The 64,944-nt window shown below is 44.3% G+C and overlaps 1 protein-coding gene across 1 annotated transcript; it reads left to right on the forward strand.

The window, feature by feature from the left end:
- The first annotated feature begins 27,139 nt into the window (after positions 1-27,139).
- Positions 27,140-60,647, forward strand: LOC120021337 (lysine-specific demethylase 6B-like). Its single transcript, XM_038965048.1, has 19 exons — positions 27,140-27,241; positions 45,386-45,509; positions 45,614-45,667; positions 45,765-45,987; positions 48,356-48,622; positions 50,601-50,756; positions 50,842-54,026; positions 55,757-55,883; positions 56,141-56,246; positions 56,359-56,564; positions 56,684-56,856; positions 56,973-57,041; positions 57,142-57,290; positions 57,381-57,495; positions 57,650-57,837; positions 58,007-58,148; positions 58,388-58,514; positions 58,706-58,882; positions 59,013-60,647. The coding sequence occupies exons 2-19, from the start codon at positions 45,391-45,393 to the stop codon at positions 59,034-59,036; spliced, it is 5,607 nt and encodes a 1,868-aa protein (XP_038820976.1). The 5' UTR covers positions 27,140-27,241; positions 45,386-45,390; the 3' UTR covers positions 59,037-60,647.
- The last annotated feature ends 4,297 nt before the right edge of the window (positions 60,648-64,944 follow it).

Below are 64,944 nucleotides of genomic sequence, written 5' to 3' on the forward strand. Positions count from 1 at the left end.
CAGGGGAGGGTCATTATTCAATTTAAATATTTCTCAGTGTTTTATAATTAGTTGCTTATTAGCCTATATATCGATGTGTGCCCGATACCACCCCCCATCTCTGATTCTCAGCTGGGGCTATATCAAGTGTACCTATAGGCTATTTAGTATGGTCTCAATCAAATGATCCATAGCCTATAGGCTAAGAAGTGCATTCTCGGAGAAGCACAGAGCAAAGTTATATTTCTAAGATAGCTGCTGGGATGGTGTAAATATATCTAGGCTGCATTACACACGGCAAGGGATATTCCCACCCTGAGCCTCGGCCCGCTCTGCTCTTGCTGATCAAAAACATTTTAGTGTACTGCCTAACCAATGGTTGTACTGTGTAGGCCTAAGATGTCAGTTCAGGAGGAAAGTCAAAGGTTTCTACAGAATTTGTTCATTTATTAGGCCTAGTCCAGAACAGTCTAGACTATAGCCTATGTTCTGTTCAGCTTGCTACTACTATAATTGATTAATATGTTTCTTGCCCATGATATATTTATCAGCGTTATTGACCTCACAATAAATCAGATTTGAGTAACTTACATTGTCGTGCTGAAACTTGATACAGCAGTCACGGCACAATCAATCAGAAATGGAAAGTTCATTGTGATGAAAGTAGGCAAATTCCAGTTGGCATAATTCATTTGAACCATCTTCATTTGAATTAGACTTTGCTAACAACAAGAGGGCTTTGTGTTGGAGCCTGTTTCTTCCTATTTAAGAAGTAAGAGGTAGGCCTACCTGTTTGACAGACGAAATTAGAATGCTGCTACAGTATATCCATACATTTGTCTGTGAAGGGCTGTTAAGTTAAAACCAAGACTCAAATTAGAGGGGTATGACAGGGTATGAGAGGGTATGCCATATGTCTACTTTTTATTAAAGAAAATGGCAAAAAGCACAGGCCTACCCCTAGTTAGCGTAAGATTTCGAAGAAAATAAAACGGATCCGATTATATAAAGTAATCTACAACAGCACTTTGGTCCGCGATTCTTTATGCTAGAAACAAGCTGTAGGCAAAAATACCCGGGAAAGACGTGACTCCGATGCATATCGGGATATCATTGTTTCGTTTCTTTGACATCCAGAGGCTGACTTTAATTGGGTATTAATCTAATTCTGTCAATATCAATTGATGAAGCTATTCACTTTCTCAACAAAGGAAGATGTTGAAACCCAGACAGCTTTTCAAATGACGTAGAATTGCATGACATTATTATGAGATACTACTTTTTATCAGGCCTCCAAATATGATGATAGATTCATGCAATGCTTTTACTAGAAATGAGGTCTTTCCACACGTACTCTTGTCCACGGTGGTCTGCGAACCCATAACCTTCTGGCCCACAGCCGTGTGTGCTATCAAAATTCCTGCTTTGCCATGTAATACTTACAGGAGGAAGAACAATTTATAAAACTGCATATCTAAGGCTCTGGTCTGTTAAAGAAGTGACAGTAAACATGTTCTCTGCTATCCACTTTGTTTTAGTTATTATCTTGGGTAAAGGGTAGGGTCAATTATTTTGTTTTCAAGCGTTCAGGGAGGGTTTAGGTCAAATATTTTTAGCTGAAGGGAGGGCCATCTGTTTTCATTTCATAGAGGTCCGATTTTCTCCATGTAACCCTTATTATAAATAACGTTCGCTTCCTTAAATTACTAGTTGAACTACATGTAGTTCACTACTCCCCAATACTGGATACATCCCAAAGTCATTCAACACTCAAAGGGTGCTCAGTCACTGTGAAGCTTCAGTCAGGGCCCGGAGGCTGGCAGTTGACAGACTAGCAGGATGAAAACTCTCAGAAAGATATGTTGAGTTGCATCTTTGATGTGCAAAGACACGCTCCCTTTTCTGTTTGTTGTACCCGTTAATCGTGTAAACGCTTTGGCAAAAACACCACGTCCGTCTGCTGTGAATCAAGAGGAATTTTCCAATTGAATCGGAGTGAATTGGATGAGATGGCTGAGGCATGTCATGTGTCCACACAGCCAGTGGGACCTGAACAGGGGTGCAGTGCCCTGCCGCTGCATCCATCCATCTGTCAGAGTCTCTCTGATCACCTGTCCTCAAACAACACTCGCCCAAACATCAAGGCTTTGTCCTCTACTGTTGCATGGGCCGAAACCAGTCAAAGACACGCCAAACTTCCGTATTTCAACAATGACAGAACTAGTAACACGTGCATGTGTGTGCGTGTGTGTGTGATTGATTCCTTTTTTGTAAGTCAGTAAAGTGTAATTGGTTAATTTGATTTCTGCAATTACACAGGGTTTTCATGATTCATTATTGTTGAGTTTTTTAAACATTACTTGGTCCATAAAACTGTAGTAGCCTATACTACATCTTAAAAATATTAAAGTTCTGAACATATTAGATTTTCTTCTGAAAATGAAAAGTTTGTGGTTTGTGAGGTTGTTTTGATTTTGGAATGTGATCTCTCTTCATCATGACTTGTTCCCTCTATAATCATCTCTCTATTACTATAACAGGAAGATATCATATCAGCATTCTCACAGTATAGTGCCATTTGTGTAGAATAAAGAGAATGGATACCCTTTGTTCTTAAACACCAGACCTAAAGTTGCCCTGCGGTTCAAGGAATATACTAGTAACATGCTGTACTGTGATGCACTTTTTGGAGTTTAAATAATAGATTGTGTTGTTCATTGATGCAGAAACTCTAAGATAAGGAACTGGAGACAACAACAAGTGTTGATTTCCCCCAAGTTAGAGGTTGCCTACATGGTTACCAGCTACGTTCCACGCAGTGGCGATTTTAGCATGTAAATCTTGGTGGGGCAAAAACAAAAAATAAAAGTGGGATGCATGCCAGCAAAGCCACCACACAACACAACACTAAACAATACATTAATTGCACTATAACGGTGACAAATGGTGCCCACAAACTGTTAGAGCATACATAAAGCTGTCCCAACAGCAGAGTCCCAACACCTTACCACTGCTACACCTGGCTATCAGGGAAGCCTTGTCTGGCAGCGAAACAGTTTATTCAGCCTCATTTACTGACTTTAAAAAAACATAGCTGATATGGCTGACTTGCTTAAACAAATGTGGTTTCTAATGTCAATTGAGATGTACAAACTATGGCATAAGGGGACGACAAGCAGATAAGAGGCAATCCATAATTTCGATTAAAACATTAATGAGCTCGGTCGGACGTAGTCAATATAACTATTTGTTTATCACTTTTGAAATGTACAGTGACAGAACTCAGAACATTGGCCATTCTTACAGTGTTCTCCCTGTACACCAAGTCAGAACCGTAGGATAAATAAAGGGGGCATAAAGGCAGACAATGAAAGCGCTTACAAAATTTGATGATTTCTCTAAAACAGGTTATAGGCTACATGTCCACCACCAAGTCAGAACAGTAGGCGAAATTAAAAAGTGTAAATAGACCAAATTATTAGGGTGAGGCTGGGCTACTAACAGCTTACTACACAACATACACTTAGTATTACTTTCTTATCTACAGTATACATATCTCCATGGCATATTACATCATTCATGCAGCAGCATACAAGACATTTTTGACCTCACCTTGTTGTGCTGTGCTCACTTGAACAGGAACGTGGCACGGCGGGCCTTTATGGGCACATTTTGTCATCAAAGCCTGGCATTCTCTGGATTTATGGTGCTTTCAAGACAACTGGGAACTCTGAAAAAAACAAGGTTGATTCATGATGACGTCATTGATCTTCAGGTCGTAGCTCTAGAAAGAGCCCCAAGTTCCCTACTTACAATTCCGAGTTGGATGACCGTTCAAAACTCAAGCTCGTTTTTTCCAGAATTCCCAGTTGTCTTGAACTCACTGAAGTTTTCACAGTTCTGACAGGATGGCCAATTCTGAATTTGTATGATTTTAAACTTGGAAAATTGACACTTAATCCAAGATTAGGGACCACACAGCCACTCCACTGAATAGAAGGCTAGTGATTGCTTTGCGATGCTTGCAGTTAGCCACTGTCACTGATTCCTTCCAAACCACTCATTGTTGAATTTGCGATTTCCAACTTGTTGTGTAATGTTTATGTCCAATGGCCGATGAGCACCGATACGTTTTATCTATAATTTCTCTTCATTATTTCTCTTCATATGACAAGGATTAAAAAGGATTTGTCAGTAGATTGTCGACTTGATTCATGATGATGACTGCTAGCTAAGATTTAGAAAGTATGATGTTGACATGATCAGTCCAATCAAAGCTACTGTAGATATAATGTGATTTGACCTCATTTTATCTGTGGCCAATGACCTTGAGCCTTCTTGAATGGGCACTTCTAATGTAGCTCTATGGCAGCACCAAAGGGGCTTGAATTTTCGAGGTCTACCCATAGACTTGGTGGTGATGTACTGTCCACGCGAGTGACAGAACACTGAGCTAATCATGGCACAAGTAGAGAACACCTACGCTCCGTAATTTCTGCTGGCTGCCTCACCCCCACAGAAAGCACTGAGCTAGGCTGAAACATCTGCATTTTGGAAAGAAAGTAAAAAAGAGACCATGTTTGTATGCAGCTTTATTAACTCAATGATGATTTTTTTTACATTGTTTCCAAACTGATATGTGACACGTATTAATGGCAAAAGAAAAGGAAAAACACTAAAAAATGTGGGGCTCAAAACAGGTGGGGTTGCCCTGAATGACGGGTCACCACTGGTTCCAGGAATATTTCATGGGATGGGTTGTGTTATCGCTAGTGAGCTACCAAACACATGGCGGGTGAACATGTTTTCTATATTCCTATCTCTCTCTATATCTCTCAATCCCTTATCGCCATTCCTCATTTTATGCACAGTGTCACGACTTCTGCCGAAGTCGTTGCCTCTCCTTGTTCGGGCGGTGTTCGGCGGTCGACGTCACCGGCCTTTCCATTGGTTTTGTCTTGTCTTCCCACACACCTGTTTTCAATCCCATTCATTACCTATTGTGTATTTAACCCTCTGTTTCCCCTCATGTGTTTGTCAGAGATTGTTTTATGTCAAGTATTGTTTTCTTGTTGTATAGGTGTGCGACGGGTCCTCGTACCCATGTTTATTTGATATATGTATATTTTCGTGCTTGGAGCATATTGAGTGGACATTTAGTAAAAGTCTACATTTACACTCCGTCTTACTCTCCTGCGTCTGACTTCCATGCCACCTATACACACTATTATGACACACAGCCCTTATTCATCATTCTCCTTCATCCATCTCTCGTTCACCTTTCTCTGTCTGTATCCTTATTCCTCGCTTTGGGCTTGGTTTTCTTTGCACCAACTTGATAACCTGACAACCTCCTCTAATCCTAAAAGCCTAAAGGATTTTGTACTACCAACATAAACACACAAATACACAGTCATACATTCACATAAATAAATCATACACCACACCAACAAACAAACACACACACACACATGCTCTCACACTCTCATGCACAGACCATCACATTTTGACTAAGATGGCAGCCATCCACAGACCTGCAGGACCCCTAGCTAGGCCAGAGAGGAAGAGGCGAAGTGAGAATGGTTATCTCTCCAAAATGTATCCAAAATAAGCACAATGCGTTTCTCTGGGCTTAAAATGCAGGCCTGCCTTCTCGCCTTTGGGACAACATCTCCCATTGTTTGGGCGGAGAACCATATACAGATCTCTGGCTAGGCTAATTCAACCTGGTGGCAGCCTGTGGTGATGTCTTAGAGAGAGGGAGACTGGAAGAGGCCAGGCATTCTGTAAGGCAGTAATCCCAGAGTTGGGTAGAGACAGAGAAAAATAATAAATTTCTTTGGGCTGGGCTTAACCCCAATCCAAATCCCTAATAATTACACTTGGATGGACTCACATTGGATCATTAAATGGGGGTAACTGCAACTCTTTCTGATTCATATTAACCCACACAGGGGCATTTGACCCTTTCACAGGGATTATACTGTAGTGAATTAAAACTGGATAGCTATACAGTACATTGAGCGGGCCTCCCTCTCTCCAACACAAACACACAGTATGCAAATCACCTGGCCGATGTCTTGCATACTAAACATCTCTCCTTTTTGATAAAAGGAGTTAAAAACCTGTTTTTGATGCAGAGGACAAATATCTTTGTGTGTTTCTGAGTGGGGCGTATAGCTGTGGGAATTGAACATCTGTGTGTGGAGCTGAAAGAGTGTATGAGTGTGCTGTGCAGTGGGTTTGATGTGGAGACAGTTAAGTGTTTGGATGTGGAGAGCTCCTCTAAAGCCCTGGCTCCCGGCTGTTTCCAATCCGCTGCAGTTTCTCTGGATGCCAGCGCAGGCAGGCCCGGGCCCGGCAAGGAAATCAATACCAAACGTCAGCTCCAAATAAACCTGGCACTGGACATAATCGACTGTCACACTCTCTCTCCCCAGTCGCTTTTCATTTCAATATTTCTCCCAGTATTTGCCTTTCCCTGACATCTGCCAATCTCTTTCTCTGCTTGCCCCGGTGTCTGTTTCTGTGTCTCTGTTTGTATGTGCCCATCTACTTTTCTGACGTACTCCAATTGATTTCTGTCTTTTCATTTCCTGTCTAAGAGGGTTAATATTTGCTGAGGTTTCAATAACTGGGATTTGTTGGATTATCCCCCCTGAAGGCCGAATTAGAGAGGCTGTGGCCCCCCCATATAGATATGTCTGATGCAATCCTGGCCACTCACAAATGGGATGCTGCCCCTACGTCGCAGATGGAATATTTAAGATGGTTTAAGACAATCATCCAAATCCCGGTGCGTCTGCTACTCATATCCAGGCTGATAAAGGGCTGAATAGAAATAAGTGCTGTTGGAGAGCAGAGGAGTCGTCCCTCAGCCTGCAGAGAGTGTCAGTAATTGGCTTGGAAAAATTGTTTAGGGGAGCGGGAGCCCGAGTGTGTCTCTAGGTGGATGGCAGCCTGCAGCAGCTGCATTCATATGGTAACTGGTCCAACGAGCCTGATCCAGGGAGGCAGTTGTGCACATCAAGCATTTCCTTTCCTATCTATTCAGCCCAAATGTTGGTTTTACAGCAGGCTCATTCAAGGGCAGGCACTCGTCTTGTCTACCAAACCCACAGCAGCTCTGTTAGGAAGGACCCTTGGCTCTAGCTGTTGCTCTGTTAGGAGCCTTGGATCCAGGCGAGTTCCAGCATGAGTTTCAAATCACCATGGAGCTGTAGCCTTGGAAATGTTGACCACACAGAGCACCATGAAGCCTGGGCTTGACCTTCTCAACTGGTATGGACACATGAATGTCTACAGGAAAGGTACACTGTATTGACATGTGGAAGTGCACATTCATATTCATACATTTCTCATTATTCATGAATGCTCTACTACACAATGATGTTTTGTCAGTTGAGCATAATTCATATCACAACACATCACAAGATATCATGTTCTGTCAAAATGTTGCACAAGTCAGCAGCTTGGAAACAACATGAACATGATCATCTCCCTAGCCAGGGTCAGAGAGCTGTGAAGATGAGAGAAAGAAGATGAAAATATTGTCAATTTAAGAACAATTTGTTATTCAACGCAGTGGTTGAGACTCGAATAGAAATCATGTGTATTTGCTTCAGTGTTTAGCATGGTACATAAGGGTTTCCAGGAAATGTTCCTACCAATCAGCAGCAAGACCTTTCACAAGAGCAACATAAAGTCTGTGATCTCAACAACAACCACAGCAGACAGAGACAGTCAGAGAGTTCTTTCCAGAACCCAAGCCCAGCCATGGTTCAAATTCCTGTCCTAACTAACAGCCCTAAGTGACTTTGCGCTATAATTGGTGTATTCGATGATTGGATCTACTGTCTAATTCAGCCATAACTTTCATGTGTTCTCTTTGTGCTACTGGGGTAAGAGGATATTTAAGGGAAGCTGTAAAAGCATTCTAAAAACAATGAGGCAACACTGGTGGAAAAGAATACCTGCCGCATTCATACCTGCAAGAGAGATGTAACAAGACACACTGGGTCATAATAACAGAAGGATGATGATGATTGATGATGATGATGTTGCTGATGATGAGGAGGATGAAGGAGCGACAATAATGGGTTTCTACTGGTTTCTGTGATAATCTCTTTCTAAGAGGCATAAACTTTCAAATTGAGGATGCCACAAACTTTCCCTCACGGGCCAACTACCGTCTACTCAAAGTGTAATATTGCCTCCTGGTGTTTAGAATGAGCACCACATGACAGGTAAATCCAGGGCCTTCAGAAAGTATTCACACCCCTTGACTTTTTCCATATTTTGTACAGCCTGAATTGATGTTGTGTCACTGATCTACACACAATACCCCACAATGTCAAAGTGGAATTTTGTTTTCAGAATTATTTATTTCACATTATCAACCACATTATGACCATCCATAATATATCTATCTGCTGTATAAGTATACTGTGCTTAGTAGAGCATACCTGTGGGAATGTGAATATATGCAGTGTGCTGTGAATATATTTGAGGGGAGGCTGTGTGTGTGGGGGGGGGGGGGGGGGGGGTTTGCATGTAACATGCTCAGGTTGGATAACATGTTACATGAGGTTCTGTATGTTGACTTCATCAATGTCTCTTCTCCCTATGTATGAGTTGTTTGCCTGTGTATGTGTGGTGGATCCTCCCTCTGTGCTGGAGGTCAAGAGTGTGTCTCTATGCTGAAGAGGCTGTTTCTCTCATTTCCTGAAGCATTTGGTATTCTCCGCTCCACACACTGCCATGACGATGGCAGCCCTCCAGGCAGCCAGCAAATGGGGTCTCAGTATCTTACTAGAATAGCCCACGGCTAGCATCTTGACCTCCGCTGCTAAAACACACTCACATGTTACATAATTCAAATGAGGCCATTATTAGGCTAAACTAATTTCCTCAAAAGTGACTGTTCCACTTATCCCTGAGCACAGTTCTCCTTGGACAATCAAATGCGCTCTCAGACTATTGCTTTAGAGAGTAGTGATACTTTAGACAGTTATGTCCTGCTGGCTGGGCTGTAACAAGTTTTATGTATGTCTTTACTGAGCATTCACTGTTGTTATGTCAAGATTATGGTATGATGTGTATTCATGGATACAAACTTCTATGAAGGAAATTTGAATACTAATAATTACAGTTGGCATTTTCAGGTTATTTGAAAACCCTGTTTTGCTTCTACAGTTTTTTTAATCAGGAGTACCTAGGCTTTCTCTATGTACTCCTTAATGGACTATGGCATGTTGAATTTGAATTGGGTTTCAATTGGAAGGACAATTGAAAAGGGAATAAGCGATGTGGTGTGACAGGGTTTGTGTGTAATACTTCTACAGAGGAAAAATACATCTTAGATACTTAAATACATCTATCTTGTGAATAAGGGAATATGTGCAATGCCTTCAAAGTGAAGTGACCTGAATACCATTTGAATGAATTGACCTTGAGATAGAAATGGAAATTGTTGAATTTGAGTGACTGGTATAATGAGCCAGCTAATTTTTATTTTGGCAAGTCAGTTGGAAAATGAATAGCCAACAATTAGCACCCTCTATGTAACCTGTTATAGCATGGACATTGCCATTGAGGGCTTCCACCATTTTTAAAGTAGTCAACTGGGTGGAGATTCCTATGGAATGGGAGCAATCAGCCAATGATCACAGCATTGTCTTCTTTTTCAAATTGGGTGCCATGGTTTGCAAATAGCTTTAATGTCGCCATCTAGTGGCCACAAATGAATGACACAAGAATGTGTTCTGTACTCCAGAAATGCAGGTGGTGGTAAAATCACCAAAATAATATGTATGCATTTATCAAACACAAAATATGAAGAAAATTGACATGACCTGCCAGTGCGCACACAGATGCCATAATGGGACCGATATAATGATGATTTCTCTATCTAACTCTGTGCGGAGGACACTCTTTAATTCACCTACTAACTGAAATGATATTCTCCTCGACCACTTATCAGTTTCCGGGTCATGGAGGAGAGAAAACTGAGTAGAGGATGGTCTTCTTCCCAAATTAGAATTTCACAGAAACAGAATTGCAGCTGTGTCTGTCCAAGTCACCAGCCATAGTCTGAGAAATAACATTCAAGTATGGAACCCCTACCTGTCCCAGACCTGCTGTTTTCAACTCTTAATGATCGGCTATGAAAAGCCAACTGACATTTATTCCTGATTATTATTTGACCATGCTTGTCACTTATGAACATTTTGAACATCTTGGCCATGTTCTGTTATAATCTCCACCCGGCACAGCCAGAAGAGGACTGGCCACCCCTCATAGCCTGGTTCCTCTCTAGGTTTCTTCCTAGGTTTTGGCCTTTCTAGGGAGTTTTTCCTAGCCACCGTGCTTCTACACCTGCATTGCTTGCTGTTTGGGGTTTTAGGCTGGGTTTCTGTACAGCACTTCGAGATATTAGCTGATGTACGAAGGGCTATATAAAATAAACTTGATTTGATTTGCTGACAATTCTTTTTCAGTCTTGGTGTGTTTGTAAGTGCTAATTGGGAGTATTCTAAGTACAACTTGTTTTATGGCTGTGTGCGACTTGAAGACAGCCAGCAAATGCTTTTCTTGTGTTTTGTTTTGTATTTATACAAAGGCCTTATTTATTGCATGAACATTTTAGTCTTTTAGACCTTTGGCAGGGTTCGCACAATGCGCTTAAAGTACTTGAATTTGGCACTCTGAAATTTAAGTACTGCAATACATTGAAAATCTGACATTTTATGAAGTTGGTACTTGAAAAGTACTTGAATTAAAATGAGTGGAGAACAGAAAATGATCAAATATGTTAATATGAAAAATGTATTGGTCTTGCAAATTAATTTCCAGGCAGACTGCCGACTTTTATTTCCTCACGTGTTTCGCGATGTGGTTGCCAGGAGATCCCGCTCATTCCACCCACACTGCCACTCAGCCAGGCAGGTACAGAACTGACTGATTAGGCGTCGCCAAACGTCACATTGACAGATAAAATGTCTGGCAAATGTAGATTCAAACCTGCCTGGGGGGGATATTGAGGTTTATTAATTGGTTTTGCCAGACCCATCCAGGGATGAATTAAATGCCGTTTACTCACCTTTTTATTTGGTTAATTATCGTGTACCCACTTATTGCGTTCACACCATTGATCAACGATCAGAAGGCTTCTTGATCGGAGTTATAATCGCACCTACATCTGCGAACTAGTGGAATCATGAATAATTTATGTATGTTCGTTATGTTCCCCTGCTCCCCCGTATTTGCCTTGTTAGCAGCGCATTCACTCACCACTCTGTCCTGTCCAACGGGAAACTTTGCCCACGACCTAGGCGGAGAGATTAAACATGTACAACTGGTAAATAGTCGCTTTTTAAAAAATGAAGTTAGAAGCTAACGTTGAACAGAGCCTGACCTTTGCAGGAGCAGTTAACTGAAATTAAGCTAGCTTTAATCAAAACATGGGCTACTATAAGTTCTCATAACAAAATAAATGTTCTTTATAGAGAGTAGTGAGAGACAGTGGTGAGTCAGTCTGCAATGAAGAAGGCAAAAGAGTTAGACAGAGAGAGGAAGCATTGAAGCAAGCAGGGAGAGAGATTAGTAGTACAGTGGTTCCTAAACTTCGGGTCCGGGACCCATGTGGGCTATCCTAAAATATAAATAGGTTCCCCTGAGAGAGTCTTGAACCTTATCTAACACATTAATAACGTTTTTATCTTCAAATGGGTATAGAATACAATATTTTTGAGTAAACTAAGGGCCTTTTACACCATCATAATTCACTTCCATGTCATTATGTGTTGGGACAGCCTGTGGGACCAAAACTTTTGTGAACTATAACATTTTCAATATAAAGACAATTTAATAGCATGTACACTGGACAAAAATATAAATGCAACATGCAACAATTTCTAAGATTTTACTGAGTTACAGTTCATATAAGGAAATTCGTCAACAGCATTAGTTCTGACTTACTGCTCATGTATGCAGTAAATAAGTAGTGAAACACATATTATTGAATAGAACTTGTAAGGTAGTGATGAATAGTACATTTGTTTTTAGGTTTTGGCGATAGACTGTGTCATGACGTTGGCCTGTGGGTAAGGTTTATGACCCCCCCCCCCCCCCCCCCCCCATAAATACCTTTCTCCCTTCCCTCTCTCTCTGACTCTACTGAGGGACTCTTGAATAGCCTTTGTTAAACATAGAGAGTCTGTGAACATCAAACAAGTGGAGGGAAAGGAACCATATTTCGGTAATAGAACCAGTTGAAAATATGCGTTGGTACTTAATGAATATGATGTCAGTTCGGTTGTCATCTGAGACATTATGACTGATGACAGGACGACATAAACTGTATCTGGGAAAGTCTACACATTATAGTTATCAGATTCACATGGAATTGTTGTGCAATTTAAATGCAATTTAAATGAAACTATTTGTGAAAAGATTAAATGTAATTTTAGGTTCCAAATGAGAGAATTGGGGTTTCATAAGATTAGAGCTCTGCTCAATCAGTGGCCCGCCCCTGTGAAGAGACATGGGTTATAAACTATGAAACACACCCTTCTCTCCCTCCACTATATATGCCCTTGACGAAAATGTAACCTCCTGTTCCGGGTACATTAGGACGACGGTCCGATGTCAGAAGGATTCAGATAATAACTACAGAATGAAGCCAACCTCAGTGTGAGCTTTGGTTGCGAATGGTATGAACTTTGAACTCTTATTCGCTACAGAAATGATACCTCCTAGCCGTTGAGTTAGCAGCGGCCGCTGTAAACGTGGGCTAGGAGAGGACAGACAGAGTATCCCGTCTACCACACAACGACGACACTACAACGTTTCCCGTTCACCACCAGAGACACTCTTCAAAGGACAAAGGACTCTGTTGGGCAACACGACCTTCCATCTACCACCAACCTATTGAAGCGCAGCTCAAAGTAAATATTTATAGCATTTTCCTTTTCCAAATGGGAGGTAATTTAGAATGCATAAGATTCTGTATTTACGATAGAGTAGCTGCCTACGGCCCGATAGAGAGATAGCTTCTCCCTTTGTTCTTCAGTCTTCCCGCTCTTTCACTCAAACCCAACCCCCTTTTCTTTGTGTAACCAGCTGTCATATCTGTTCCGTCCGAAAGGGACGTTTTCCTTTATGACATAATTTGTAATCAAGGTATGATTCATTCTGTGTATATGTAATTCTGTGTGATTAGTTAGGTATTTAGTAAATAAATAATTCAACCCAATTTTGTATTGCTGATTCAACTTGTTAGCCAGGGTTCGTGAAGATAACCAAGAATTTACAACTTTCAGATGAGACTGAAATAAGGTGATGATTAATATTGACTGCTATTGATGTAAAATATTACTAGGTCTTTAAGAGTTTATTCGGAAGATAACAGCTCTATAAACAGTCTTTCGTGGTGCCTCAACTTTCTAGTTAATTACGTTTACATGATTAGCTCAATCAGGTAATATTAATTACAGAGAAATAATTTTATAGAATAGCATGTCATATCAATTAATCTGGCATAGCCAAAGACACGACAACTGCCATCTGGTGGTGACTTGAAACAATTGTATAATAAAATCAAAATCAAATTTTATTTGCCACATACACATATTTAGCAGATGTTATTGCGGCTGTAGTGAAATGCTTGTGTTCCTAGCTCCAACAGTGCCATAGTATCTAACAATTCACAACAATACATACATTTAAAAGTTAAGGAATGGAATTAAGAAATATAGAAATATTAGGACGAGCAATGTCAGAGGGGCATTGACTAAAATACAGTAGAATAGAATACAGTATATACATATGAGATGAGTAAAGCAGTATGTCAACATTATTAAAATGACTAGTGTTCCATTATTAAAGTGGCCAGTGATTTCATGTCTTTGTATATAGGGCAGCAGCCTCTAAGGTGCAGAGTTGAGTAACTGGGAGGTAGCCGGCTAGTGATGGCTATTTAACTGTCTGATGGCCTTGAGATAGAAGCTGTTTTTCAGTCTCTCGGTCCCAGCTTTGATGCACCTGTACTGACCTCGCCTTCTGGATGATAGGGGGTGTACAGTGACTCAGGTGGTTGATGTCCTTGATGATCTTTTTGGCCTTCCTGTGACATCGGGTGCTGTAGGTGTCGGGCACCCTCTGGATTGCCCTGCGGTGCAGTTTCCATAACTGTTTGTGAGGGTCTTAGGGGCCAAGACAAATTTCTTCAGCCTCCTGAGGTTGAAGAGGCACTGTTGCGCCTTCTTCACCACACTGTCTGTGTGAGTGGACCATTTCAGATTGTCAGTGATGTGTATGCCAAGGACCTTCAAGCTTTTCATCTTCTCCACTGTGGTCTCGTCGATGTGGATAGGGGCATGCTATCTCTGCTGTTTCCTGAAATCCACGATCAGCTCCTGCATTTTGTTGACGTTGAGGTTATTTTCCTGGCACCACTCTCCCAAGGCCCTCACCTCCTCCCTGTAGGCTGTCTTGTCACTGTTGGTAATCGGGCCTACTACTGTTGTGTCGTCTTGAGTTGGAGGCGTGCGTGCGCATTCATGGGTGAACAGGGAGTACAGGAGGGGGCTCAGCATGCACCCTTGTGGGGCCCCTGTGCTGAGGATCAGTGAAGTGGAGGTGTTGTTTCCTACCTTCACCACCTGGGGGCTGCCCGTCAGGAAGTCCAGGACCCAGTTGCACAGGGCGGGGTTCAGACCCAGGGCCCCGAGCTTAATGATGAGCTTGGAGGGTACTATAGTCAATGAACAGCATTCTTACGTAGTTATTCCTCTTGTCCAGATGGGATAGGGCAGTGTGCAATGCGATGGCAAATGCATCGTTTGTGGATCTATTGGGGCGGTAAGCAAATTGAATTGGGTCTAGGGTGTCAGGTAAGGTAAAGGTGATATGATCCTTAACTACCCTCTCAAAGCACTTCATGACAGAAGTGAGTGCTACGGGGCGATAGTCATTTAGTTCAGTTACATTTGCTTTCTTGGGTACAGGAACAGGAACTATTACAAATTGATGGTCCTTGAAAATAAATATTTGTGCTTGAAAAAGTGTTTGAAAGTCCTTGGATTTGACTTGCCACTTTCTGTACAAACGCTGCTTTGATATTCATCCCTTTAGATTTGCTGTGCCTTTTGAGATACATGTACTTGACAATGGAATGTTGCATTTCTTTTTTTGAAAACTTGATACTCCCCTTTTCAAAGTAATTCCAAATCCACCAGCTATGGACCTGTTGTGCAATTTTAATCTTAATTCGCTGTAATAAAATCTATATTTTGTGTGGCTTCATTGCCCTATCTAGAACCTTTGGGTGTTATAGTACCCTTTTAAAAGTTAGTAAATTTCTTCAACTATCTGAATGGGCCTCCTTTCATGGTTCCTTTCCATGTTTTGTCGTCTTCTGAGTTTTTCCTTGCCACTGCTGCTTTGGGATCTCGGCCCAGTTGCTGTAAAGCCCTTAGTGACAACTGTAAAAGGTGATTCATAAATATTATATAAGTTCTCTAACTTTGTCTCCACTGTGGACACGTGTAGCACCACACAGGGCTTATTTGGGTAATTTTGACAAATTACCTTACCGCACGTCTTATTCAAATTCCGTGGCACTTGTCTTCTATTTCATAAAGAGTGATGGTGCACTGTGTCGCGAGCGGTATCGTCCACGGAGGACCGGAGGGGTGGGAAAATGCTGCGCCATAGACAGAGGCGTGCGTATTGAGTGCATGTGTTCTGCTTCTCGAAATTATTTCTTTCTTCATTTCTCAGAGGTAAGCGCAAGGAACAGCTTCACTTGGTTTGTAGGCTATTTGTATATTATTTACGCGACTAACCTTGTCTAGCAATTACTCTCATTAAAAATCTCTCTGATCCATAACTTGATTGTTGAAAAGCTTACATAATGCGGTTGAAAAGCCAACGGTCAATCAATTCACCCATAATGTTAAAAGGACAATGCATGAGAAGGAATAAGAGCGTCTGCTAAATGACTAAAATATACATGTATTAAAATGTAAGGGATTTACTGTATATCGGGATCTACAATTAGTCTATAATGTAGCCCTTTCATTAAAGTTACATAAATTTCAATTTAGCCTATAACGCCTACACATTTTAGTCTAAGATACTGTGTTATCATCCTGTAGTTTTAAACGTAAATTAGGCTAATTATGTTTGTAATGTACACCCCAAAAAGAGAACTAGAGGACATTTCCATGCATGCTACTGATGGTGTACATTTTTTTTCTTCAATTAATTAGTTGGCTATTACTTACCCAATAATATGAATTCATTACCATTCTCAATATGTCCATTTCGTTAGGAAAATGTTATCACCGTTAAACATCACTTGAAGTTGCAGCGGGAATTGGGAAATAAGAGGAATACAGAATTGACACACACACACACACACACACACACACACACACACACACACACACACACACACACACACACACACACACACACACACACACACACACACACAATGAAACATTCCCATTTTTACCTTTCGTTTCTGTGATGCAATATGGATTGTTGTCCACAAGGTGGGGATATCTGTACATGGATATAACAACCTACCTTTGTGTCGAGGTCTAGAGTTCATTTTCATACAGTTACATGTAGGTCTGTTTAGTGTAAATAATATATTATAGATTATTGTCTAATTTAGATTATGACATTTTTTTTCTCAATTAATAGTTGTAACTTAACTACATTTCTCAGTCACTGGTCATTGACCAGTTGGTAGATAGTGTATGTTCAGTCAGTGTAATTCTAACCAGGTGTCAATCTAGTACTTCTCTGTATGTTTGTCATATCAAATGGACTCCAGGGTGGTGATCAGTAGGGCATGGAACAGACATGAGGCTTCTGCCATTGTGCCCTCCTGAACACGACCCATCTCTCTATGTGTTACTCTCTGATTAAATGAACAATGCAATGTTTGCTCTAGTGACCCAGGCCTGCCCAATCCTGGTCCTGAAGGGCAGAACACTTCTGCTTTTTGTTTCTACCTGGAAGTTAATTGCTGTCACTGCGTGTCCCAGGTCTGAAATAGTCCCTGATTAGAAAGAGTGGATGAAAACCAGAAGTGTTTTGGGCACTCCAGAACCAGAATTGGGAAGCCCTGCTAGTCAGTTGCATGCTATTGAGACATGCTAATAGGTTTTTAATTTCTCTTGACAGTGGGTGGCAGGTAATTAGAGGTGAAAAATGTCTCAGCTTTTGTATACACCCTATAAGACACCTACAATCGAGTAGTGCGTTCTGTTGGCCAATAGCAGAGAGCGATGCATCCACACCTTGGACAGGGTGTGTCATAGGAGAAGAGGACAGAAGATGAAGTGTCAGCTGTAGCCAATGGAAGTCATGGTTTGATTGACTTGCAGAAGATGATTGTCCAACGAAGCCAATATCCTTCAGGATGAGGTAGGTGTCCAAATCTGCTAAGCCAATGGGAAGGGATGTATTATCACAAGTTAAAGTGATACTGCGAGATTTAGAGATTTAAGTCTTTAAAAAATGTTTTACCCAGAGTCAGATAAAAATGGTATCCATGAGTTTGTCTCTGCGTGCAGTTTAGAGATTATTGAATTTAGCATATCGTTACTTTAGCGCAATTACTGGAAGTCTCCAAGCCAGCTCCTCTCAAAAGCAGGGAAATAGACCTTCTAACTACTTCAAAGCTGGGTGGTTAGTCATTTATAGTCTTACAAAGCTATACATAGTAATCAATATTTTATACATTTGTTCATTTGACTGATAATCATAAGAAATGAGATTCTATCCACTTCCTCATTCTTTCCCTGTTGAATCATAAGAAATTAGATTCTATCCACTTCCTCATTCTTTCCCTGTTGAATCATAAGAAATTAGATTCTATCCACTTCCTCATTCTTTCCCTGTTGAATCATAAGAAATTAGATTCTATCCACTTCCTCATTCTTTCCCTGTTGTCGCATAGATTTATAGAGATCACGTTATGGCGTCTGTGAGCGCATGGGCAGCACTATTGAGACAGATGCAACGTTGCAATCTCTATCCCCAAAGACAAACCTAAAATGTCATCGCTCAGAAGAAAAGGGAACTAACAAAAGGGTCCCTTCTACAAACAAACAAAACAAGAAGGGGTTTTATAAGGGTTTCTGAAAGAAAAAGAAAAAAGTTGGCAAAACAACTAGCAAAGGGGTCCTAAAAGACAGCCACCATGGGTGCCCACTAAATGTGCCTCAGAAAAGATAAACTGAAGGAAAAACCCACTCAAACTTAGGATAGGGAGTAACAAAGAATATGGACCAAACTAAACAGTGGAAAACACCAGACTCAGGCTTTGTTTAGCTACCTAAAGTGGAAAAGCTGTAAATCGTCTCCTCTCCAACTGATGTGCTAGGCCAGCAGGTCTTAAATACCAGCTGGGCCTGCACAGGTGAAACACCCTAACTAACGAGGTGACTCCAGTCAGTGCGCGCCAACGTGCTTCATAGAATGGTGCTGCAATGGATAGATGGTATTTAGTGTTTTTTTTGCGCTGATCTTAACTTTTGAACATAATGTTTCCGGCATCATTTCCTATGACCGAAAATAGCATATGGACATCAGAACAGCAATCACTAACCTTGATTTGGATGAAGATTTCTACTGCAACAAGTCAGTGGCGCAGGAAATACAAGAGCATTAGTGAGGTCGGGCACATATGTTGAGCGATTAGGCCTGACTCGCAGTCGGCGTTCCAATTCCTCCCAAAGGTGTTCGATGGGGTTGAAGTCAGAGCTCTGTGCAGCCCAGTCAAGTTCTTCCACACCGATCTCAACAAACCATTTCTGTATGGACATTGCTTTGTGCACCGGGGCATTGTCATGCTGAAACAATTAAGGGCCTTCCCCAAACTATTGCCACAAAGTTGGAAGCACAGAATCGTCTAGAATGTCATTGTATGCTGTAGCATTAAGATTTGAAAAACAGCCCCAGACCATTATTCCTCCTCCACCAAACGTTTACAGTTGGCACTATGCATTGGGGCAGGTAGCGTTCTCCTGGCAGCCGCTAATCCCAGATTCGCCAGATGGTGAAGCGTGATTCATCACTACAGAGAAAATGTTTCCAATGCTCCAGAGTCCAATGGCGGCGAGCTTTACACCACTCCAGCCAACGCTTGGCATTGCGCATGGTATCTTAGGCTTATGTGCGGCTGCTCGGCCATGGATACCAATTTCATGAAGCTCCCGACGAACAGTTCTTGTGCTGACGTTGCTTCCAGAGGCAGTTTGGAACTTGGTAGTGAGTGTTGCAACCGAGGACAGACTATTTTTACGAGCTGCGCACTTCAGCACTCGGCAGTACCGTTCTGTGAACTTCTGTGGCCTACCACTTTGCGGCTGACCCGTTCTTGATCCTAGACGTTTCCACTTCACAATAACAGCACTTACAGCTGACCGGGGCAGCTCTAGCAGGGAAGAAATTTGACGAACTGACTTGCTGGAAAGGTAGCATCCTATGACGGTGCCAAGTTGAAAGTCACTGAGCTCTACTGCCAATTGTCTATGGAGATTGCATGGCTGTGTGCTCGATTTTATACACCTGTCAGCAACGGTGTGGCTGAAATAGCCGAATCCCCCAATTTGAAGGGGTGTCCACAGACTTTTGTATATATGTGTATCTTGATTAGATAAGTATTCAACTCCCTGAGTCAATGCATGTTAGAGTCACCCTTGGCACCGATTAAAGCTGTGAGTCTTTCTGTGTAAGTCTCTAAGCTTTGCACACCTGGATTGTACAATATTTCCCCATTATTCTTAAAATACATCTTTAAACTCTGTCAAGTTGATTGTTGGTTGACAGCCGTCTTCAAGTCTTTCCATAGATTTGAATGCCGATTTAAGCCAAAACTGTAACTAGTCCACTCAGGAATATTCAGTGTCGTCTTTGTAAGCAACTCCAGTGTATATTTGGCCTTGTGTTTTCGGTAATTGCCCTGCTGAAAGATGAATTTGTCTCCCAGTGTCTGTTGGAAAGCAGATTGAACCAAGTTTTCCTCTATAATTGTGCCTGTGCTTAGCTCTATTCTGTTTATTTTTATCCTAAAAAAAACTCCCTAGTCCTTACCGATGACAAGCATACCCATAACATGATGCAGACACCACCATGCTTGAAAATATGAAGAGTGGTACTCAGGGATGTCTTGTGTTGGATTTAAACATAACGCTTTGTATTCAGGACAAAACGTTAATTTCTTTGCCACATTTTTTGCAATATTAATTTAGTGCCTTATTGAAAACAGGATGCATGTTTAGGAATATTTTTATTCTGTACAGGCTTCCTTCTTTTGACTCTGTCATTAATGTTAGTATTGTGGAGTAACTACAATGCTGTTCATCCGTCCTCAGTTATCTTCTGTTTTTATTTTTATTTCTTAAATTGTTTTATTTAATCTTTATTTAATTAACCAGGTATGCCCAGTTGAGAACAAGTTCTCATTTACAACTGCGACCTGGCCAAGATAAAGCAAAGCAGTGCGACAAAAACAACAACATAGAGTTACACATGGGATAACAAACGTACAGTCAATAACACAATAGAAAAATCTACATACAGTGTGTGCAAATGTAGTAAGATTAGGGAGGTAAGGCAATAAATCGGCCATAGAGGCGAAATAATTACAATTTAGCATTAACACTGGAGTGATAGATGTGCAGATATAGAGATACTGGGGTGGAAAAGAACAAAAATAAATAACAATATGGGGATGAGGTAGTTGGGTGGGCTATTTACAGATGGGCTATCAAAACCATTAAACTCTAACTGTTTTAAGGTGACCATTGTGTCACGCCCTGACCTTAGAGATCCTTATTTATTCTCTATGTTTGGTTGGGTCAGGGTGTGACTCGGGTGGGAAAATCTATGTTTTCTATTTCTTTGTTGTTTTTCCGAGTGTGGTTCCCAATCAGAGGCAGCTGTCTATCGTTGTCTCTGATTGGGGATCATATATAAATTGTCATTTTCCGTTTGGGTTTTGTGGAGTGTTGTTTTCTGTTTAGGTTGTTTCCATGACAGAACTGTGCGCTTTCGTTTTCTCCTTTTGTCATGTTGTTTTTGTGAACATTAAATCATGAACACTTTCCACGCTGCGCTTTGGTCTCATTCCGATGACGAACGTTACACATTGGCCTCATGGTGAAATCCCTAAACGGTTTCCTTCCTAATAACTGCACCATGTGCAAACAAACGGATATTCAATGTATGCTTTTTTTACCCATCTACCAGTTGGTTCCCTCCATTTGGAAAATCTCCCTTGTCTTTGTGGTTGAATCTGTGCTTGAAATTCACTGTCTCGACTGAGGGACCTTACAGATAATTGTGTGTGAGGTACAGAGATGGGGTACTCATTGAAAATCATGTTTAACACTATTATTGCACACATAGTCCATGCAACTTATTATGTGACTTGTTAAGCACATTTGTACTCGTTTATTTATTTAGGCTTGCCATAAAAAAAAGTTGAATACTTCTTGACTCAAGACATTTCAGCTTTTAATTGTTTATTAATTTGTAAACATTTCCAAAAACATAATTCAACTTTGACATTATGGGGTATTGTGTGTAGATCAGTGACACAAAATCTTAATTGAATCAATTTTAAGTTCAGGCTGTAACACAACAAAATGTGGAAAAGTCAAGGGGTATGAATAATTTTGAAAGGCACTGTATATACATAATTTATGAATTACATTTGTTTCATTTTTTTAAGTAAAGCTCAGAAGATTTGAAACAGAGGGAACATTTCACTTTTTATACAGTGCCTTTGTTGTGTTACAGCATGAAATTAAAATGATTTAAATTAATATTTTGTGTCACTGATCTATTTTATTCTAAAATTTATTAAATAAATAATAATTTTTCCCTCATCAATCTACACACAGTACCCCATAATGACAAAGCAAAAGCAGGTTTCGAAATTTTTGCAAATGTATTAATATTAAAAACTGAAAATTACATTTACATAAGTATGCAGACCCTTTACTCAGTACTTTGTTGAAGCATATTTGGCACCGATTACAGCCTCAAGTCTTCTTGGGTAGGACGCTGCAAGCTTGGCACATCTGTATTTGGGGAGTTTCTCCCATTCATCTCTGCAGGTCCTCTCAAGCTCTGTCAGGTTGGATGGGGAGCGTTGCTGCACAGCTATTTTCAGGTTTAAATACAGGCTATGGCTGGGCCACTCAAGGACATTCAGAGACTTTTCCCGAAGCCACTCCTGCATTGTCTTGGCTGTGTGCTTAGGGTCGTTGTCCTGTTGGAAGGTGAACCTTCACCCCAGTCTGAGGCCCTGAGAGCTCTGGAGCAGGTTTTCATCAAGGATCTCTCTGTACTTTGCTCCTTTCATCTTTGCCTCGATCCTGACTAGTCTCCCAGTCCCTGCCACTGAAAAACATCCCCACAGCATGATTCTGCCACCACCATGCTTCGCCGTAAGGATGGTGCCAGGTTTCCTCTAGACGTGATGCTGGGCATTCAGGCCAAAGAGTTCAGTCTTGGTTTCATCAGACCAGAGAATCTTGTTTCTCATGGTCTGAGAGTCTATGGGTGCCTTTTGACAAACACCAAGCAGGCTGTCAGGTGCCTTTTACTGAGGTGTGGCTTCCTTCTGGCCACTTTACCATAAAGGCCTGTTTGGTGGAGTACTGTAGAGATGGTTGTCCTTCTGGAAGGTTCTGCCATCTCCACAGAGGAACTCTAGAGATCTGTCAGAGTGACCATTTGGTTCTTGGTCACCTCCCTGACCAAGGCCCTTTTCCCCCGATTGCTCAGTTTGGCCGGGCGGCCAGCTCTAGGAAGAGTCTTGGTGGTTCCAAACTTCTTCCATTTAAGAATGATTGAGGCCACTTGTTCTTGGGGACCTTCAATGCTGCAGAAATGTTTTGATACCCTTCCCCGGATCTGTGCTGCAACACAATCCTGTCTCGGAGCTCTACAGATAATTCCTTCGACCTCATGGCTTGGTTTTTGCTCTGACATGCACCGTCAACTGTGGGACCTTATATAGACAGGCGTGTGCCTTTCCAAATCATGTCAATCAATTGAATTTATCACAGATGGACTCCAATCATGTTGTAGAAACATATCAAGGATGATCAATGGAAACAGGATGCATCTGAGCTCAATTTCGAGTCTCATAGCAAAGGGTCATTTTAATACATTTGTAAAAACCTGTTTTCGCTTTATCATAATGGGGTATTGTGTGTAGATTGCTGAGGATTTTTATTTAGTTCATCCATTTTAGAATAAGGCTGTAACATAACAAATGTGGAAAAAATCAAGGGGTCTGAGTACTTTCCAATGGCACTGTATTTTCCTATTACTTCCTTATACTATTATTTCCTTATATACTTATTCCCTCGGGACGAGCGCAATATCCGATATGGCAAAACATGCAGCCAAACAAATGCTCGCCAGGTCTCACTGGCTGGATATAATTTATATTGTCTGCCCACCCTCGATAGACAATCAACCACCAAGTTCTTTACCATGGACATGACGGATTTCAAGGGGAAACTCCTTCAATATCACACCCCAGCTAAGGAGTCAGCGATTTGTGGAACTAGTCTTTTGCGGGAATACGAGAGGATTATGATTGGCATAGACCACTAGAGGGATAGAGACCTTGCCTGACGACTCAAACGGAATTCTTCCGCTTCTATATCGTTCGCTACATACTTCAGTCTGCGACTTCCATCATTGAAGTCGTTTATGGTGATGTGTCAAAATGAGTCTTTTTTTAAACTAATCAGTATCAAAGCCAATGACAATTAAAAAAAATGCCCCTTTACCCACCTGTGTTCTGGCTCTGGCCCAACCCAACAGTTTCTGGGACCAATCAGACACTCTAAATGTTATGGGGAGTGGAACCCAAGAGCAGACTCAGCCGAGAATCTGAGATTAAGTAACCAAAAGGTATTTATTGACACACAGGGGGGAGATGGAGTGCAGGTCAGGGGAAGTAGGTTGCTGGAAACCAGGTGCGGAGGCTGAGGCAAGAGGGGTTGAGACAGGGTATGCAGGTCCAGAAGGGAATCCAAGGGAGTAGTAGAGTGGGGAATCCAGGACAGAGTAGCAGGATGACGAGACGTGGGACTGGAGACAGGGACCAGAGTCAGAGCGGGCAGAACTGCAGCAGAGAGGAAAACAGTGTCAGGCAAGGAAAACAGGCACAACAGGATCTGAATAGTATCAAACGGCTAGAAACGTAGATTGACTGAGCAGAGATTACAATCTGGCAGAGTGGAAGTGGCAGGGCTGAGTATTTGTAGAGGTCTTGATTATGGAACAGGTTGCAGCTGGTGAGGATCTGCTCTGACTCCAGCACACCTGTCTCCGCCCACACAATCACACACACACACACACACACACACACACACACACACACACACACACACACACACACACACACACACACACACACACACACACACACACACACACACACACACAGAGGGAGAGGGAGAGAGTACTGGGGGAGTGGCAGCAGATCAAGGAGACACAGGATGAGCAGTAGAGGGCGTTGCAGGAGCAGATGTGACACTAAAATGGATTTTCATTCTAGAAATCATCAGATGTAGTCAGATCCAGACTCATTGCAGAGAAGAAACTAACATCCATGGGCGTCATGTAGCGTTTGGCCAGAGCAAGGAGTTTGGGTAGTCAGGCAAGTAGAGACCGACACATAAACCACAAAGTGATGAAGAGCCAGGATTAAACATTAACATATTAATAAAATATTGATTACTGAGTATAGCTTTGTAAGACGATAAATGACCAACCACACAGCTTTGGAGTAGTTTGAAGGTATATTTCTCTGCTTTTGAGAGGAGCTGGCTACTGTACCGGTAGACTTCCAGCTATTGCGCTAAACTAACGATATCCTAACTTCAATCATCTCCAAACTGCTCGCAGAGACATAAAAATGGTATACATGAGTTCTTCTGACTCTGGGTAAGTAGAAAACTACCTACATCTTGGAATCTCGCAGTATCCCTTTAAAGAGATAGCTCAACCAAATTATGAATATTACTCAAATAGTCTATGATTGTGTGATCCACATTCCTGTGTACACACACAGACACTATTTGCATCCTTTAGCATTGATGACCAAAATAAACAAATCCATGAGAGTAAATGAAGCAAGCTCTCATTTGCATTCACAAATCATCTCTTGCTACAAGTATCGATTCTTCAATTACTACAATATATTCACCTCCACAGATTCATAATACTGTGTCTGAATGCACAGCATTTCACCATCAACATTATGCAGCCACAGCACGGCAGCCACTATGCTATATGCAGCATGTATAGTGTATACAAATAAGTAGCCACTGGATTTGCTTTTCAAGATGGCCAAGTGGTCGAAAGAGACACATAACATTCAAGCTGTGTGTATGTGTGAGTGCCAGGATGAGGGTCCATGTTACACGACTCACACATGGAGAGTGTAATGTTCAGTTTCCATGGTGAAAATGGAATCCAGCTCTGCGGCAAGGCCTGCTGATTGGCTGATATGCCCACTTGGGGTTGTGCTGTGAGTAGATGGCTGGCCAATAGGGTAGAGACAGCATTGGGGCTGTTGCTAAGGGGAGTCAGCTGGACTCATTGGAATCTACGCTCTCTCTCTCTCTCTCTCTCTCTCTCTCGCTCTCTCTTCTCTCTCTCTCTCTCTCTCTCTCTCTCTCGCTCTCTCTTCTCTCTCTCGCTCTCTCTCTCCTCTCTCTAGCTCCTTCTGTGTTTTTCACTGACTCTCCCTCTGTCTCTCTGTCCTTCAGAAGTTGTGTCTATCTACTACTCTTACTCTCTCTGTGTCTCTGGTGTATTGGTTGATTATGGGTGAGGTGAGGAGAAGGGGCCAGTGAGAGGCAGCTCTAGAGGGTATGCGCTGTGAGTCATGTAACCAAGACCCTCCCTACATAAACCCAGTGCCCCCTGCCCCGCCTCCCCCGGACCATGTAGAAGTCACCTGACATCCTGTGGGTCCAGTGCTGCTGGCCTGGTCAGCCGCCCTCTAACGACTTATTGGTCATCCCTCATTCCAATGTCTGTCTGCCAGAGCCACGCACATAATCACCTCTCTCCGCATTAATCACACAGACATACATTTTTACACAGCCATCAGAGGACAGTCTGTGCAGCCTCCTACTTTGCCAGTATGACTCTATATTCCTCCAATATATTGTCTGCAAATGATTTATCGTGACATATGTAATGTCTTACCCTCTGACATAATTGAAATCCCAGTCATTAGCTTCCCATGGCACTTTATTGCTCTCTTGTGGCGCTTTTGCACTGAAGGTTTTGTGAGCTCACACAGTATTCGAGACAAGATTCAGTGCATGTGAATCTTATGTTTGGGAGAAAAAGGGGTCCTGTGTGGCTCAGTTGGTAGAACATTCTTGCAGGTTCTTGCAACAACAGGGTTGTGGGTTCAATGCCAATGGATGACCAGTATTAAAATGTATGGCCTCACTACTGTAAGTCACTCTGAATAATAATGAATAATAAAGTGCTTGTCTCATACAGTATGAAAGGAGAGAGTTAGTCCCTCTGATTGGAGCACAATACAACTGATTCCAACACTTGAATACAGTAAGGGGACAGTAGGAGCATTGCTGTCACTTCTTTAAATAAATGTATTGATGGAAAGCTTTACAGTTGTCATTACTGAGTATGGAGGATGCTGTATGATTTGGGGAATATCTGCCAGAGAGAAAATGGAGTCTTTGCTACCACAGTGTGGTGGTTTAAAAATAGCTTCTAGTTCTGTTGGCTTTATTCCAAATACACACACACACCCTCTATCTTTCATTGGTGAGGTTCGTTTTGCATGTCCCGGTGCCTCGGGTGGGAGGAGATTTCAGTTAAGGACCAATGGAATGGTCTAAAATGAACAAACTTCTCCCACCCGGGGCACCGGGACATGCAAAACGAACTTGTCTTTGTCCCCTCCTCCTTTTAATGTTGGATGATTGACAGGAGACCCTCCTTCCTCATTGGCTGGTGTGAATTAAATGGCGGTGTGTGGCCCCGCCCCTCTGGTCTCTGCACGTGGATCAGTCTGGTGTTAGAGCCTGAGCATCAGAGAGGAGAGGGAACCAGGAGAAGAGGAGAGGGACGAGAGAAAGAGGAGAGGATTGGGGGAGACGAGGAGGAGGACAGAGGAAAAGGGAGAGGAGCCAAGGGGTGAAAACAAAGGAAATAACAGGTAAAACAAGAAATGTGTGTATGTGTGTATGTGTACAGTAGGTGTGCAATTGTGTATGCCTTTTTGCAAATATTGTTATGGTACGTCTATTGGTGTTTGTGTGTTGGGACATGTCTGTAAGTCTGTGTTCATATCTGACTACAGCACAATGCACAAACTGTAGCTTAATGTGTACATACTGTATTCTGTCTATGTCTGCAGATTGTGCAGCACAGTTAAGCATGCACACACACACACACACACACACATGTACACCCACACACATGCATATGCACACAGGCCCACACACACACTGTACATAAACACAGTCAGCTGATTTGTCTCTAAGCCTCTGTTTAGACTCAGGCATCGACTTGCACTTTATAGCAACAGTGTTTTTGGTCTGTGTTGATGAGTGTGTTTGGTTGCTGTGACACGGTAGTAAAACAGAGATAGTAACCTTATATTCCCGTGCTGGAGGTGATTAACATAGTGTCAATAGAAAGCTTTCCAATAGGGAGTGCTGCTTGCCAGTTTATTGCTAAAATATGTTATGGGGTTAAAATGAATTGGATATACCCAGTGTATTGTTCAGAAGTTTAATGACAATGCAGGCCTTTTAGATTCAAGCTTGCCAGGGGTTTTCCTAGTGTGCACAGCCCAGACAGGGAGCCTGATAGTGGGCTGAAGACGCTGGTGTCTTCCTTGTGCTAAAAATGGTTGGGCATCGTTGACCCACATTTAGTGCAGTATTTATACAGTACAGTGACTCACTCTCCTCTGGTGGTTGCAAATAGAATGAGTAAAGAATAGCCTTGTTCCCCCTCGTTAAATCACAACAACTCACCCATGTGGATACTAACACCCTAGCACACACTCTGGGCATCAGGATGCGTTTCTTCTGTGTCCACAACTGGTTACCAACCAGTACACCCAACCACTTGACCATGGTGATTCTATTATGAGGTTAATGTTCAGCACACACACCAGCTGTCTGTTTTAATTTCCTCCCAAATAGGTTCCAGGTGGTCAGATTTGTGTGGGTGTTTGTGTTTCATTGCAGGAATTTAGTGGTAAATGTTTGTATTTGTTATTAGAGGCTGGGGTTAGAGGTCAGTAGGCTGAGGTTAGAGGTCAGTGTGACGGCTGTCTGAGGACACAGCCCCTCCACCCCCTGCAGTGTCACAGATCATACAGTGCCTGCCCTGCCAATGCATGTTCCTAGTGATTGTCACCATGACAACCAGCCCTTTGGATGTACTCGCCCAGACACTTTCTCTGACACACGTTAACACACACACATACACAGACACCCTCACTAACACACAACCACACACACACTCCTTCACTGTTGTCGTCTTTGAAATGCCACCTGGTCTGTTGGTGTTGTTGCCACCTGTTCTGTTGGTAAAAAAAGACGCTCACCTCCGTCCCCCCTGTTCCAAGCCTGCAGTGGTACATTCCAGTACCCCTCTGAGGTCTGTGCTTTCTGGAGCATACAGAGGAAGAAGCCTCCATTTTGGAGAGAAGGAGAAGGTAGATGTGGGAAAGAAGGGGACGGAGAGCAAAGCTGTAGAAAGTTATTTTTAGAAAAGCAATTTATATTCATCTCATGCTTTCTGCTTTGTGTCAACTCAGGTCAGCATCAGCCTTTACATTGTCTTAAAAACATGGATTACCTACAGTAGGCTACATACACATCAGTGTTTGTGGTGTTGAGGGTGTATGTGTCAGTTTGTCTGTTTGCTACCATGTCCGTCTGTATTTCAGGGTGAATTGTGTAGTTATGTATTATAGGTCTGACTGAGAAGTAGGGGTACAAAATTTCAGTACATTTTCCAAAATTCCTAAGTTTTTCAGAAATCCCAGTTGGAAGATTCCCGATCAGCAGGAAATCCTACAACCAGGATATCTGGAAAACCTGGGCAATTTGAGAACGTTACCAGAATGTTGCAACCCTAAGTACTGAGAAGAGAAAGCCCTCACTTTCCCAGCTCCCTCTCTTTCAGTTTGTTCTATTTGTGTAGGTGTGATCAGAGCCAGGTGTGGTGTGGTGGTGCAGCTCATCCCCCCCATATAAGATAGTATCATTGTGATTCCTGCACTGACTGTAGAGGCTCCGCCATGTTCACCCACACAGAGGGAAACACATCTGCATTGGGTTGCTATGCCACCAGCAGGCTGATACAAACACATTGTTCAGTGTGTCAGTGTAGCGTAACATGGTGAGGATTGTTGCTGTATTAGAATCAGTTGTCTCTGCCTCTTTGGTTGAGGGACACTACTGTTCTTGAGTCATTTACAGAAAAGTTCAAAGCCAGGGTTTGACAGTGCAAAGACATTTTGCTTTAACCTCAACATTTTTGCAAACTTTGAGACTATTGTCTATTGAGGCAACTAAAATAGGAGAATTGTAAGCATATGACTTCCATTGGCAGATGTCTATTGTGCTCAGTGTTATTCTGCACCATGGCTGGTTGGTCACTGAGGCCAACATGTCTTCTAGTATAAACTCATTCTGAAGGAGTGGGAGGGTCAGTCTCACCCCTGGAGCTGGCACCTGACTTGAGAGAGGAGATAGGAAGAGAGGAGAGAAGGGAAGGGATGGAGGAGAGGGAAAATATAGATAGTGGATGAGGAGGAGTTGACTAAGAACAAGGTTATTCAGGAAAGGAATGTAACTTGTTTAGTAGTGTGATTGAATAATAAGTCAGTGGAGCAGGGCTTCTTGCAGCAGCGGGGGATCTTCAGTTCTTTATGAACATCTAAAGGCCCACATCACAGTTTAGAGGCGACTTATCCTCTTAGATGTTTATCTTTCCAGATGTTAAAAAGAGATGCAATTAATAACAGATTTTAGATGTTTTTCCCTTTTCATAACCCACATAACACAACCCACATAACACAACCCACATAACGACATCTGAACTAATGAATGGGTAATAATAATGGGAATGTCATAATAACATTGACACTCATATATCTCAAGGGCCATTTACACACACACACACACACACACACACACACACACACACACACACACACACACACACACACACACACACACACACACACACACACACACACACACACACACACACACACACACACACACACACACACACACACACACACAGAGAGAGAGAGAGAGTGTCAGAGAGATGCACAATCACACTCCCTCTGCACTCAAATCCACATGCTAATTAAAAAACAAGTCAGACGCCAGAGCATACAAACCTTACTTATGCTTTAATTTCCCTAGAAACTGGTGTATGCATGCACAAACATACACAAATGTACACACACACACACACACACACACACACACACACACACACACACACACACACACACACACACACACACACACAAATAGCAGAGGGATGCAGACAGTCAGGTGCAGCCCTCACAGACACACACACACACACACACACACACACACACACACACACACACACACACACACACACACACACACACACACACACACACACACACACACACACACACACACACACACACACACAAGCACACAGTGAAGGAAAGGTGTCTCTGTAAGGCAGAGTCTTGATCTTGACTCTGGGGTAAATTATATCATTTGTTGCCAAGGATACAGGACGAGAGAGAGAGTGAGAGAGGCAGACATGTGGAGAGAGAGAGAGACAGACATGTGGAGAGAGAGAGAGGCAGACATGGGGAGAGAGAGAGAGAGACAGACATGTGGAGAGAGAGAGAGAGAGAGAGAGAGAGAGAGAGAGAGAGAGAGAGAGAGAGAGAGAGAGAGAGAGAGAGAGAGAGAGAGAGAGAGAGAGAGAGAGAGAGGCAGACATGTGGAGAGAGAGTGAGAGGCAGACATGTAGAGAGAGAGAGGCAGACATGTGGAGAGAGAGAGAGAGGCAGACATGTGGAGAGAGAGAGAGGCAGACATGTGGAGAGAGAGAGAGGCATACATGTGGAGAGAGAGAGAGACAGACATGTGGAGAGAGAGAGAGAGAGAGAGGCATACATGTGGAGAGAGAGAGGCAGACATGTAGAGAGAGAGAGGCAGACATGTGGAGAGAGAGAGAGACAGACATGTGGAGAGAGAGAGAGGCAGACATGTGGAGAGAGAGAGAGGCAGACATGTGGAGAGAGAGAGAGACAGACATGTGGAGAGAGAGAGAGAGAGAGAGGCATACATGTGGAGAGAGAGAGGCAGACATGTAGAGAGAGAGAGGCAGACATGTGGAGAGAGAGAGAGACAGACATGTGGAGAGAGAGAGAGAGGCAGACATGTGGAGAGAGAGAGAGAGACAGACATGTGGAGAGAGAGAGAGAGAGAGAGAGAGAGAGAGAGAGAGAGAGAGAGAGAGAGAGAGAGAGAGAGAGAGAGAGAGAGAGGCAGACATGTGGAGAGAGAGTGAGAGGCAGACATGTAGAGAGAGAGAGGCAGACATGTGGAGAGAGAGAGAGGCAGACATGTGGAGAGAGAGAGAGGCAGACATGTGGAGAGAGAGAGAGGCAGACATGTGGAGAGAGAGAGAGACAGACATGTGGAGAGAGAGAGAGAGAGAGAGGCAGACATGTAGAGAGAGAGAGGCAGACATGTGGAGAGAAAGAGAGACAGACATGTGGAGAGAGAGAGAGAGGCATACATGTGGAGAGAGAGAGGCAGACATGTAGAGAGAGAGAGGCAGACGTGGAGAGAGAGAGAGGCAGACATGTGGAGAGAGAGAGAGGCATACATGTGGAGAGAGAGAGAGAGAGAGAGAGAGAGGCATACATGTGGAGAGAGAGGCAGACATGTGGAGAGAGAGAGAGGCAGACATTTGGAGAGAGAGAGAGAGACAGACATGTGGAGAGAGAGAGAGAGAGAGAGAGAGAGAGAGAGAGAGAGAGAGGCATACATGTGGAGAGATAGAATGAGAGAAGGAGTGAGGTAGACAGGAATCAGTCTTGTTGAATGGGGCTGGAATAGGAGATGTGATGAGGCGTTATGGGAGTGGCCAGAGAAAGGAAGGCAAAAATAAATGAAATCCGACTGGTTGGTCAAAGGGGGCAGGGCAATCCTCACTCTCGCTTCTCTCTCTCTTCCTCTCTGCCTTCTCTACTGAGCCATTCCTTCCCTTTCTTTGTCTGTCTACTGAGGGGAGAAACGCCAGAGAAAACAGTGTTTGTGACAGAGAGGGGGCGAGAGAGAAAGAGGGAAAGAGAGGGGGGAGAGGGGAGGACAAGAGAGGAATGACAAGATGGAAGAATGGAATGGCAATACATACCTTATTTTCAGACAATAACCCCTTTCATGTCCTCACATCTGTGTCCTACCTGACAGTGGTTTCTCCTCCCTCTCTCCTGTGCGTGTATGTGTGTGCCGGCTAGCAGAGGTAGTGGATGCCCGTTCTGTTTAACGGGACGTCAGGCTGAAGCTGAAGTGGGCTGCTGTCTCGCTCTCCCTGAGTGAGTGGCATCTTCACACAGCTGGGACCAGAGAGACTGTCTCTCCCTCTCTCTCTCTCTCTCACAGCACTCAGCAGCAAGGTAAGACTCGAATGCTCCTTCTCCTCTCTCACATACACACACTGGCAGGGGGTCACAGTAAGAGACCGAGGTTGCCCCGGAGAGGGATATGCATTTCTCTGGTGACAGAGACACCGGTTACCATGGAGATATAGTCAGGTTTGAGGTCAGTGATTTCTCTGGTGACAGAGTGTCATGGATGGAGACACCAGTCTTCTTGGTGACAGAGACAGATGGAGGGCTGCAGACTGAAGCGACTGACTGACTGACTGTCCCTCTCGTTGTGCTGCTGGAGATACTAAAGATGAAATGTGGAGCCACCCCCTTCCTCCACCCTCCACTCACTCAGCTATACAGTACAGTTCTCCATTTGTCTTATGAAATGCCCATTCTCTCTCTCGCTGTCTCTCTCTGACTCTCCTTCTACTCCCTCTCTGTGCATTGGAAACATAATTCCTGCATGTGTGTGTTAGAGGTCATGTGTGAGACACAGCTTGGGGTAGAATAGTAGTGGGGGGGTACAGATAGAGGCATTTGTGGAGGAAATGGAATCATTATTGATTGCTATGGTGATCTCAGGCACCAGGCACGCAGCACTAGAGACACGCTGACCATTGCAACTCTGTATACTGTATTGTGTGTGTGATGTGAACTAGACAGAGATGAGATACACGACATGACCAAAAGTATGTGGACACCTGCTTGTCGAACATCTCATTCCAAAATCATGGGCATTAATATGGAGTTGGTCCCCTCCTGTGCTGCTATAACAGCCTCCACTCTTCTGGGAAGGCTTTCCACTAGATGTTAGAACATTGCTGCGGGGACTTGCTTCCATTCAGCCACAAAAGCATTAGTGAGGTCGGGCACTGATGTTGGGTGATTAGGTCTGGCTCGCAGTCGGTGTTCCAATTCAACCCAAAGGTGTTCGATGGGGTTGAGGTCAAGGCTCTGTGCTGGCCAGTCAAGTTCTTCCACACCAATCTCGACAAACCATTTATGTACGGACCTTGCTTTGTGCACAGAGGCATTATCATACTGAAACAGAAAAGGGCCTTCCCCAAACTGTTGCCACAAAGTTGGAAGCACGGAATCGTCTAAAATGTCATGGTATGCTGTAGCGTGAAGATTTCCCTTCACTGGAACTAAGGGGCCTAGCCCGAACCATGAAAAACAGCCCCAGACCATTATTTCTCCTCCACCATACTTTACAGTCGGCGCTATGCATTGGGGCAGGTAGCTTTCTCCTGGCATCTGCCAAACTCAGATTTGTCCATCGGACTGCCAGATGGTGAAGCGTGATTCATCACTCCAGAGAACGTGTTTCCACTGCTCCAGAGTCCAATGGCGGTGAGCTTTACACCACTCCAGCCGACGCTTGGCATTGCACATGGTGTTTTTGGTCTTGTGTAAGGCTGCTCGGCCATGGAAACCCGTTTGTGACCAACCGCCTTGATTTGGTCTTATGTAGCAAAATTTGAAATTGTGTTTTTTGCATTGGATAAAATCAGAGACACAGAGATACAAAATGGTTTATCATACACTGCATTTGAGGAACAATGGGAAAGTAATTCTGCTTCGAAAGTTGATAAATTTATAACCTCACTTTTGAGAAAAGGGCCTTTGAATGTTTTGGTACATACTGGAGAGCTCTTCTTTGTTTACAAACATTCAGCATCGTTCACACCCTCTTAAGCTTTAGCCCCACCCATCTCTTTAAGGGTTGATCCGAGCGTTCTGTCCTAACAACAACAGTCTAACAATATTCCAGATACAAATGAGAGAACAGCTACCTGACCATTTTACTCGCCCTTGCAGAGCTGGTTAGGCTGTTTTTATGTTATCCAGAGCGTTGGTGACTGCAACTGTGCTACTGGCAGCAATTTACGCTTTTTTGCCAACGTTTACTGACACCGGCCATATTCAACGGGTGTTGAGCATTCGTAAATTCATCAGTTATTCTGCACTCTGGCACACTCAGATAAGAGTGCTCTGAAATCGGAGTAGATAGCCAGAGCAAATTTACCAGCTACGTCGATCAACAGTTGTCGCAGTGACAGTCTATTGAAATGGTTACTTGCATAGTGGTGTATTTTGTTAAGACATGTAGCTAGCTTGCTAGGTCAACAATGAACCATAATCCCAATTGATGATGTTACTACCCTGCATTAATCTGCAGGTAGCTGACCAACCAGGTTCAATGTTAGCTAGCTAACATTAGGCTATAACTAGCAAAGCAAATGGCTCTGAGATACGAATAATAAGATCATACATGTAATGTTAGCTTGCGAGCCAGCCAGCTAACGTTAGCTAGCTAGCTAACAGTACACTAACTTGAAATGAAAACAACTTTTTGTCAAAATTAGAAATGTCTAATATCTGACAATGTAGCTAGCTAGACTATCTTACCCTTATACATCATGGATGGACGCCTCTCCCTGTCACAAATGCCACGGCTGCCCTTAGTTTGAAGATGTAATCCAGAGACAGTTGTTTTCTCCGTCTCCTTAGCTCTAATTCCACTGATTTCAAAACTTGGTCCTCCAGAAAGTGGAGAGCAACACTTATGCAGTTCTACTATGCAATACTTTAAAAAAAAAGCTGTGTTAGACAGGATTACCTACACATACTGATCAGCTCAAATAGACAGAAGTGTGTTATATGGCAGACCAATCTGAACTAATCTCTCGGCATGTCCAGCCCATTCATTATCTCAGCCAATCATGGCTAGCGGGAAGATTGTTGTCTTTTTCTGTGGCTAAACCAACTAGGCTCGTAATTGAACAATTTTATTCGTATTTACAGATGGCATACAAGTCTGTTATTAAGGCACATGAAAGTTCATATGTTCCAGAAGGCATTTCTGCCAAAAAACACATTTTGGTTAAAAAGAAAGTGAAGTAGTGACCCGCGACATACACCTAGTTTCCTGAAACGCGTCACATTTCATGACGCTCCAGACAAACAGTTATTGTGCTGACGCTGTACTCCGTAGTGAGTGTTGCAACCGAGGACAGACAATTTTTACACGCTACGCTCTTCAGCACTGGGCGGTCCCATTCTGTGAGCTTGTGTGGCCTACCATTTCGCGGCTGAGCCGTTGTTGCTTCTAAAGGTTTCCACTTCACAATAACAGCACTTACAGTTGACCGGGGCAGCTTTAGCAGGGCAGACATTTGACGGACTGACTTGTTGGAAAGGTGGCATCCTATGACAGTGCCATGTTGAAAGTCACTGAGCTCTTTTGTAAGGCCATTCTACTGCCAATGTTTGTCTATGGAGAGTGCATGGCTCTGTGCTCGATTTTATTCACCTGTTAGCAACAGGTGTGGCTGAAATAGTCGAAATCCACTAATTTGAAGGGGTGTCCACATACTTTTGTATATACACTGTATGAGCGGTCTATCTATCATGTATTTTGCATGAACAATACATTCTTTATTATTCTAAGTGTGTGTGTGTGTGTGTGTGTGCATAATGTTTGTGTGCATAATGTTTGTGTGCATAATGTTTGTGTGCATAATGTTTGTGTGCATAATGTTTGTGTGCATAATGTTTGTGTGCGAGACAATGCACAGTGCTGCATACTGGTATCTGTGTGAGAGAGGGTTAGTGTATGTGTGTATACCGTGTTTGCTGTATATTGAGAGCTACAGTAGATGAGTAAGCAAAAGTCTATTCTCTGCCTGTGGACACAAGGAGGATGTAAAAATAGCTATTTTTCCCCTACACCCTATCACCCCCTGAATTAGAGAGATTTCCTGTGTGCTGACATACTATAATCCCTCTGCGGTCTCACACACACACACACACATGCACACACACACGCGCACATATACACACACGTGCACACACTCACTCCATAGACAAACATTGGGGCAGCAGGTAGCCTAGTGGTTAGAGCATTGGGCCAGTAACCAAAAGGTTGCTGGATCGAATCCCTGAGCTGACAAGGTAAAAATGTCGTTCTGCCCCTGAACAAGGCAGTTCCCCGGTAGCCCGTCATTGTAAATAAGAATTTGTTCTAAACTAACTTGCCTAGTTAAATGTAGGTTACATTTTTCTTTTTACATAAAAAAACACACACAGGGCTGATACCATGTTACCACTCTTGAAGCCCCTCTCACCTGTCCTCCTTTGTTGTCCTAATTCATTAATGGCACAAGCCTGGAGGCAGACATGTACCTGTAGACTTACTAGATCTGACATACATTATGGTGAAGCATGCATCCATGGAGCATAGATCTCTAGAAGTGCTAGATTATTGGATATGTAACTTGGAAGAACACTATAGAATCAAGATATTATAATGCATAGTTGCAGCCCTCACAAACATCTCTGACCATATATTTGCTAACTTTGTCTCATAAAATGTTCTGAATTCTTGTTCTACCTAAAGTCTATATCGCTTTGGTCAATTCGACGGTAACGGAATTACACTTTGACTCAGATCTTTCACTTTAAAGTGTATGTCAAACAAAAACCATTGATTTCAGAGTTTAACAAACCATACAACTCTATGCACAAGGGCTACTTTGAGCAGTCCCCCCCCCCCCCCCCCCCCCATCCATAACCCCTGTTTGAAAGAGCGATTGTCCATTCATCAGAATGAAGTGCACAGAGGATGGGGGAGGGGTGTGGCTGATTGAGTGACCAGACAAGTGAAGGAGCAGTGGAGAGGGAAAGAAGGAATTAGTGTTTCTGGCTGCTTTACACAATGAGTACAATGTGTGTTTACTCTGATTCACTGGGTCACAGGCCAGTCCCCTGGGTCAGGATATTAGGTTTTACTGAAAATAAGGCGGCATGTTTACCTCAATTTGACTTGATTCCAAACACACATTCGCAAACACACACACGCATGCAAGCATACACACACACTCGCACACACAATTGTATTAATTGAGCAGATCCTATGGATGGGCAGCGCTTGAAGTTATTTATTCAGTGTATAAGAAAAGTAGTGAAACCATAACAGGCGAAACTGGCGTTTCAGTTTAGCATCATAGTATCTAGGGATAAGAGAGAAGGATGAGGATTAAGAGAGAGAAAGGAGAGACTCCTTCAAAGGTAGGTCAGACATGGGCATGGCCACACACAGCTGGCTGGCCTTGTTTTCCCTTGTCACTGCAACTACTGTACCAAACAGCTGAATGGAATGGAGCTGGTTTGCAAACCACAATTTATTACAGAGAGATAATTTAGGGCATGTAATAACTTGCAATGTACAGCTGTCCATATGGAACATATAAGAGGTGTCTTTCCTTATGTGCATGTGGGTTTGGATTGTACTTTAGTACAGAGTAGTATTATCATTATTATAAACATAATAACATCATAGAGCTTCAATGCCATACAACACTCCTTCCGTGGCCTCCAACTGCTCTTAAATGCAAGTAAAATTAAATGCATGCTCTTCAACCGATCGCTGCCCGCACCCGCCCGCCCATCTAGCATCACTACTCTGCACGGTTCTGACTTAGAATATGTGGACAACTACAAATACCTAGGTGTTTGGTTAGACTGTAAACTCTCCTTCCAGACTCACATTAAGCATCTCCAATCCAAAATTAAATCAGGAATCGGCTTCCTATTTCGCAACAAAGCATCCTTCACTCATGCTGCCGAACATACCCTCATAAAACTGACTATCCTACGGATCCTTGACTTCGGCGATGTCATTTACAAAATAGCCTCCAACACTCTACTCAGCAAATCGGATGTAGTCTATCACAGTGCCATCCGTTTTGTCACCAAAGCCCCATATACTACCCACCACTGCGACCTGTATGCTCTCGTTGGCTGGCCCTTGCTTCATATTCGTCACTAAAACTCACTGGCTCCAGGTCATCTATAAGTCTTTGCTAGGTTAAGCCCCACCTTATCTCAGCTCACTGGTCACCATAGCAGCACCCACCCGTAGCACGCGCTCCAGCAGGTATATTTCACTGGTCACCCCCAAAGCCAACTTCTCCTTTGGTCGCATTTCCTTCCAGTTCTCTGCTGCCAATGACTGGAACGAATTGCAAAAATCACTGAAGCTGAAGACTTATATCTCCCTCTCTAACTTTAAGCATCAGCTGTCAGAGCAGCTTACCGATCATTGCACCTGTACATAGCCCATCTGTAAATAGCCCACCCAAATACCTCATCCCCATATTGTTATTTATTTTGCTCCTTTGCACCCCAGTATCTCTTCTTGCACATGCATCTTCTGCACATCTCCAGTGTTTAATTGCTAAATTGTAATTATTTCACCACTATGGCCTATTTATTGCCTTACCTTCATAATCTTACTACATTTGCACACACTGTATATTGACTTTTCTATTGTGTTATTGACTGTACGTTTCTTTATCCCATGTGTAACTCTGTGTTTGTGTCGCACTGCTTTGCTCTATCTGGGCCAGGTCGCAGTTGTAAAAGAGAACTTGTTCTCAACTGGCCTACCTGGTTAAATAAAGGTGAAATAAAAATAAGATTTTAAAAATGGGAAAGTCCTTTTTCACTGTCAGATAAAGTACATTCATACACACACACGTTCTCTATTTCTGTTGCTGTCTCACCCATGCATATTCCATCTATAATTTGCAAATCAGCTCTGCCCCCTTTTCTCTCTCCCTCCCTGCTATCTCTGTGGCCTTCTTTATGCCCAGACTAGAATGGTTGGAGACTAAAGCGGTTGCTATGATCCGTCCTCTTCAGAGAACCAGGCAGGCAGGCCTTTATCAGTGGATGGCCACAGGCTGCAGTTGCTGCTGGGAGTTGGTGATCAGAGAGGGGCTGGATGCAGGGTGCAGGTCTGGTTGACTGGTGATAAACTGCCTGCCTGCTCACCCCAAACAAACTACTGTTCCAGCAGATTAGGAGGCAGACACGGAGAGAAAGTGAAACAGAAAAGGAGAGAGGAGAGGATAGTGTTGTGTGTGTGTAGCTGCAATGCATTTCTTTGTTGTTATTTAAGTAAAGCTGATCTTGGACCAGTGCCTAAAGGTAAGTAGGCGTGTGGGCGATAGCAGTTATAATGTGTACCATTGTAGGGAGTTGTAGTGCAGTGTTGGAGGTGCATTAACATGTACAGTGGTGTAAATTACTTAAGTAAAATTACTTTTACTTAAGTATATTTTTGGGGTATCTATACTTTACATTATGTAAGCGGACCAAGTACCTTGAGGTTGCTCTAAAGCGGAAAGGTGGAATAAACGAGTCAGGAACAGGTTTTCTTAATTGAACAAAGTTCTCTATTGAGGTATTTCTTTCTTCTTAAACACTCCAACACAATCAAGGATTATCTTCCAAGGAAAACACAAATCTTCTTTACAAGAACAAGGAATATAAGGAGAGTATCTTTAAACTATAACACAAATCATGGGTGCGTCACCGCCTTAACGATCCGTCCATGGAGAGGTCCCTTCGGGTGGTGGTCCGGATCCGTGGTGGCCATTCCCAAGAGGTAGTTTGTCCCGTTCGTCTCCCTTCCGAAAGGTACGTCCTCTCCCTTGGAGAAGCAAACACTCTTTTCTTTCTCCCCCCCCTGCCGGTTCCCTCCTCTCTCTTGTAGGGGAAAGGGAATAGCTCATTAGTACCATCAGCTGTGCTTAATTGCCTCTGATCACCTTGACTCACATGCCGGGCTGTAGGAGCAGCCTGCCCTCTGGTGGTCCTTCCACATACCTCCCCCCTCAGGACCGGACTGGAGGGTCGGGCACCAGACGCACTGTCTTGGTCACGTCGGGCCAGCGCGTCCGCATTCCCGTTCCTCGATCCAGCCCTGTGGAAGACATGGAAAGAGAACGGTTGTAAAGCAAGAAACCATCTGGCTATTCTGTTGTTATTGTTTCTCTTACCGGCCATCCACGTGAGGGGAGCATGGTCAGTAACGAGGGCAAACCTACGCCCGAGTAGGTAGTACCGGAGATAATCGAGGGCCCACTTAATGGCTAGGGCCTCTTTCTCTACGGTAGCATATCTCTGTTCCTGATCACTGAGCTTCCTACTTATAAAGAGAATAGGACTCTCTGCTTCGCCTTCACCCTACGCTAAGATGGCGCCAAGCCCCGTATCTGAGGCGTCTACCTGCACAATGAACTCTTGGGAGAAGTCAGGAGCCTGCGGGACGGGATCAGAGCACATGCTATCTTTTAGCAACCTGAAGGCGTCTTCCGTCTCGTCCTTCCACACTAACCGGTTTGGCAGGTTTTTCTTGATGAGGTTTGTGAGGGGGTTGGCAATGGTTGCATATCCAGGGATGAAACTGCGATAATATCCCGTTATCCCCAAGAAGGCCCAGACGTCCCGCTTTGTCTGGGGCCGAGGTCAGTCTCGAATGGCCCTGGTCTTTTCTGCCTGTGGGCGTATTTTTCCTTTCCCCACGGTGTATCCCAGGTGTTCCGCTTCGGACAGACCCAGGCAGCGTTTTTTGGGATTGGCAGTCACAGAAGGTGGCTATCCCAGTCCTCGCTGTGGATGACCACATCGTCTATGCACGCCGCCACGTACTATTGATGGGGTTGTAGAATGGCATCCATGAGGCGTTGGAAAGTTGCTGCAGCCCCATGCAATCCGAAGGGCATCCTCACATACTGAAAAAGCCCCTCCGGTGTGGCGAAGGCAGTCTTTGGGCTGTTCTCGGTAGCCACCGGCACTTGCCAATATCCCTTCGTCAAATCCAGGATGGTGATGAACTTGGCTTTCCTAAGCGCTCCAGGAGTTTATCCACGTGGGGCATGGGATACGTGTCGACCCTAGAGATGGCGTTTACACCTCTAAAGTCGTTGCAGAGCCTCATACTACCGTCGGGTTTGGGGACCAGAACTATGGGACTGGACCACTCACTCGTAGATGGCTCAATCACCCTCATCATCAGCATCTCCCTTATCTCGTTCTTTGCGATGACTCGGCAGTCCTCAGGAATCCTGTAAGGCTTAATATGCACCTTCTTGCCGGGTTCAGTGTGGATATGATGAAACAGGACATTTGTTTGTCCTGGAAAGGGTGAGAATACCCTGCCGAATTGCATAATCAGCTTGTCTAGTTGTCTCGACTGCTCCGGCAGGAGAGTTCGACCGGCGCACCTGTAGCAGGGCCTCCTCTTTTTCCTTGTCCTCCACGGCCATCAAAGTCACACCATCCTCTCTCCCATGGTACTTCTTCAGCAGGTTGATATGATAGAGTTGGACCTTCTTCCTCCTGTCCGGTTGCTTGATGAGGTAATTGACCGGTGAGACCCTTTCCGTTACCTCATAGGGCCCCCTCCACTGCTCCAGCAAGTGGTGTTCGGCCGTGGGCACGAGTACCATCACTTTCTCTCCCACTGTGAACACCCTGGGTGTCGCTTGACTTATCGTAGACCCGTCCTTGAGTCCGTTGCACCTTCTCCATATGCTCCTTTACTATGGGCCAGACTGCCGACATGTAACATGTTCTATCGTCAACCGGAACAGGCATGGTTCGGCCTCCCAGGTCTCCTTGGCTAAGTCGAGGATCCCTCGACATGGCCTGTCATAGAGCAATTAGAATGGGGAGAACCCAGTGGATGCCTGGGGTACTTCTCGCAGGGCAAACATTAAGTGGGGCAGAAGCATGTCCCAGTTTTTCCCGTCTCTGGACACCACTCTTCTCAACATGCTTTTAATCGTTTTGTTCAGGCGTTCGCACAAACCCTCTGTCTGCGGGTGGAATATGCTTGTGTGTATCTGTTGAACCTGGTATAACCGACACAAGTCCTTCATCAACCAGGACATGAACGGGGTTCCCTGGTCGGTTAGGATCGTATTGGGAAGGCCCACCCGGGAGAAACGCATAAACAATTCCTTGGCAATTCCCTTTGACGACATGTTGCAAAGGAGTATGGCCTCTGGGAACTTAGTAGCGTGATCTACGACCACCAGGATGTACTCATGTCCTCTGGTGGAATTTCGGGAGGGGGGAGTCTCTATAATGGGGAGAGGAATCAAAGGATTACGCAGGTGTGGCCATGGGGCCGTACGCTGACATTGATCACACGTCCTACAATATCTGGCCACATCTCGGGTGACACGGAGCCAATAGAACCTCTGCATGATTCTGTTGATCATTTTGTCCCATGTCAGGTGTCCTCCTAGGTCTAGGCACCATTAGTCATTCCTGTTTTCCCCCCCTTTGTTGCACGACCCAATACAAGAGGCCCCTCCTGATTGCATAGTAGGGAAGAGAGGGCTCACCTGATCCGTCGACATTCCTCCCGTCGATCACCTTCACCTTCCTCATGGCATCCCGTAGGTCTGGGTCTCTATGCTGAGAGGTACCAAACTATCCCTTTAATTCTTGGGGCAGGTCGACCTCGGTAGAGGGGTGTGGAGGTTGTTCCCCATCCCCGTCGGGGGTGCCGGTGGAAAATCATTTCTATGTTCCTTCCTTTGATGGGGCTTCAAATATACCCCTTAGCCTCTGGTGGCTCCTTCCTTCGTTGTGTATAACCCTTCGCAGGTGTCTTCATCGGAGGTTTCCTGGAAAAGCTGTCGGAGGCATTGTGTCTGTATTTATTCCTCTGCTCCAGAGGAAGGCTAGGTTTCCTTGTAGGACTACCACTTCAGGCTTGGACTTGGTTTTGTTCTTTCTCTGCATTCCTGCCCCCCTGCGGTGGCCCGGCTCTTGGAGTGTGATAGGAAGACCTGATCCCCTTTGTCCGGTGCGTAACGTCACCTGCCGAAGCTCCTTATATAGGGGACAGTCTCTCCCAATCAATAATGGAACTTTCAGCTGGGGTACTTTCCCCGCACTGACTGTACACCTTCCTTTTTGGGTGAGAATGGACAGACTCACGGTGGGGTAATAGTGGGTGTCTCCATGGATACAGGACACGGCTACTTTGTCTGGTAGCAGTGTTGCTATGGTCACCTGCTCCTCCACTAACGTAACCATACTTCCCAAGTCGAGAATGGCTACCACGTCTCGTCCTTCTATTCGAACCGGAATCTCTGGGGCTGGGGCTATTTCTGCTAACCAACAGGGGTAATCCTGCCCTCTCGGACCAGGATGCGCAGGGACGGCCAGCGCTGACTCAGTGGCCATGGACTCGTCCTTTCTGGAACATTGTGGGTCGTAATGGTCCGGAGACTGGCATTTATAGCACCGACCCTGTTGTGTGACTTCTCCCTCTTCCGGAGTGGGTTCGGTTGTTTTGGTGGCGGACATGCCGGGGTTAGTCGGGGAACGGGCTTGGCAGAGTCCTTCCGGTCCTCTTCGTCCCCTTTTAACAGCTCCCATGTAGATTGGTACGTTTCCACATCCTGGGCTATGTCGTCGGCTGACGACGGGTTAGCTTGGTCCTTCCACAATTACTATTTATATTTTAGACTACTTTTACTTTTACTTCGCTACATTCCTAAAGAAAATTATGTACTTTTTACTCCATGCATTTTCCCTGACACGCAAAAGTACTCGTTACATTTTGAATGCTCGTTACATTTTTTATGCTTTTCACGCACTTATCAAGACAACACCCCTGGTCATTCTTACTGCCTCTGATCTGGCGGACTCAATAAACACAAATTATTTGTTTGTAAATTATGCGTATTGGAGTTTGCCGCTGGCTATCTGTAAATAAAATAAAAAAAGAAAATCGTACCGTCTGGTTTTTGAAATTTGAAATGATTTATACTTTTACTTTTGATACTTAAGTATATTTAAAACCAAATACATTTAGACTTTTACTCAATTAGTATTTTATAGGGTTGCTTTCACTTTTTTTATTAAGGTATCTTTACTTTTACTCAAGTATGACAATTGGGTGCTTTTCCCACCATTGACAGTGTAGAGCCCTCAAACTCAACTCTGGACCTCGAAGCCAGTTGCACTGCATTTTTCCATTGTTCCCCTCTAATCAGGGACTGCTTTAAACCTGGGACACCAGGTGTATGCAATTAAATATTAGGTAGAACAGAAAACCAGCAGGCTCCGGACCTCGTAGGGTAAGAGTTGAGTACCCCTGGTGTAGAGACTCTGTACAGAGACTGTGAATGTCAAGCATGATGTGGCTAGTGGTTGATTTCTACATGTTGTTTTTGTGGTTTAGAAACTGAACATTATTTTGTAGTTTAGCAACTGAACACTGAACAGTCTCTCACCCTTTCTCTCTCTCTCTTTAGTTTGTGAATTAGAGTTAGTAAAATAAAGACAGACAGGTTGTGTAACCCTCAGTTTTGTAGTGGAGGGCTTTACAGACACAGACCAAGTGTGGGGGGTATTTCTACCTGTGTACAGTACATTTTATTCATTTAGCAGACACTCTTATCCAGAGCGTCTTACAGTTAGTATATTCATCTTAAGATAGCTAGGTGAGACAACCACATACCACATATCACAGCTAGTAAGTACATTTTTTCTCAATAAAGTCAGTGCTAGTAGGAAAAAACAATTGTACGTTTTTGTTTATTTTACAGTTGTTTTTTTACTGTTTGTATCCATGGCAACCATTCGTCTTGCTTGTATACTAAAGTGTGTGTTCATGTATGTTTTCTCATGTTCTATCTTAACCCATTATTATGTAGATTCATTGCTGTGTTTATAGATACACTATTTCCAATTATTAACTTCTGAAAATCTGTTCCCTGAAGTTCCTAAAGCAGTTGTGTGGGTGTATATTATGTATGCATGGTGTGTGTTAAGTGTGTGCTTGTCCTTTCCCAGGCTGGATGTATCACCCAGCAGAGCAGTATTCTGACCGTAACACCAGGGACTCCTACCCTGCTGGAGGACCTTCCAGAGGAACATGGGCCCGCGTCAACAGTCGCCCCTGGGGCGCTCCAAATAGGTGAGCTCTCTTCTTGCACCACTGCCTACTGACCCAATCACAACCCTTCTTCCTGTTCTGTAGTCTGTGCTGAGCCAATGGTAACCCTCCTTTCTCTACTGTAGGTTCAATGGAGGAATCAACCAATCTCACCACCTAAACAAGATTTATTCAGACAGGTGAGTGAAACATCTCAATCGTTCAGATCTTACATTGTGTGTAGAAAGTCCACAGTCACCTTAATGTAGTGATTCCTTCTTTCTCTCTGGAACATAGGGGGGGCAGGCCACCATTCCATGCCCAGGGAAGGGGCCCTCAGCAGGACCAGAGATTAGCACCACGACCCTGGGACCAGAAGGACCAGGCTTATGAGACCCATGGCTGGCACCAGGACTCTCCACGGTCATTTCACAACCATGGTCGCAACCAAGGGGGCTACCAAGCAGGACCTGAGGAACCCTTCACCAGCTGGGACTCCTACAAAAACCAGCCTACCAGGGTGAGATGGGAAGAGGGCAGCACTCTATAAATACTGTACATAACTCTTTTTATAAACTGGGCGATTCGAGCCCTGAATGCTGATTGGCTGACAGCCGTTGTATATCAGTACACATACCACCGGTATGACAAAACATGTATTTTTACTGCTCTAATTAGACTACCGTTCAAAAGTTTGGGGTCACTTCGAAATGTCCTTGTTTTCTATTAAAACATACATGAAATGAGTTGCAAAATAAATAGGAAATATAGTCAAGATGTTGACAAGGTTATAAATAATGATTTTTAATTGAAATAATAATTGTGTCCTTCAAACTTTGCTTTCGTCAAAGAATCCTCCATTTGCAGCAATTACAGCCTTGCAGACCTTCGACATTCTATTTGTCAATTTGTTGAGGTAATCTGAAGAGATTTCACCCCATGCTTCCTGAAGCACCTCCCACAAGTTGGATTGGCTTGATGGGCACTTCTTACGTACCATACGGTCAAGCTGCTCCCACAACAACTCAATAGGGTTGAGATCCGTTGACTGTGCTGGCCACTCCAATATAGACAGAATACCAGCTGACTGCTTCTTCCCTAAATAGTTATTGCATAGTCTGGAGCTGTGCTTTTGGTCATTGTCCTGTTGTAGGAGGAAATTGGCACCAATTAAGCGCCGTCCACAGGGTATGGCATGGCGTTGCAAAATGGAGTAATAGCCTTCTTTCTTCAAGATCCCTTTTAACCTGTACAAATCTCCCACTTTACCACCACCAAAGCACCCCCAGACCATCACATTGCCTCCACCATGCTTGACAGATGACATCAAGCACTCCTCCAGCATCTTTTCATTGTTTCTGCATCTCACGAATGTTCTTCTTTGTGATCTGAACACCTCAAACTTAGATTAGTCTGTCCATAACACTTTTTTCCAGTCTTCCTCTGTCCTCTGTCCAGTGTCTGTGTTCTTTTGCCTATCTTAATCTTTTCTTTTTACTGGCCAATCTGAGATATAGCTTTTTCTTTGCAACTCTGTCTAGAAGGCCAGCATTCCGGAGTCGCCTCTTCACTGATGACGTTGAGATGGGTGTTTTGCGGGTACTATTTAATGAAGCTGCCAGTTGAGGACTTGTGAGGCATCTGTTTCTCAAACTAGACACTCTAATGTAATTTTCCTCTTGCTCAGTTGTGCACCGGGGCTTCCCAGTCCTCTTTCTATTCTGGTTAGAGCCAGTTTGAGCTGTTCTGTGAAGGGAGTAGTACACATCGTTGTACGAGATCTTCAGTTTCTTGGCAATTTATCGCATGGAATAGCCTTCATTTCTCAGAACTTGAATAGACTGACGAGTTTCAGAAGAAAGTTATTTGTTTCTGGCCATTTTGAGCCTGTAATCGAACCCACAAATTCTAATACTCCAGATACTCAACTAGTCTAAAGAAGGCAGTTTTATTGCTTCTTTAATCATAACACAATTTTCAGCTGTGCTAACATAATTGCAAAAGGATTTTCTAATGATCAATTAGCCTTTTAAAATGATACATTTGGATTAGCTAACACAACGTGTAGCTATGTAGATATTTCATTAAAAAATCTGCCGTTTCCAGCTACAATAGTAATTTACAACATTAACATTAATTTAGTGTTCTCATATTTAAGGTTAGAACTACCTTTTAGTGTTCTGATACTTTTAGCTTGGAGTTGTATTTTTATGATAACATAGCTACAGTATTTCACCTTTTAATGTGTGTAGTATTGCTTACTAGGTGTGTCCAATCAATTTTGTAACCACTCCCTCTTCCAATTAGGGCTAATTGGAAAAGCTGTTAAAAAGAGGACATTGTATTCCTTTTTTTGTACTCCCTGACGAAGGCCATGCAGCCAAAACACGTCGGTTTTTAAAAACTTTGTTTTTATTGAACATGCCATACTAATAAAGGCATTTTAATTAATTATATGAAGAGTGCCTTGGTCCTCCTTTCTTTTTGATGACCAATTTACCCCTTTTACCAAAGAGCACCTTCTGTCTACCAAAATGTACTATTGGTAGCGCTTCCCTTCCTCCTCTTTCTACTAATTAACAATGTCTACACTGTATTTCTGATCATTTTGATGTTATTTTAAGTGACCCCAAACTTTTGAACGGTAATGTACGTTGGTAACCAGTTTATAATAGCAATAAGGCACCTCAGGGGTTTGTGGCATATGGCCAATATACCACGGTTAAGGGCTGTATCCAGACATTCCGCGTTGCGTCGTGCTTAAGAACAGCCCTTATCCGTGGTACATTGGCCATATACCACACCCCCTCGTGCCTTATTGCTTAAATATATTACATTGTTTTAATGATTGATTGCATGACTTTACTAATGATAATTGTCTCTCCCAGTATGGGGGTCCCCACCAGCACCAACTGCCCAGAGACCCCCCAAGAGACCTGCACTCCCCAGCAGAGAGGTGGGCACCTTCAGATCGCTCCAGGGCCTTCCCAGGCAGGATGATGGACCAGGAACTAGGACCATGGAAGCGCCCGGCCTCCCACCATCACAACCACCACCGTGACCAACTTCAACACCGCTCCCCACCCTCACAGCATCCCCCCCCTCCCAGGGAAGACTGCCCTGCCAAAAGGAGCAGGAGCTCTGGTCCTGAGCAGGTCAGTCACCACCTATTCTCTGTTAACCCAGAAGTAAAATCTTCCGTAATATGTAAATTTGGTCAGCTGTGTGATTAACTTCTTGGTCTATACGTATTAGAAATCAAGAGTTCTGGGCCTCCCGAGTAGCGCAGTGGTCTAAGACCGAACCCGGGCTGTATCACAACCGGCAGTGATCGGGAGTCCCATAGGGCGGCGCACAATTGGCCCAGAGTCATCCGGGTTAGGGAGGATTTGGCAGGGGGGCTTTACTTGGCTCATCGCGCTCTAGCGACTCCTTGTGGCGGCTGGGCACATGCAGGCTGAACTCGGTCGTCAGTTGAACGGTGTTTGCTCCGACACATTGGTGTGGCTGGCTTCTGGATTAAGCGGGAGGGTGTTAAGAAGTGCAGTTTGGCGGGTCATGTTTCCAGGACGCATGACTCAACTTTCGCCTCCCGAGCCCGATGAGACAAGATCGACATTGGGGAGGAAAAGGGGGTAGAATACAAAAATAAACAAAATCGAAGTCTCCACCCTCGCAAAAGGATCCATGTGGGTACTCGTGCAAGGCACTCGAAGCGAAGCAGTTTAATAAGCACTGCCTTGGCCCAACCTGATACGTCCATATAACCAGTATTAAAAACCCAAAGACCGAAATTACTGCAGCTCGTTATCTCACGCATCCCATTGAGTCTCGGCAGATTCTTCAGTCTACACACAGAATCTTCCCAGGGGAGATTAGTCGCCACCTGAACTAGTGATCGTGACATTACATCTCTTCCTTGGCCGTTCTCCCTGTGTCTGTGTTTTCCAGGAGTGGAAGGTGGGGCAACCCCCCCCCCCCCCTCAAAAAACATATGTTTTGATGCATGCCAGCAAAGCCACTACACATCACAATACTAAACAATACATACATTTCACTATAACGGTGACAAGCGGTGCCCACAAACTGTTAGGGCCTACATAAAGCTATCCCAACAGCAGAGCTTTCTTTTCAGCACCATGGAGTGAATCCTTACCACTGTTACACCTGGCTATCAGAGGAGCCTTATCTGGCAGCGAAACAGTTAATTCAGCCTTGTTTACTGACTTTTTTTTAAAACATAGCTGATATGGCTGACCATATCTCCCTGGCATATTACATCATTTATGCAGCAGAATATAAGACATTTTTGGACTCACTTTGTTGTGCGTGGCGGTACTTCATTGGTGAATTTTGTCATAAGAGAAAGATTTACAATCCAAAAAGTTGGATGACAGTTCAAAATGTATTTTTCCAGTCTGACTTCCCAGTTGCAATGCTTGCGGTTAGCCACTGTCATCGATTCCTTCCAAACAACTCATTGTTGAATTTACGATTTCCAACTTGTTGTGTAATGTTTATGTCCGATAAGCACCGATACGTTTTATCTATAATTTCTCTTCATTATTTCTCTTCATATGACAAGGATTAAAAAGGATTTGGCAGTAGATTGTCAACTTGATTCATGATGATGACTGCTAGCTAAGATTTAGAAAGTATGATGTTGACATGATCAGTCCAATCAAAGCTACTGTAGATATAATGTGATTTGATGTCATTTTATCTGTGGCCAATGACCTTCAGCCCTCTTGGAAGGGGACTTCTAATCTAAGTCTATGCAGGACCCAAAGGGCTCACATTCTCGATGTCTACCCTTACTAAAGGCTGGTGACGTAGTGTCCCCATGAGTGACAGAACACTGAGCCAATCACGGTGCAATGCTCCTATTTTCTGCTGGCCTGCCCCACCACCACAGAAAGCACTGAGCTAGGCTGAAACACCTGCATTTTGGAGTAGAAAGCTGCCCCACCTGCCCTGAATGATGTGTCACCACTGTGTCTATCTGATCCTGGAACAGTGGTTTGAAGCAACTCTGAGTGTAGCTGTGAAATCTATACAATAGCACCACCTTCTGACAGGGATCAAGTATACATCACCAGGATACCGACTGTTATTACTGTTCTCTCTCACCAGCCCTCTCATCGTGGATCAATGCATCTACCCGGCCCAGACCAGCAGCAATCACCACCCCACTACCCCCCTTCCAAACAAGGCTTCTGGAAACAATCATATGACAGACCTGGTCCTCGCACCCATGCTGACAGGAGGAGCTTGTCTATAGAGTTACAAGTAAGTCAGTTAACAGCCAATGAACTTCAAGAAAGCCATGCTTTATTAAAGACTATGAACCATCCTCTCTCTCTCGTTATTTCAGGAATCCACCAAGTCAGGATTAGGGAGTCTCAAATACAGAACACATCATTCTACCCATTCTCCAGTTCCCCAGGCCCTCTTCAATGGTCAAGACCCCCCTCCTTCCTCCTATCCCCGCCACCCTTCTCCAGCCCAGCCCAGTGGCAACAGAAGACCCCCCCACCATGGATCCAGAGTGGAGGTGGATGACCAGGCCCAGCACCCCTCCTCACCAGCAGACCGCACCAGCGTGCCTTACAGCCAGCACCTCCACCACCAGCATCCCACATCCCCCCCCTCAGTACCTCAGCACAGCCCCCCAGCTCCACGCTCCCACAGACAGCAAAGGGATCAGACCCCCTCCCAGCCCTCTGCTACAGAGCCTCCCCACCGCAACAGCAACCACAGAGATGGATGCTGCACCACCCTGAGCTCCTCCAGCCCCTCTGGCCTCTCCAGCTCCACCACTCCTAGTAAGGCCAGTGGGAAGAAAGATCCTCCTCCCAATCAGAGGAGCCCTGACATTGGCACTGGCACACCCCACAAACGGGGACCAAGGACACCCTCGCCCAGTCCCACACCTCCCCCTCTCTCTGCCTCCCCCACATGGCTAGGCTCAGGCGCTCAGAGGTCAGAGATGAAGCCTAGCAGGGCCTCAGAGCCTCAGACCCCACCCAGCTCTCCTACTGTCAACAACAACAGACCTACTGGCAACAGGCCAGAGCTGCAGCCTCACAGACACAAACAGACAGAAAGGAAACATAAGGAAAGGAGAGCAGAAAGAGGTGAGGAGGGAAAGAGGGAACAGAAGAGGAAGATGGAGAGGAAGATGGAGGAGAGGACAAGGAGAAAGGAAAAAGAAGAGAAAAGTGGGGATGGGGTAAAGAATAAAACCCATAAAGTAGAAGAGGGGAGGGACAAAGTGGAAAGGAAAAAGAAAGAGGAAGAGAGGAAGACAGAGAAAAGGGAGAAGAGCCTTAGGGATAAAAAGATGGAAAAAGCAGAGAGGGGATCCTCAAAGTCCCTACGTAAATCATCCCTCCCTCTGTCAGTATGGCCTTCCTCCCCTAAGTCTGGATCTATGGTTCCAGGGACGCCAGGGAAGCCAGGCCAACCCTCCCAGACACCATCCACCCCTGGCAAACACATACACAGGGAGAAGGCCCAAGAAAGAGGTGGAAAGTCCCATGAGCACAGCTCTCCAAATAGCTCAGAGACAATCCCACTTGTTGGCCCGCCTGCAGCCCATCCCAGCCAACCCACACCCTCCGCACATCCACCCAAACACAAAAAGTCAGAGAGGGGAGGGACCCTGAACAAGTCAAACCCAACTCAACCCAAATTCCCAGTCAAGGACTCACCACTACCAGCCTGTCCTCCACTCACCACCACTCACACTACCACCACCAACAACAACATCAGCACCAACACGACCAATAAGACCCGTAATACCAGTCCTCAGCCCACCAGCCCTTCAACATATTCTAAATGCAGCCCAGGGAGGAAGGCTGATTTGACCCCCTCCACACTCTCATCCAAAACCCCAGCAGCTCCCCCTATGGCTGGGTCAGGGGGATCCATCCAGAGCCAGACAGAGATATGGGGTGTTAGTCCAGAAGGCGGGGTCCTGCGGGCCCCAGATCTCCAACCTGCGGCGGGGGTGGGCAGTGTGGAGGAGATGGGAGACAACCCCCCTGCCAGCCCCCCTGTTCTCAGCTGGCAAGGCTCCCCAGCATCAGCGCTGAGTGAGGAAGAGGAAGAGGAGGGAGGAGTGATGAGGAGACCTGTCCTGCAGCCCAGCCCAACCCACGGCCCGCCCCTCTCACCCCACCATGGGAACTCAGAGGGGCTCAATGAGAAGGCCGAGGGTGTCGGTGAGGGGAGGGGTGCTGATGACCTTCGCCATAGCGACCTGGCCAAGCTCTATGGCTTGCCTGATACTCCCAACGGAGTGGAGGAAGACGAGGAGGAGGAAGAGGAGGACAGTGGTGGCGACACATCGTCCAGCTCTCTGCCTCCCCGTCGGCCACACCTTCACCAGACAGGAGTTGCTGATGTCTTCAAGTCTTTGGCCTCGTTCCTGGGGGGCCAGAGGTACACATATCGCGGCGGTCCGTTTGGGCGTCCTCCTCCTAGCTCCATGGGAGGAGTGAAGTACTCTTCATCCCTCGCCATGGATCCAGAAACCAATTGTCAGGACCAGCAGAACCCCTCCCCCACATCCAACTCCACCACGCCCACAAGACTCACTAGCCAATCATCCACTCACACTACCTCAGATCCGCCTTCCAAACCCCGCCCTCCTTTAAACCTCGACCAACCACAGCTCTCCGTGGGGGAGCGCACAAAACAGAAGCACGCGAGATTGGAGGAGATTCTGAATGAGAGAAAGAAAGAGAAGACTAAGGGTGTAGACAGTGGGGAGACGACCGGGTCTCTGAGCGCTGAGTTTAGACTGACCACCACACACCGGCTGCCTGCCACCATCAAGGAGGAGCGGGGACAGAGGGAGGCACGCAGGCAGACAGACAGAAAGAGGGAGCCAAGCGGTGCGAATGGAAACGGAGATGGGGAAGGGAAGAGGAAGAGAAGAAAACAAGATAACAGCGTCAGCAGTCATCAGAGGAGTGGAGGAAATGAAAAGAAGAACGTGGAAGAAAAGTGTGACAGAAAATCAGCCTCTATAACGCTGTCCTCATCTACACCTCACCCCAGTCGCCCAGCCAAGCAGCACAAAGACACTAAGAAGAGCCGTCCCATTCAGGGGAACCTTGGCCTCCAGAGCAAAGACATCCAGGGACAGAAAGACAAGACGCACACAGGAAACACTGAGCAGGGGGCACAATCAACAGAGATGAAGAATGAGAGGCGCAGTGAGCCTCAAACCAAGACGTCCACACCAGGCAGCAACCCAGACATATTGGCAACAGCATCCACCACCAGCTTTATCAACACCTCCTCCCCTTCCCCCACCCCGGCTGCCTCTGCTGCCCCAGTGAGGAGGACCCCCTGTCCCCTGGCTGCTGCTGATTTCCTCAAGCTGAAGGCTCTGTCCATGGGCTCTCCCAAGGAGCTGAAGATCCGTCTGATCAAGGTGGAGAGTGGAAACCGAGAGACGTTCATCGCCTCCGAGGTCGAGGAGCGCAGGATCCCACTAGGAGAGGTCAGCATCAGACACACAGCCAGCGAGGTCGTCAGGTCCTGCAAGTGAGTACATGGTACATGTGATGTACAGTACCAGTCAAAAGTTTGGACACACCTACTCATTCAAGGGTTTTTCTTAATTTTTACAATTTTCTACATTGTAGAATCATAGTGAATACATCAAAACTATGAAATAACACATATGGAATCATGTAGTAACCAAAAAAGTGTTAAACAAATCAAAATATATTTTAGATTTTAGATTCTTCAAAGTAGCCACCCTTTGCCTTGATGACAGCTTTGCACACTCTTAGCATTCTCCCAACGAGCTTCATGAGGAATGATTTTCCAAATCTTGAAGTAGTTCCCACAGATGCTGAGCACTTGTTGGCTGCTTTTCCTTCACTCTTCGGTCCAACTCATCACAAACCATCTCAATAGGGTTGAGGCCGGGTGATTGTGGAGACCAGGTCATCTGATGCAGCACCATCACTCTCCTTCTAGGTCAAATAGCCCTTACACCTCCTGAAGGTGCGTTGGGTCATTGTCCTGCTGAAAAACAAATGATAGTCCCACTAAGTGCAAACCAGATGGGATGGCGTATCGCTGCAGAATGCTGCGGTAGCCATACTGGTTAAGTACGCCTTGAATTCTAATAAATTACTGACAGTGTCACCAGCAAAGCACCATCACACCACCACCTCCATGCTTCATGGTGGGAACCACACATGCGGAGATCATCCATTCACCTACTCTGCGTCTCACAAAACCCGGAGGTTGGAACCAAAAATGTATAATTTGACTCATCAGACCAAAGGACAGATTTCCACCAGTCTAATGTCCATTGCTAGTGTTTCTTGGCCCAAGCAAGTCTCTTCTTCTTATTGGTGTCCTTTAGTAGTGGTGTCTTTGCAGCAATACAACCATGAAGGCCTGATTCACGCAGTCTCCTCTGAATAGTTGATGTTGAGATGTGTCTGTTACTTGAACTATGTGAAGCATTTATTTGGGCTGCAATCTGAGGTGCAGTTAACTGTAATGAACTTACCCTCTGCAGCAGAGGTAACTCTGGGTCTTCCTTTCCTGTGGCGGTCCTCGTGAGAGCCAGTTTCATCATAGCGCTTGATGGTTTTTGCGACTGCACTTGAAGAAACTTCCAAAGCTCTTGAAATTTTCCGTATTGACTGACCTTCATGTCTTAAAGTAATGATGGACTGTCGTTTCTCTTTGCTTATTTGAGCTGTCCTTGCCATAATAGGACTTGGTCTTTTACCAAGTAGGGCTGTCTTCTGAATACTACCCCTACCTTGTTACAACGCAACAGATTGGCTCAAACGCATTAAGAAGGAAAGAAATTCCACAAATTAACTTTTAACAAGGCACACCTGTTAATTGACATGCATTCCAGGTGACTACCTCATGAAGCTGGTTGTGAGAATGCCAAGAGTGTGCAAAGCTGTCATCAAGGCAAAGGGTGGCTACTTTGAAGTATCTAAAATATAAAATATATTTTGATTTGTTTAACACTTTTTTGGTTACTACATGATTCCATATGTGTTATTTCATAGTTTTGATGTCTTCACAGTATTATTCTAAAATGTAGAAAATAGTCAAAAATAAAGAAAAACCCTTGAATGATTAGTTGTGTCCAAACTTTTGACCGGTACTGTATATTTACTACCAAGACATTTCATTGGAGGAAGAGAGGTTGTGGCACAAAACAATGAAAAGTGTATTAAATTAAATCTTATTGAATTCTCCCACTTCATTTGTCTCTTTCTCTGTCTGTTTAGGGGGGCGAAGGTGAACGGGAAGTTTCGAGAGTCCTATCTGCTCCCTGCTTTCTCTGTCAAGCCTGTCCTTAGCACCAACACACCCATCCCACGAGAGAAGCTCAACCCCCCCACACCAAGCATCTATGTGAGTCCACATTCTAGGGGCGCTGCACTGCGGCTGACCCTATGCACCAACCTGTCTGTGTGGGTGTCTTGGGGGGGGTAAAGCAAAAAAAACATGCAGCTCTGTGTCTTATGACAATAGACCATAAAGTAATCTTCTTCTTCTTTTTCCCCCCTCTTTTCTTCTTCATTCTCATATCCATTACTCATGTATCAGTTCTGTATTTGTGCAATGCCTAGTTGATGTATTCCTGTGTTGTCCTGTGTGTCTGTGTCCAGTTGGAGAGTAAGAGAGATGCCTTCTCCCCAGTCCTCCTCCAATTCTGTACCGACCCCAAGAACCCTGTCACTGTCATCAGAGGCCTGGCTGGATCACTACGACTCAGTGAGTTTGCCCATTTCGATTTTTCTCAGGGCTAAAAGTTAAAACAGCAACATAATTTATCATCTACTCACTATACTTTTGTCTCTCTTTCCTCTCCCTCCCTCTCTGTCAGACCTGGGTCTGTTCTCCACTAAGTCTCTGGTGGAGGCCAATGCAGAGCATGCTGTGGAGGTGAGGACCCAGGTACAGCAGCCTGCTGATGAGAACTGGGACGCCACTGGTTCAGCTCAGACCTGGCCCTGCGAGAGCAGCCGCTCACACACCACCATCGCCAAGTACGCCGCGTACCAGGCCTCCAGCTTCCAGGAGAGCCTCCAGGTTGTGGATGAACACACACACACAAATATCACGCACAGAAACACATAATGCTTACATATACCCCCCCCCCACTTCCTCTCTTTGCCCAGCTAAGTTCATGTGCCTAAATGTGTCTACAGGAAGAGAAGGACAGTGAGGATGAGGATGAGGAAGAACAAGAAGAGAAGAAGACTCTGTCTTCTGACCCATCAACCAACCCTGCATCTGGCACCAGCAAAACCAGCCCTACTGTGGTTACTAGCAAAGCAACTCCTACCAAAGTTGGCCCTACCCCTATTGCTAACACACTCAGGTCACCTCATAGTATCCACAGCATACTGTGCAGTCGACTCCTTATGAAATCAAATACAATACTTTTAATCAAAACAATGTTCTGCCGTTATTAAAGACACTTCCTCTTTCCTATAGGCCGGAGGCGAAATCAACTGGGAAGATTATCAAATTTGGCACCAACATCGACATCTCTGATCCTAAGAGGTGAGATTAGCTTTACATGTGGTTGATTGTTTTAGACAGGGCTAAGGACACCCTTAGAGAGGAAGTAGAGTGTTAACATGTGTTTGACATGTGTTACCAGGTGGAAGCCCCAGCTGCAGGAGCTGCTGAAGCTACCAGCCTTCATGCGTGTGGAGTACAATGGAAACATGCTGAGCCACGTGGGACACACCATCCTGGGCATGAACACCGTCCAGCTCTACATGAAGGTCCCCGGCAGCCGTACACCTGGTCAGTGTCTGAGTTATATTGGTGTGTGTTTATATGCATATTACATGCCTCTGTCCATTGGCTTAAATATCTCTATTTGTCTGTTTTCAGGCCACCAGGAGAATAATAACTTCTGCTCTGTGAACATCAACATTGGGCCGGGAGATTGTGAGTGGTTTGCAGTCCATGAACACTACTGGGAGCACATCAACAATTTCTGTGAGAAGTGAGTCATGGTTCTGTTTTCGTGTGAGGGTCTGTCTTCAAATTAGTTAAGCATTTTGAGCTGTTCTGCTCATTGAAAGGCATAACAACAGTGACTCAAAGGGGATTTGAACCAGAAACCACCACTTTGTTACCATCTCTCCTCCCTCCTTCAGGTATGGAGTAGACTACCTGACTGGGTCCTGGTGGCCTGTTCTGGAGGACCTGTACCGCTCCAACATCCCAGTGTACCGCTTTATCCAGAGACCAGGTGACCTGGTGTGGATCAACGCAGGGTCCGTCCACTGGGTGCAGGCTGTGGGCTGGTGCAACAACATCGCCTGGAACGTGGGACCTCTCAACTGTGAGTTACTAGCAGTGTCCAGCAGGACATAGATAGGAAATGGGAGCTGGGTCATACACAGTGCAGCTACTGTATCTACACTATCCTTTACCTCAGTCAAATTCATATCAAAATCCTTTTGTGTGCTTTTCTACTGTAAAGTATGTGTGTGTCGTCTTTGCCCTTGCAGCATACCAGTATCAAGTGGCTCTGGAGCGCTTTGAGTGGAATGAGGTCAAGAAGGTCAAGTCCATCGTTCCGATGATCCATGTCACCTGGAATGTAGCCCGCACTATCAAGATCACCGACCAAGAAACCTACAAGATGGTCAAGTGTGTGTGTGTGTGTGTGTGTGTGTGTGTGTGTGTGTGTGTGTGTGTGTGTGTGTGTGTGTGTGTGTGTGTGTGTGTGTGTGTGTGTGTGTGTGTGTGTGTGTGTGTGTGTGTGTGTGTGTCCCTCGTCATCTATCTAGTATGAATGTTTGTTTCTTGCTACACCTTACCTCTCTGTCTCTCTGTCTCTCTCTGTCTCTCTCTGTCTCTGTCTGTCTCTGTCTCTCTCTCTCTCTCAGACATTGTCTCCTACAGTCCATTAAGCACATTCAGGTTCTGAGAGACCAGCTGGTTGCTGCAGGGAAGAAGATCTCTTATCAGAGCCGTGTGAAGGACGAACCAGCCTACTACTGCAACGAGTGTGACGTAAGTCGTGTATGCCTGTATCAGACCTGCTATGAACTACCATGACCCGAGCATCTTACCAACAGAGTGTTGGTGTATGCCTGTATCAGACCTGCTATGAACTACCATGACCCGAGCATCTTACCAACAGAGTGTTGGTGTATGCCTTTGGTTATTTCTGCAGTGAGTGATTGTGTTGTGTCTGTGTGCAGGTGGAGGTGTTTGACCTGCTGTTTGTAACTAGTGAGTCTGGCAGCAGGAAGACCTACATGGTGCACTGTGAGGACTGTGCCCGGACTGTGTCCAAGAGCCCCTCGCTGGCAGGAGTAGTGGTGCTGGAGCAGTACTGCATGGAGGAGCTGATGAGAACCTATGACAGCATCTGTGTGGTGAGACATATACACATACACACACACACACACACACACAAACACACAATTTTTCTATGTGCTGTGAAGTTATGTCCATCATATTTACCCCCCTTTCTGTCTGTCTTTTTCTTCCTCTTTCTCTCTCCAGACTCCATCACCCTGCTCCAAGTGAGGCATCCTCCCTGTTGTCTGGCAGCCATAACCAAAGCTCCTACTTAGTGGCAGCACAGACGTTGTCTTCAAGGAATACTACTACTGCTAACACTTGGTGAACAGCCTACCATGTTTACTCAGTTTTGTTTACATCACAATAAGATATCGGCCATCAGCCATCAGCCATCAGCCAATTGAATTCCAGCTCACTGTTGTCTTCCCCTCCTACCAGCTGCTGATTGGACTTGAGTCTTGAGATAGAATGACTAGACTGGTACTACTATTTGTTAAAACATGTCAGACAACTACAGAAAATGTGAACATTGTTAGCACTGGAAATCAGGTCTTATTTAAAACGGACACTGCTGTGATTCAAAAGCGTCAAGTAGCCGGTATATGGTGCATTAATTCAGGTACTTTTATGCAAATCAAATGGAACTTTTTTACACCAATCTAGTTATTCTATGTCCATGAATTTACCGCGTTGCTATGGTAACAGCAGGGGAATTGCTTCACAAGCAAACTAGCTGATAGTCTCATTGAAATCCCATTGTTTTGGTTTGGTTTTCTATTCAGGTGAACGCTGACATTTGTCATTCCTGTCTGTATACTCTTTGGGGTGCTATTTCCATTGTATTTATTCTGACCTAGATATTTCAAAAGTTTTACCAGCCTAAAAGTACACCACATTGGCCTTGTGAACTGTATTTAGATGAAAGCAAATTAGAAAATCAAACATGCAGGCACAACTTTCTAAAGCATTAGGAATATTAATTTAAGAAATTGTAAAAATATATCTGAAATACGGGTTAACTAGAACTAGAGGACTAATCTGGTTTCACTCTTTGTTGGAAATCTGGTGTGTTTTAATGTGATTTTAGTTTTTGCATAATAATCCTAAATAATGTTTGGTAGAGAGAGATGTGATTGCTACAATTCGCCCGAAAGAAGATCCCCTTAACCTTTTTCTTTTTCTAATGGGATCATTCTCCCGGTTTTATACCTCTTTTTTGGTTGCTATCTCCTTTTCTGGATTACAGAGAAAACGAAGAATTGTAAATTGTGACTTAATTTATAATTGTATATGTTTGTTTTCTTAAATGTATTTATTGCATATTGATGGTGCTTCTCTGGGGACACCAGATATTTTTAAGGTTTCCTATTGTGGGTGGACGGGGAAGAGCAAACAGAGGGAGGTTGGATTTTCATGGTGCTCAACCCCCTCTTGCCTCGTCACCTCCTCATTAACTGTGTATAAATTATCTATGAATATAAGTCAAGGAATATAACTTCAACCGACAGGTTGGTGCTTAGAACCGCGTCATTACAATTACCGGTAAACGAATAGAATGATGTCTTTGTACTGTATCTAACTGATAAACACAATACCTTTTTCAACTTTTTTGCATTGTACGAAATTCATAAAATTGTGAAGCATTTGTGATTGGCAGTAGTTGTAGTTTTAGCCACATTTAAAATAGACTGATGTGTAGTGAGGTTTGGGTTCCTTCAGTGTTCTGTCCTCATGAGTATAATTTCAAGGTTGTAATCTTGCTCCTCATCCACTGACTGTTTTTATTTTAAGCTGTGCTGTTTTAAAACAAAATAAAAATATCTTACATAGACCAGACCTGTCTTAAACACTCTGTGATTTTTCTGTGACATTATTGTGAGTATTATTGATAAAATAAAATAAAATGTTTTGAGAAATGTTTATTGTCATTGAATTTGTGTCGCGGCCTTGATGAGAGGCCTGGATAGTTTTTGAGTATTGTGTCTGAGCTGATTATAACTTATCTTATGAAGGGAGATTTATTTCATCCCTAGAATCTACCCACTCTTCATTCCCTGCTGATGTTAATGGCACCCATCATTGTTTCTGTCATATCATTATTTTCTTCCTGCACTTTGCCTGTTTTAATACAGTACATCAACCAGAATGTCCTTCATTACACACAGAATGTTAGTGTTTGGATTACTGGTGACTTTAGAGTAACTTTAAAGGGTTTACTCCCAGTTACTAAGGAAGAGAATGTTACTAACATACTGGTAATGATTTATCTCTCCCCCTCTAATCCTGCTGTGTTTTGCCAATGTCCATTTTTTTCTTTGTTGAGGGCATGGGAATAAAACACCTCTAGTTTAAAGAGGATGCAGGGACACCTCATCCTAGACAAATGGATAGAGCAGTGAATATCCAAGGATAGGAAGACTGGCCTTCCTCCTCTAACAACCCTCTAAACCACAGGTGTCAAACTCATTCCACGGAGGGCCGGGTGTCTGCAGGTTTTCATTCCTCTGTTGCACTTGACTGATGAATTAAGGTCACAACTCCCCACACCTGGTCGTCTTAATTGAAAGGAAAAGCCAAAACCTGAAGGCTCTAGGCCCATCATGGAATGAGTTTGACACCCCTGCTCTAGTTCCTCATCATACACATACAGTAGGGTCCAAAATGATTAACTCCCTTGATAAAGATGAGCAAAAATGACAGTATAAAATAAATAACTTAAATACTAAGCTATATTGTATGCTCACAAATATTTGGAAATGTGATTATTTTATACTCAAAGAGATTTTGTTTAACAAGTAATCACATTTTTTCGAAATAATATAGGGGTAAAAATGATTGACACCCCTGTTTTAAATACCTTTCAATACCTCACCTTGCGAGGATAACAGTACTGAGCCTTTTGGAGAACACATTGGGATGGATCTGGACTATTCCTCCATACAGAGTCTTTCTAGGTCCTTGATATCTTTTGTCTGTGCTTATGGACCATCCTCTTAAAATCAAACCACGTGTTTTTAATGGGTTTCAAGTCCAGAGACTGAGATTCCCATTGTAACATTTAGATTTTGTGACCATTTAAACATTTCTTTGTGGATTTTGATGTGTGTATTGTGGTTATTGTCTTGCTGGAAGATCCACTTGAGGCCAAATGTCAGCCTCCTGTGAGAAGCTTGGTAGAGTTCATGATGCCGTTGACCTTAGCAAGAACCCCAGGACCAGTGGAACCAAAATCGCCCCATAACATTAAAGATCCACCACCATTTACAGTAGGTATATTGGGTTCTTCTCTGTTTATGCATTCTCATTTCAATGCCAAACCCACCACTGGTGTGTGTGGCTGAAGAGCTGTGTTTTCACCTCATCTGACCAACACACCGTTTCCAATCTGTGCCAATGCATTTTAGCAAACTTCAGGCATTTAGATTTGTTGGATGACATGAAAATGATGCTCTTTGGCCACGAAATCAGAATACAGGAGCAGACAATAACCACAGACCTACTGTAAAATATGGTGGAGGATCTTTGATGTTATGGGGCTATTTGCTTTCACTGGTCCTGGGGCCCTTGTCTGTTATTTTTATAGCATACAATATAGCTCAGTATTTAAATTATTTATTTTATACAGTCATTATTGCTCATCTTTATTAAGGGTGTCAATTATTTCGGTCCCACTGTATCTCTCTCTCTCTCTCTGACACAGACACAGACACAGTCACAGATACACACACACACACACACACACACACACACACACACACACACACACACACACACACACACACACACACACACACACACACACACACACTGGCACACACACACACACACACACTCCTCTAGGAGGGCTGCAGCACTGAGGTAATAGCAGCTACACATCGAACAGAGGGAAAACATATATCTCCATTATTCTCTGAATCCTCTAAGGATTTCCCCCTACATTCCTGGTCTGGCTGGTCTTCCACACTCCTAAAGGCTTTTTTTAATCACCCCTCTTTCTACTTCTTCTCCAGTCCCTCCTTCATCCAATCACTCCCTCTATCTCCAGAGAGAGCGCCTATCTGCCCTCTGAAGAAATAAGTAAATAAACACACTTGCCCTGACTGTGATAAAAAAACAGGGGGGAAAACCCAAAGAAAATACATATTTTCCCCCTTTGAACTAAACCCCCACTGGTCTCTTATCAGTCTGGCGATCCTCTCCTTCTCCTGCAACATCACTTTGTTCCTCCCCATCCACATGTCCACTTTGTTTTTTGAACCTGGTGTTCTGTTCTTCATCAGGAGGGCCAGTCCCCTTTCCTTCTCAACCTTTAAAGCAACCATGTCTTATATGACCCAGCCACTGCCCCTACTTTCTACACAGCTCTCTGTTCATTTGTTTAGTTCTGTTGTGTCTTGGGGTCTGTATGCTGTAGCACCATGGGAATGTGTGTGTCTTATCTTTGTGCAGTCAGTGTGTTCACTCCCCATCATCTAGATCTCACTCATTATCAGATAGGAATGTACAGATCTGTCTTATGTAAGAAGCTAGCCCAGAAAAAATGTATGCATGTTCCGAACATGTATAGCAAGTATAAAATACACGTTCTGTATCGGTTTATCTTGCAATGGAGAGACAGTACAAAACCTTTTGACAGTTTATTAGATGTGGATGTCGATAATGGCAGCCCCCCGCACCTCTCTGATTCAGAGGGTTTGGGTTAAATGCGGAATGCATATTTCAGTTGAATGCATTCAATTGTACAATTGACTAGGTATCCCCCTTTCTCTTTCCATCTTATTACCATCTCACAATATTACAAATACATTATTTGAAATGCTTACATTTACCAACATTTAGGTTCAGAATGTTCCACTCTGTTTGTTCTCTTGTGTTTAGTGGTTGTACTAACTGCAGCAGAAGGTAGTAGCTAGTGGTTGTAGTAACTGTAGCAGAAGGTAGTGGTTAGTGGTTGTAGTGACTACAGCAGAAGGTAGTAGCTAGTGGTTGTAGTAACTGCAGCAGAAGGTAGTAGCTAGTGGTTGTAGTAACTGTAGCAGAAGGTAGTGGTTAGTGTTTGTAGTGACTGCAGCAGAATGTAGTGGTTAGTGGTTGTAGTGGTCGAACCGCCCTTGCTGTCTCTGCCTGGCCGGTTCCCCTCTCTCCACTGGGATTCTCTGCCTCTAACCCTATTACAGGGGCTGAGTCACTGGCTTACTGGTGCTCTTTCATGCCGTCCCTAGGAGGGGTGCGTCACTTGAGTGGGTTGAGTTACTGACGTGATCTTCCTGTCTGGGTTGGCGCCCCCCTTGGTTTGTGCTGTGGTGGAGATCTTTGTGGGCTATACTCGGCCTTGTCTCAGGATGGTAAGTTGGTGGTTGAAGATATCCCTCTAGTGGTGTGGGGGCTGTGCTTTGGCAAAGTGGGTGGGGTTATATCCTTCCTGTTTGGCCCTGTCCGGGGGTATCATCGGATGGGGCCACAGTGTCTCCTGACCCCTCCTGTCTCAGCCTCCAGTATTTATGCTGCAGTAGTTTATGTGTCGGGGGGCTAGGGTCAGTTGGTTATATCTGGAGTACTTCTCCTGTCTTATCCGGTGTCCTGTGTGAATTTAAGTATGCTCTCTCTAATTCTCTCCTTCTCTCTTTCTTTCTCTCTCTCGGAGGACCTGAGCCCTAGGACCATGCGTCAGGACTACCGGGCATGATGACTCCTTGCTGTCCCCAGTCCACCTGGCCTTGCTGCTGTTCCAGTTTCAACTGTTCTGCCTGCGGCTATGGAACCCTGACCTGTCCACCGGACGTGCTACCTGTCCCAGACCTGCTGTTTTCAACTCTCTAGAGACCGCAGGAGCGGTAGAGATACTCTTAATGATCGGCTATGAAAAGCCAACTGAGATTTACTCCTGATTATTATTTGACCATGCTGGTCATTTATGTACATTTGAACATCTTGGCCATGTTCTGTTATAATCTCCACCCGGCACAGCCAGAAGAGGACTGGCCACCCCTCATAGCCTGGTTCCTCTCTAGGTTTCTTCCTAGGTTTTGGCCTTTCTAGGGAGTTTTTCCTAGCCGCCGTGCTTCTACACCTGCATTGCTTGCTGTTTGGGGTTTTAGGCTGGGTTTCTGTACAGTACTTCGAGATATTAGCT

The sequence above is a fragment of the Salvelinus namaycush genome, chromosome 26 (assembly GCF_016432855.1).
Source record: "Salvelinus namaycush isolate Seneca chromosome 26, SaNama_1.0, whole genome shotgun sequence".
Classification (NCBI taxonomy): Eukaryota; Metazoa; Chordata; class Actinopteri; order Salmoniformes; family Salmonidae; genus Salvelinus; species Salvelinus namaycush.

Excerpts from the sequence above, each read along its gene's own strand:
- LOC120021337 (XM_038965048.1), top strand. The coding sequence starts at position 45,391 with ATGTATCACCCAGCAGAGCAGTATTCTGACCGTAACACCAGGGACTCC. Across the intron at positions 45,510-45,613 it reads CCCTGGGGCGCTCCAAATAG|GTTCAATGGAGGAATCAACC; the intron begins GTGAGCTCTCTT and ends TCTCTACTGTAG. Across the intron at positions 45,988-48,355 it reads ACAAAAACCAGCCTACCAGG|TATGGGGGTCCCCACCAGCA; the intron begins GTGAGATGGGAA and ends TGTCTCTCCCAG.